We start from the raw sequence: 72,089 nt of genomic DNA, 5'->3' as shown, positions 1-72,089 counted from the left end.
AGATATGATAATAATAATACTGTTATTAATTGTACATTAAATATATAATATAGATATGGTACTAATGATATTGGCATTAAATGTACATTGATCTGTGGGAATGAAGCAGTATATTACATTATATCGAATGTAGATATGGTAATAATGATATTGTTATTAAATGTACATTGATCTGTGGGAATGAATCAGTATATTACATTATATCGAATCTAGATATAGTACTAATGATATTGTTATTAAATGTACATTGATCTGTGGGAAGGAATCAGTATATTACATAATATCTAATGTAGATATGGTAATAATGATATTGTTATTTAATGTACATTGATCGGTGGGAATGAATCTGTATATGACATTATATCTACTGTAGATATGGTAATAATGATATTGTTATTAAATCTACATTGATCTGTGGGAATGAAGCAGAATATTACATTATATCGAATTTAGATATGGTAATAATGATTTTGTTGTTAAATGTACATTACATATCTAATGTAGATATAGTACTGATGATATTGGTATTAAATGTACATTGATCTGTGGGAATGAATCAGTATATTACGTTATATCCAATGTAGATATAGTGCTATTGATATTGTGATTAAATGTATATTGATCTGTGGGTAGTAACCAATATATTACGTTATATCTGATGTAAATATGATAATAATAATGCTGTTATTAATTGTACATTGATCTGTGGGAATGAAGCAGAATATTACATTATATCGAATGTAGATATGCTAATAATGATTTTGTTGATAAATGTACATTACATATCTAATGTTGATATAGTAGTAATGATATTGGTATTAAATGTACCTTGATCTGTGGGAATGAATCAGTATATTACATTATATCGAATGTAGATGTAGTACCAATGATATTGTTATTAAATGTACATTGATCTGTGGGACCGAATCCGTATACTACATTATATCTACTGTACGAATAGTAACAATGATATTGTTATTAAATGTACATTGATCTGTGGGAATGAATCTGTATATGACATTATATCTACTGTAGATACAGTAATAATGATATTGGTATTAAATGTACATTGATCTGTGGGAATGAATCAGTATATTACGTTATATCCAATGTAGATATAGTGCTATTGATATTGTGATTAAATGTATATTGATCTGTGGGTAGCAATCAATATATTACGTTATATCTAATGTAGATATGATAATAATAATACTGTTATTAATTGTACATTAAATATCTAATATAGATATGGTACTAATGATATTGGCATTAAATGTACATTGATCTGTGTGAATGAATCAGTATATTACATTATATCGAATGTAGATATGGTAATAATGATTTTGTTGTTAAATGTACATTACATATCTTATGTAGATATAGTACTAATGGTACTGGTATTAAATGTACACTGATCTGTGGGAATGAATCGGTATATTACATTATATCTTATGTAGATATAGTGCTAATGATATTGTTATTAAATGTACATTGATCTGTGGGAAGGAATCCGTATATTACATTATATCTCATGTAGATATGGTAATAATGATATTGTTTTTAAATGTACATTGATCTGTGGGAATGGACCAGAATATTACATTATATCGAATGTCGATATGCTAATAATGATTTTGTTGTTAAATGTACATTACATATCTAATGTTGATATAGTAGTAATGATATTGTTATTAAATGTACATTGATCTGTGGGAATGAAGCAGTATATTACATTATATCTATGTAGATATGGTAATACTGATATTGTTATTAAATGTACATTGATCTGAGGGAAGGAACCAGTATATTACATAATATCTAATGTAGATATGGTAATAATGATATTGTTATTAAATGTACATTGATCTGTAGGAATGAATCTGTATATGACATTATATCTAACGTAGATATGGCAATAATGATATTGTTATTAAATCTACATTGATCTGTGGGAATGAAGCAGAATATTACATTATATCGAATGTAGATATGGTAATAATGATTTTGTTGTTAAATGTACATTACATATCTAATGTAGATATAGTACCAATGATATTGTAATTAAATGTACATTGATCTGTGGGAACGAATCCGTATATTACATTATATCTAATGTAGATATGGTAATAATGATATTGTTGTTAAATGTACATTGATCTGTGTGAATGAAGCAGTATATTACATTATATCTGATGTAGATATGGTAATAATGATATTGTTTCTAAATGTACATTGATCTGTGGGAGTGAAGCAGTATATTACATTATATCGAATGCAGATATGGTAATAATGATTTTGTTGTCAAATGTACATTCCATATCTAATGTAGATATAGTACTAATGATATTGGTATTAAATGTACATTGATCTGTGGGAATGAATCAGTATAATACGTTATATCGAATGTAGATATGGTAATAATGATATTGTTATTAAATGTACATTGATCTGTGGGAATGAATCTGTATATGACATTATATCTACTGTAGATATGGTAATAAGGATATTGTTATTAAATCTACATTGATCTGTGGGAATGAAGCAGAATATTACATTATATCTAATGTAGATATGGTAATAATGATATTGTTTTTAAATGTACACTGATCTGTGTGAATGAAGCAGTATATTACATTATATGTCATGTAGATATAGTGCTAATGATATTGTTATTAAATGTACATTGATCTGTGGGAACGAATCCGTATATTACATTATGTCTAATGTAGATATGGTAGCAATAATACTGTTATCAATTGTACATTAAATATCTAATATAGATATGGTACTAATGATATTGTCATTAAATGTACCTTGATCTGTGGGAATGAATCAGTATATTACATTATATCGAATGTAGATATTACTAATGATATTGTTATTATATGCACATTGATCTGCGGGAATGAATCAGTATATTACATTATATCGAATGTAGATGTAGTACCAATGATGTTGTTATTAAATGTTTATTGATCTGTGGGAATGAATCAGTATATTAAGTTATATACAATGTAGATATAGTGCTATTGATATTGTGATTAAATGTATATTGATCTGTGGGTAGCAATCAATATATTACGTTATATCTAATGTAGATATGATAATAATAATACTGTTATTAATTGTACATTAAATATCTAATATAGATATGGTACTAATGATAATGGCATTAAATGTACATTGATCTGTGGGAATGAATCAGTATATTACATTATATCGAATCTAGATATAGTACTAATGATATTGTTATTAAATGTACATTGATCTGTGGGAAGGAATCAGTATATTACATAATATCTAATGTAGATATGGTAATAATGATATTGTTATTTAATGTACATTGATCGGTGGGAATGAATCTGTATATGACATTATATCTACTGTAGATATGGTAATAATGATATTGTTATTAAATCTACATTGATCTGTGGGAATGAAGCAGAATATTACATTATATCGAATTTAGATATGGTAATAATGATTTTGTTGTTAAATGTACATTACATATCTAATGTAGATATAGTACTGATGATATTGGTATTAAATGTACATTGATCTGTGGGAATGAATCAGTATATTACGTTATATCCAATGTAGATATAGTCTTATTGATATTGTGATTAAATGTATATTGATCTGTGGGTAGTAACCAATATATTACGTTATATCTAATGTAAATATGATAATAATAATGCTGTTATTAATTGTACATTGATCTGTGGGAATGAAGCAGAATATTACATTATATCGAATGTAGATATGCTAATAATGATTTTGTTGATAAATGTACATTACATATCTAATGTTGATATAGTAGTAATGATATTGGTATTAAATGTACCTTGATCTGTGGGAATGAATCAGTATATTACATTATATCGAATGTAGATGTAGTACCAATGATATTGTTATTAAATGTACATTGATCTGTGGGACCGAATCCGTATACTACATTATATCTACTGTACGAATAGTAACAATGATATTGTTATTAAATGTACATTGATCTGTGGGAATGAATCTGTATATGACATTATATCTACTGTAGATATAGTAATAATGATATTGGTATTAAATGTACATTGATCTGTGGGAATGAATCAGTATATTACGTTATATCCAATGTAGATATAGTGCTATTGATATTGTGATTAAATGTATATTGATCTGTGGGTAGCAATCAATATATTACGTTATATCTAATGTAGATATGATAATAATAATACTGTTATTAATTGTACATTAAATATCTAATATAGATATGGTACTAATGATATTGGCATTAAATGTACATTGATCTGTGTGAATGAATCAGTATATTACATTATATCGAATGTAGATATGGTAATAATGATTTTGTTGTTAAATGTACATTACATATCTTATGTAGATATAGTACTAATGGTACTGGTATTAAATGTACACTGATCTGTGGGAATGAATCGGTATATTACATTATATCTTATGTAGATATAGTGCTAATGATATTGTTATTAAATGTACATTGATCTGTGGGAAGGAATCCGTATATTACATTATATCTCATGTAGATATGGTAATAATGATATTGTTTTTAAATGTACATTGATCTGTGGGAATGGACCAGAATATTACATTATATCGAATGTCGATATGCTAATAATGATTTTGTTGTTAAATGTACATTACATATCTAATGTTGATATAGTAGTAATGATATTGTTATTAAATGTACATTGATCTGTGGGAATGAATCAATTTATTACATTATTTCGAATGTAGATATAGTACTAATGATATTGTTATTAAATGTACATTGATCTGTGGGAAGGAGTCAGTATGTTACATAATATCTAATGTAGATATGGTAATAGTGATATTGTTATTAAATGAACATTACATATCTAATGTAGATATAGTACTAGTGATATTGCTATTAAATGTACATTGATCTGTGGGAATGAATCAGTATATTACATTATATCGAATCTAGATATAGTACTAATGATACTGTTAATAAATGTACATTGATCTGTGTGAATGGAGCAGTATATTACATTATATCTCATGTAGATATAGTGCTAATGATATGGTTAGTAAATGTACATTGATGCGTGGGAAGGGATCCATATATTACATTATATCTAATGTAGATATGGTAATAATGATATTGTTACTAAATGTACATTGATCTGTGGGAGTGAATCAGTATATTACATTATATCGAATCTAGATATAGTACTAATGATATTGTTATTAAATGTACATTGATCTGTGGGAAGGAATCAGTATATTACATAATATCTAATGTAGATATGGTAATAATGATATTGTTATTAAATGTACATTGATCTGTGGAAATGAATCTGTATATGACATTATATCTACTGTAGATATGGTAATAATGATATTGTTATTAAATCTACATTGATCTGTGGGAATGAAGCAGAATATTACATTATATCGAATTTAGATATGGTAATAATGATTTTGTTGTTAAACGTACATTACATATCTAATGTAGATATAGTACTGATGATATTGGTATTAAATGTACATTGATCTGTGGGAATGAATCAGTATATTACGTTATATCCAATGTAGATATAGTGCTATTGATATTGTGATTAAATGTATATTGATCTGTGGGTAGTAACCAATATATTACGTTATATCTAATGTAAATATGATAATAATAATGCTGTTATTAATTGTACATTGATCTGTGGGAAGGAATCAGTATATTACATAATTTCTAATGTAGATATGGTAATAATGATATTGTTATTAAATGTACATTGATCTGTAGGAATGAATCTGTATATGACATTATATCTACCGTAGATATGGCAATAATGATATTGTTATTAAATCTACATTGATCTGTGGGAATGAAGCAGAATATTACATTATATCGAATGTAGATATGGTAATAATGATTTTGTTGTTAAATGTACATTACATATCTAATGTAGATATAGTACCAATGATATTGTAATTAAATGTACATTGATCTGTGGGAACGAATCCGTATATTACATTATATCTAATGTAGATATGGTAATAATGATATTGTTGTTAAATGTACATTGATCTGTGTGAATGAAGCAGTATATTACATTATATCTGATGTAGATATGGTAATAATGATATTGTTTCTAAATGTACATTGATCTGTGGGAGTGAAGCAGTATATTACATTATATCGAATGCAGATATGGTAATAATGATTTCGTTGTCAAATGTACATTCCATATCTAATGTAGATATAGTACTAATGATATTGGTATTAAATGTACATTGATCTGTGGGAATGAATCAGTATAATACGTTATATCCAATGTAGATATAGTGCTATTGATATTGTGATTAAATGTATATTGATCTGTGGGTAGCAATCAATATATTAGGTTATATCTAATGTAGATATGATAATAATAATACTGTTATTAATTGTACATTAAATATATAATATAGATATGGTACTAATGATATTGGCATTAAATGTACATTGATCTGTGGGAATGAAGCAGTATATTACATTATATCGAATGTAGATATGGTAATAATGATATTGTTATTAAATGTACATTGATCTGTGGGAATGAATCTGTATATGACATTATATCTACTGTAGATATGGTAATAAGGATATTGTTATTAAATCTACATTGATCTGTGGGAATGAAGCAGAATATTACATTATATCTAATGTAGATATGGTAATAATGATATTGTTTTTAAATGTACACTGATCTGTGTGAATGAAGCAGTATATTACATTATATCGAATGTAGATATTACTAATGATATTGTTATTATATGCACATTGATCTGCGGGAATGAATCAGTATATTACATTATATCGAATGTAGATGTAGTACCAATGATGTTGTTATTAAATGTACATTGATCTGTGGGAATGAATCAGTATATTAAGTTATATACAATGTAGATATAGTGCTATTGATATTGTGATTAAATGTATATTGATCTGTGGGTAGCAATCAATGTATTACGTTATATCTAATGTAGATATGATAATAATAATACTGTTATTAATTGTACATTAAATATCTAATATAGATATGGTACTAATGATAATGGCATTAAATGTACATTGATCTGTGGGAATGAATCAGTATATTACATTATATCGAATCTAGATATAGTACTAATGATATTGTTATTAAATGTACATTGATCTGTGGGAAGGAATCAGTATATTACATAATATCTAATGTAGATATGGTAATAATGATATTGTTATTTAATGTACATTGATCGGTGGGAATGAATCTGTATATGACATTATATCTACTGTAGATATGGTAATAATGATATTGTTATTAAATCTACATTGATCTGTGGGAATGAAGCAGAATATTACATTATATCGAATTTAGATATGGTAATAATGATTTTGTTGTTAAATGTACATTACATATCTAATGTAGATATAGTACTGATGATATTGGTATTAAATGTACATTGATCTGTGGGAATGAATCAGTATATTACGTTATATCCAATGTAGATATAGTGCTATTGATATTGTGATTAAATGTATATTGATCTGTGGGTAGTAACCAATATATTACGTTATATCTAATGTAAATATGATAATAATAATGCTGTTATTAATTGTACATTGATCTGTGGGAATGAAGCAGAATATTACATTATATCGAATGTAGATATGCTAATAATGATTTTGTTGATAAATGTACATTACATATCTACTGTAGATATAGTAATAATGATATTGGTATTAAATGTACATTGATCTGTGGGAATGAATCAGTATATTACGTTATATCCAATGTAGATATAGTGCTATTGATATTGTGATTAAATGTATATTGATCTGTGGGTAGCAATCAATATATTACGTTATATCTAATGTAGATATGATAATAAAAATACTGTTATTAATTGTACATTAAATATCTAATATAGATATGGTACTAATGATATTGGCATTAAATGTACATTGATCTGTGTGAATGAATCAGTATATTACATTATATCGAATGTAGATATGGTAATAATGATTTTGTTGTTAAATGTACATTACATATCTTATGTAGATATAGTACTAATGGTACTGGTATTAAATGTACACTGATCTGTGGGAATGAATCGGTATATTACATTATATCTTATGTAGATATAGTGCTAATGATATTGTTATTAAATGTACATTGATCTGTGGGAAGGAATCCGTATATTACATTATATCTCATGTAGATATGGTAATAATGATATTGTTTTTAAATGTACATTGATCTGTGGGAATGGACCAGAATATTACATTATATCGAATGTCGATATGCTAATAATGATTTTGTTGTTAATTGTACATTACATATCTAATGTTGATATAGTAGTAATGATATTGTTATTAAATGTACATTGATCTGTGGGAATGAATCAATTTATTACATTATTTCGAATGTAGATATAGTAGTAATGATATTGTTATTAAATGTACATTGATCTGTGGGAAGGAGTCAGTATGTTACATAATATCTAATGTAGATATGGTAATAGTGATATTGTTATTAAATGAACATTACATATCTAATGTAGATATAGTACTAGTGATATTGCTATTAAATGTACATTGATCTGTGGGAATGAATCAGTATATTACATTATATCGAATCTAGATATAGTACTAATGATACTGTTAATAAATGTACATTGATCTGTGTGAATGGAGCAGTATATTACATTATATCTCATGTAGATATAGTGCTAACGATATGGTTAGTAAATGTACATTGATGCGTGGGAAGGGATCCATATATTACATTATATCTAATGTAGATATGGTAATAATGATATTGTTACTAAATGTACATTGATCTGTGGGAACGAATCCGTATATTACATTATATCTAATGTAGATATGGTAATAATGATATTGTTTTTAAATGTACATTGATCTGTGTGAATGAAGCAGTATATTACATTATATCTCATGTAGATAGAGTGCTAATGATATTGTTATTAAATGTACATTGATCTGTGGGAACGAATCCGTATATTATATTATATCTTATGTAGATATGGTAATAATGATATTGTGTTTAAATGTACATTGATCTGTGGGAGTGAATCAGTATATTACATTATATCGAATCTAGATATAGTACTAATGATATTGTTATTAAATGTACATTGATCTGTGGGAAGGAATCAGTATATTACATAATATCTAATGTAGATATGGTAATAATGATATTGTTATTAAATGTACATTGATCTGTGGAAATGAATCTGTATATGACATTATATCTACTGTAGATATGGTAATAATGATATTGTTATTAAATCTACATTGATCTGTGGGAATGAAGCAGAATATTACATTATATCGAATTTAGATATGGTAATAATGATTTTGTTGTTAAACGTACATTACATATCTAATGTAGATATAGTACTGATGATATTGGTATTAAATGTACATTGATCTGTGGGAATGAATCAGTATATTACGTTATATCCAATGTAGATATAGTGCTATTGATATTGTGATTAAATGTATATTGATCTGTGGGTAGTAACCAATATATTACGTTATATCTAATGTAAATATGATAATAATAATGCTGTTATTAATTGTACATTGATCTGTGGGAAGGAATCAGTATATTACATAATTTCTAATGTAGATATGGTAATATTGATATTGTTATTAAATGTACATTGATCTGTGGGAACGAATCCGTATATTACATTATATCTAATGTAGATATGGTAATAATGATATTGTTTCTAAATGTACATTGATCTGTGGGAATGAAGCAGTATATTACATTATATCTATGTAGATATGGTAATACTGATATTGTTATTAAATGTACATTGATCTGAGGGAAGGAACCAGTATATTACATAATATCTAATGTAGATATGGTAATAATGATATTGTTATTAAATGTACATTGATCTGTAGGAATGAATCTGTATATGACATTATATCTACCGTAGATATGGCAATAATGATATTGTTATTAAATCTACATTGATCTGTGGGAATGAAGCAGAATATTACATTATATCGAATGTAGATATGGTAATAATGATTTTGTTGTTAAATGTACATTACATATCTAATGTAGATATAGTACCAATGATATTGTAATTAAATGTACATTGATCTGTGGGAACGAATCCGTATATTACATTATATCTAATGTAGATATGGTAATAATGATATTGTTGTTAAATGTACATTGATCTGTGTGAATGAAGCAGTATATTACATTATATCTGATGTAGATATGGTAATAATGATATTGTTTCTAAATGTACATTGATCTGTGGGAGTGAAGCAGTATATTACATTATATCGAATGCAGATATGGTAATAATGATTTTGTTGTCAAATGTACATTCCATATCTAATGTAGATATAGTACTAATGATATTGGTATTAAATGTACATTGATCTGTGGGAATGAATCAGTATAATACGTTATATCCAATGTAGATATAGTGCTATTGATATTGTGATTAAATGTATATTGATCTGTGGGTAGCAATCAATATATTAGGTTATATCTAATGTAGATATGATAATAATAATACTGTTATTAATTGTACATTAAATATATAATATAGATATGGTACTAATGATATTGGCATTAAATGTACATTGATCTGTGGGAATGAAGCAGTATATTACATTATATCGAATGTAGATATGGTAATAATGATATTGTTATTAAATGTACATTGATCTGTGGGAATGAATCTGTATATGACATTATATCTACTGTAGATATGGTAATAAGGATATTGTTATTAAATCTACATTGATCTGTGGGAATGAAGCAGAATATTACATTATATCTAATGTAGATATGGTAATAATGATATTGTTTTTAAATGTACACTGATCTGTGTGAATGGAGCAGTATATTACATTATATGTCATGTAGATATAGTGCTAATGATATTGTCATTAAATGTACATTGATCTGTGGGAACGAATCCGTATATTACATTATGTCTAATGTAGATATGGTAGCAATAATACTGTTATCAATTGTACATTAAATATCTAATATAGATATGGTACTAATGATATTGTCATTAAATGTACCTTGATCTGTGGGAATGAATCAGTATATTACATTATATCGAATGTAGATATTACTAATGATATTGTTATTATATGCACATTGATCTGCGGGAATGAATCAGTATATTACATTATATCGAATGTAGATGTAGTACCAATGATGTTGTTATTAAATGTACATTGATCTGTGGGAATGAATCAGTATATTAAGTTATATACAATGTAGATATAGTGCTATTGATATTGTGATTAAATGTATATTGATCTGTGGGTAGCAATCAATATATTACGTTATATCTAATGTAGATATGATAATAATAATACTGTTATTAATTGTACATTAAATATCTAATATAGATATGGTACTAATGATAATGGCATTAAATGTACATTGATCTGTGGGAATGAATCAGTATATTACATTATATCGAATCTAGATATAGTACTAATGATATTGTTATTAAATGTACATTGATCTGTGGGAAGGAATCAGTATATTACATAATATCTAATGTAGATATGGTAATAATGATATTGTTATTTAATGTACATTGATCGGTGGGAATGAATCTGTATATGACATTATATCTACTGTAGATATGGTAATAATGATATTGTTATTAAATCTACATTGATCTGTGGGAATGAAGCAGAATATTACATTATATCGAATTTAGATATGGTAATAATGATTTTGTTGTTAAATGTACATTACATATCTAATGTAGATATAGTACTGATGATATTGGTATTAAATGTACATTGATCTGTGGGAATGAATCAGTATATTACATTATATCTAATGTAGATATGATAATAATAATACTGTTATTAATTGCACATTAAATATCTAATATAGATATGGTACTAATGATAATGGCATTAAATGTACATTGATCTGTGGGAATGAATCAGTATATTACATTATATCGAATCTAGATATAGTACTAATGATATTGTTATTAAATGTACATTGATCTGTGGGAAGGAATCAGTATATTACATAATATCTAATGTAGATATGGTAATAATGATATTGTTATTTAATGTACATTGATCGGTGGGAATGAATCTGTATATGACATTATATCTACTGTAGATATGGTAATAATGATATTGTTATTAAATCTACATTGATCTGTGGGAATGAAGCAGAATATTACATTATATCGAATTTAGATATGGTAATAATGATTTTGTTGTTAAATGTACATTACATATCTAATGTAGATATAGTACTGATGATATTGGTATTAAATGTACATTGATCTGTGGGAATGAATCAGTATATTACGTTATATCCAATGTAGATATAGTGCTATTGATATTGTGATTAAATGTATATTGATCTGTGGGTAGTAACCAATATATTACGTTATATCTAATGTAAATATGATAATAATAATGCTGTTATTAATTGTACATTGATCTGTGGGAATGAAGCAGAATATTACATTATATCGAATGTAGATATGCTAATAATGATTTTGTTGATAAATGTACATTACATATCTAATGTTGATATAGTAGTAATGATATTGGTATTAAATGTACCTTGATCTGTGGGAATGAATCAGTATATTACATTATATCGAATGTAGATGTAGTACCAATGATATTGTTATTAAATGTACATTGATCTGTGGGACCGAATCCGTATACTACATTATATCTACTGTACGAATAGTAACAATGATATTGTTATTAAATGTACATTGATCTGTGGGAATGAATCTGTATATGACATTATATCTACTGTAGATATAGTAATAATGATATTGGTATTAAATGTACATTGATCTGTGGGAATGAATCAGTATATTACGTTATATCCAATGTAGATATAGTGCTACTGATATTGTGATTAAATGTATATTGATCTGTGGGTAGCAATCAATATATTACGTTATATCTAATGTAGATATGATAATAATAATACTGTTATTAATTGTACATTAAATATCTAATATAGATATGGTACTAATGATATTGGCATTAAATGTACATTGATCTGTGTGAATGAATCAGTATATTACATTATATCGAATGTAGATATGGTAATAATGATTTTGTTGTTAAATGTACATTACATATCTTATGTAGATATAGTACTAATGGTACTGGTATTAAATGTACACTGATCTGTGGGAATGAATCGGTATATTACATTATATCTTATGTAGATATAGTGCTAATGATATTGTTATTAAATGTACATTGATCTGTGGGAAGGAATCCGTATATTACATTATATCTCATGTAGATATGGTAATAATGATATTGTTTTTAAATGTACATTGATCTGTGGGAATGGACCAGAATATTACATTATATCGAATGTCGATATGCTAATAATGATTTTGTTGTTAAATGTACATTACATATCTAATGTTGATATAGTAGTAATGATATTGTTATTAAATGTACATTGATCTGTGGGAATGAATCAATTTATTACATTATTTCGAATGTAGATATAGTACTAATGATATTGTTATTAAATGTACATTGATCTGTGGGAAGGAGTCAGTATGTTACATAATATCTAATGTAGATATGGTAATAGTGATATTGTTATTAAATGAACATTACATATCTAATGTAGATAGAGTACTAGTGATATTGCTATTAAATGTACATTGATCTGTGGGAATGAATCAGTATATTACATTATATCGAATGTAGATATAGTAATAATGATATTGTTATTAAATGTACATTCATCTGTTATTAGCATACAGTATATTACATTATATCTCACGTAAGTATCGTAATAATGACGTGGGTATTAAATGTACGTACATTGACCTGTTGGAATGTATCTGTATATAACATTACATCTCATTTTGATATAGTACAAATGATATTGTTATTATATGTACATTGATCTGTGGGAATGAATCAGTATATTACATTCTATCTAATGTAGATGTGGTAATAATAATATTGTTATTAAATGTACATTCATCTGTGGGTAGAAACCAGTATATTACATTATATCTAATGTAGGTATCGTAATAATGACATGGGTATTAAATGTAGGTACATTGATCTGTGGGAATGAATCAGTATATTACATTATATCGAATGTAGATATGGTAATAATGATATTGTTTGTAAATGTACATTACATATCTAATGTGGGTATAGTACTAATGATATTGTTATTAAATGTACATTGATCTGTGGGAATGAATCTGTATATGACATTATATCTACTGTAGATATAGTAATAATGATATTGTTATTAAGTGTACATTGATCTGTGGGAAGGAATCAGTATATTACATTATATCTAATGTATGTATGGTAATAAAAATATTGTTATTAATTGTACATTACATATCTAATGTAGATATAGTACTAATGGCATTGGTATTATGTGTACATTGATCTATGGGAATGAATCAGTATATTGCATTATATCGAATATAGATATAGTACTAATGATATTGTTATCAAATGTACATTGATCTGTGGGAAGGAATCAGTATATTACATTATATCTGATGTAGATATGGTAATAATGATCTTGTTGTTAAATGTACATTCATCGGTGGGTAGCAATCAGTATATTACATTATATCTTATGTAGGTATCGTAATAATGACAAGGGTATTAAGTGTAGGTACATTGGTCTGTTGGAATGTATCTGTGTATAACATTATATCTAATGTAGATATAGTAATAATGATGTTGTTATTAAATGTACATTGATCTGTGGGAAGGAATCAGTATATTACATTATATAAAATGTTGATATAGTACAAATGATATTGCTATTAAATGTACATTGATCTGTGGGAATGAATCAATATATTACACTATATCGAATGTTGATATAGTACCAATGATATTCTTATTAAATGTACATTGATCTGTGGGAAGGAATCAGTATATTACATTATATCTAATGTAGATATGGTAATAATGATATTGTTATTAAATGAACATTACATATCTAATGTAGATATAGTACTAATGATATTGTTATTAAATGTACATTGATCTGTGAGAATGAATCTGTATATGACATTATATATACTGTAGATATAGTAATAATGATATTGTTATTAAATCTGCATTGATCTGTGGGAAGTAATCAGTATATTACATTATATCTAATGTAGATATGGTAATAATGATATTGTTATTAAATGTACATTGATCTGTGGAAATGAATCTGTATATGACATTATATCTACTGTAGATATGGTAATAATGATATTGTTATTAAATCTACATTGATCTGTGGGAATGAAGCAGAATATTACATTATATCGAATTTAGATATGGTAATAATGATTTTGTTGTTAAACGTACATTACATATCTAATGTAGATATAGTACTGATGATATTGGTATTAAATGTACATTGATCTGTGGGAATGAATCAGTATATTACGTTATATCCAATGTAGATATAGTGCTATTGATATTGTGATTAAATGTATATTGATCTGTGGGTAGTAACCAATATATTACGTTATATCTAATGTAAATATGATAATAATAATGCTGTTATTAATTGTACATTGATCTGTGGGAAGGAATCAGTATATTACATAATTTCTAATGTAGATATGGTAATATTGATATTGTTATTAAATGTACATTGATCTGTGGGAACGAATCCGTATATTACATTATATCTAATGTAGATATGGTAATAATGATATTGTTTCTAAATGTACATTGATCTGTGGGAATGAAGCAGTATATTACATTATATCTATGTAGATATGGTAATACTGATATTGTTATTAAATGTACATTGATCTGAGGGAAGGAACCAGTATATTACATAATATCTAATGTAGATATGGTAATAATGATATTGTTATTAAATGTACATTGATCTGTAGGAATGAATCTGTATATGACATTATATCTACCGTAGATATGGCAATAATGATATTGTTATTAAATCTACATTGATCTGTGGGAATGAAGCAGAATATTACATTATATCGAATGTAGATATGGTAATAATGATTTTGTTGTTAAATGTACATTACATATCTAATGTAGATATAGTACCAATGATATTGTAATTAAATGTACATTGATCTGTGGGAACGAATCCGTATATTACATTATATCTAATGTAGATATGGTAATAATGATATTGTTGTTAAATGTACATTGATCTGTGTGAATGAAGCAGTATATTACATTATATCTGATGTAGATATGGTAATAATGATATTGTTTCTAAATGTACATTGATCTGTGGGAGTGAAGCAGTATATTACATTATATCGAATGCAGATATGGTAATAATGATTTTGTTGTCAAATGTACATTCCATATCTAATGTAGATATAGTACTAATGATATTGGTATTAAATGTACATTGATCTGTGGGAATGAATCAGTATAATACGTTATATCCAATGTAGATATAGTGCTATTGATATTGTGATTAAATGTATATTGATCTGTGGGTAGCAATCAATATATTAGGTTATATCTAATGTAGATATGATAATAATAATACTGTTATTAATTGTACATTAAATATATAATATAGATATGGTACTAATGATATTGGCATTAAATGTACATTGATCTGTGGGAATGAAGCAGTATATTACATTATATCGAATGTAGATATGGTAATAATGATATTGTTATTAAATGTACATTGATCTGTGGGAATGAATCTGTATATGACATTATATCTACTGTAGATATGGTAATAAGGATATTGTTATTAAATCTACATTGATCTGTGGGAATGAAGCAGAATATTACATTATATCTAATGTAGATATGGTAATAATGATATTGTTTTTAAATGTACACTGATCTGTGTGAATGGAGCAGTATATTACATTATATGTCATGTAGATATAGTGCTAATGATATTGTCATTAAATGTACATTGATCTGTGGGAACGAATCCGTATATTACATTATGTCTAATGTAGATATGGTAGCAATAATACTGTTATCAATTGTACATTAAATATCTAATATAGATATGGTACTAATGATATTGTCATTAAATGTACCTTGATCTGTGGGAATGAATCAGTATATTACATTATATCGAATGTAGATATTACTAATGATATTGTTATTATATGCACATTGATCTGCGGGAATGAATCAGTATATTACATTATATCGAATGTAGATGTAGTACCAATGATGTTGTTATTAAATGTACATTGATCTGTGGGAATGAATCAGTATATTAAGTTATATACAATGTAGATATAGTGCTATTGATATTGTGATTAAATGTATATTGATCTGTGGGTAGCAATCAATATATTACGTTATATCTAATGTAGATATGATAATAATAATACTGTTATTAATTGTACATTAAATATCTAATATAGATATGGTACTAATGATAATGGCATTAAATGTACATTGATCTGTGGGAATGAATCAGTATATTACATTATATCGAATCTAGATATAGTACTAATGATATTGTTATTAAATGTACATTGATCTGTGGGAAGGAATCAGTATATTACATAATATCTAATGTAGATATGGTAATAATGATATTGTTATTTAATGTACATTGATCGGTGGGAATGAATCTGTATATGACATTATATCTACTGTAGATATGGTAATAATGATATTGTTATTAAATCTACATTGATCTGTGGGAATGAAGCAGAATATTACATTATATCGAATTTAGATATGGTAATAATGATTTTGTTGTTAAATGTACATTACATATCTAATGTAGATATAGTACTGATGATATTGGTATTAAATGTACATTGATCTGTGGGAATGAATCAGTATATTACATTATATCTAATGTAGATATGATAATAATAATACTGTTATTAATTGCACATTAAATATCTAATATAGATATGGTACTAATGATAATGGCATTAAATGTACATTGATCTGTGGGAATGAATCAGTATATTACATTATATCGAATCTAGATATAGTACTAATGATATTGTTATTAAATGTACATTGATCTGTGGGAAGGAATCAGTATATTACATAATATCTAATGTAGATATGGTAATAATGATATTGTTATTTAATGTACATTGATCGGTGGGAATGAATCTGTATATGACATTATATCTACTGTAGATATGGTAATAATGATATTGTTATTAAATCTACATTGATCTGTGGGAATGAAGCAGAATATTACATTATATCGAATTTAGATATGGTAATAATGATTTTGTTGTTAAATGTACATTACATATCTAATGTAGATATAGTACTGATGATATTGGTATTAAATGTACATTGATCTGTGGGAATGAATCAGTATATTACGTTATATCCAATGTAGATATAGTGCTATTGATATTGTGATTAAATGTATATTGATCTGTGGGTAGTAACCAATATATTACGTTATATCTAATGTAAATATGATAATAATAATGCTGTTATTAATTGTACATTGATCTGTGGGAATGAAGCAGAATATTACATTATATCGAATGTAGATATGCTAATAATGATTTTGTTGATAAATGTACATTACATATCTAATGTTGATATAGTAGTAATGATATTGGTATTAAATGTACCTTGATCTGTGGGAATGAATCAGTATATTACATTATATCGAATGTAGATGTAGTACCAATGATATTGTTATTAAATGTACATTGATCTGTGGGACCGAATCCGTATACTACATTATATCTACTGTACGAATAGTAACAATGATATTGTTATTAAATGTACATTGATCTGTGGGAATGAATCTGTATATGACATTATATCTACTGTAGATATAGTAATAATGATATTGGTATTAAATGTACATTGATCTGTGGGAATGAATCAGTATATTACGTTATATCCAATGTAGATATAGTGCTACTGATATTGTGATTAAATGTATATTGATCTGTGGGTAGCAATCAATATATTACGTTATATCTAATGTAGATATGATAATAATAATACTGTTATTAATTGTACATTAAATATCTAATATAGATATGGTACTAATGATATTGGCATTAAATGTACATTGATCTGTGTGAATGAATCAGTATATTACATTATATCGAATGTAGATATGGTAATAATGATTTTGTTGTTAAATGTACATTACATATCTTATGTAGATATAGTACTAATGGTACTGGTATTAAATGTACACTGATCTGTGGGAATGAATCGGTATATTACATTATATCTTATGTAGATATAGTGCTAATGATATTGTTATTAAATGTACATTGATCTGTGGGAAGGAATCCGTATATTACATTATATCTCATGTAGATATGGTAATAATGATATTGTTTTTAAATGTACATTGATCTGTGGGAATGGACCAGAATATTACATTATATCGAATGTCGATATGCTAATAATGATTTTGTTGTTAAATGTACATTACATATCTAATGTTGATATAGTAGTAATGATATTGTTATTAAATGTACATTGATCTGTGGGAATGAATCAATTTATTACATTATTTCGAATGTAGATATAGTACTAATGATATTGTTATTAAATGTACATTGATCTGTGGGAAGGAGTCAGTATGTTACATAATATCTAATGTAGATATGGTAATAGTGATATTGTTATTAAATGAACATTACATATCTAATGTAGATAGAGTACTAGTGATATTGCTATTAAATGTACATTGATCTGTGGGAATGAATCAGTATATTACATTATATCGAATGTAGATATAGTAATAATGATATTGTTATTAAATGTACATTCATCTGTTATTAGCATACAGTATATTACATTATATCTCACGTAAGTATCGTAATAATGACGTGGGTATTAAATGTACGTACATTGACCTGTTGGAATGTATCTGTATATAACATTACATCTCATTTTGATATAGTACAAATGATATTGTTATTATATGTACATTGATCTGTGGGAATGAATCAGTATATTACATTCTATCTAATGTAGATGTGGTAATAATAATATTGTTATTAAATGTACATTCATCTGTGGGTAGAAACCAGTATATTACATTATATCTAATGTAGGTATCGTAATAATGACATGGGTATTAAATGTAGGTACATTGATCTGTGGGAATGAATCAGTATATTACATTATATCGAATGTAGATATGGTAATAATGATATTGTTTGTAAATGTACATTACATATCTAATGTGGGTATAGTACTAATGATATTGTTATTAAATGTACATTGATCTGTGGGAATGAATCTGTATATGACATTATATCTACTGTAGATATAGTAATAATGATATTGTTATTAAGTGTACATTGATCTGTGGGAAGGAATCAGTATATTACATTATATCTAATGTATGTATGGTAATAAAAATATTGTTATTAATTGTACATTACATATCTAATGTAGATATAGTACTAATGGCATTGGTATTATGTGTACATTGATCTATGGGAATGAATCAGTATATTGCATTATATCGAATATAGATATAGTACTAATGATATTGTTATCAAATGTACATTGATCTGTGGGAAGGAATCAGTATATTACATTATATCTGATGTAGATATGGTAATAATGATCTTGTTGTTAAATGTACATTCATCGGTGGGTAGCAATCAGTATATTACATTATATCTTATGTAGGTATCGTAATAATGACAAGGGTATTAAGTGTAGGTACATTGGTCTGTTGGAATGTATCTGTGTATAACATTATATCTAATGTAGATATAGTAATAATGATGTTGTTATTAAATGTACATTGATCTGTGGGAAGGAATCAGTATATTACATTATATAAAATGTTGATATAGTACAAATGATATTGCTATTAAATGTACATTGATCTGTGGGAATGAATCAATATATTACACTATATCGAATGTTGATATAGTACCAATGATATTCTTATTAAATGTACATTGATCTGTGGGAAGGAATCAGTATATTACATTATATCTAATGTAGATATGGTAATAATGATATTGTTATTAAATGAACATTACATATCTAATGTAGATATAGTACTAATGATATTGTTATTAAATGTACATTGATCTGTGAGAATGAATCTGTATATGACATTATATATACTGTAGATATAGTAATAATGATATTGTTATTAAATCTGCATTGATCTGTGGGAAGTAATCAGTATATTACATTATATCTAATGTAGATATGGTAATAATGATATTGTTATTAAATGTACATTGATCTGTGGAAATGAATCTGTATATGACATTATATCTACTGTAGATATGGTAATAATGATATTGTTATTAAATCTACATTGATCTGTGGGAATGAAGCAGAATATTACATTATATCGAATTTAGATATGGTAATAATGATTTTGTTGTTAAACGTACATTACATATCTAATGTAGATATAGTACTGATGATATTGGTATTAAATGTACATTGATCTGTGGGAATGAATCAGTATATTACGTTATATCCAATGTAGATATAGTGCTATTGATATTGTGATTAAATGTATATTGATCTGTGGGTAGTAACCAATATATTACGTTATATCTAATGTAAATATGATAATAATAATGCTGTTATTAATTGTACATTGATCTGTGGGAAGGAATCAGTATATTACATAATTTCTAATGTAGATATGGTAATATTGATATTGTTATTAAATGTACATTGATCTGTGGGAACGAATCCGTATATTACATTATATCTAATGTAGATATGGTAATAATGATATTGTTTCTAAATGTACATTGATCTGTGGGAATGAAGCAGTATATTACATTATATCTATGTAGATATGGTAATACTGATATTGTTATTAAATGTACATTGATCTGAGGGAAGGAACCAGTATATTACATAATATCTAATGTAGATATGGTAATAATGATATTGTTATTAAATGTACATTGATCTGTAGGAATGAATCTGTATATGACATTATATCTACCGTAGATATGGCAATAATGATATTGTTATTAAATCTACATTGATCTGTGGGAATGAAGCAGAATATTACATTATATCGAATGTAGATATGGTAATAATGATTTTGTTGTTAAATGTACATTACATATCTAATGTAGATATAGTACCAATGATATTGTAATTAAATGTACATTGATCTGTGGGAACGAATCCGTATATTACATTATATCTAATGTAGATATGGTAATAATGATATTGTTGTTAAATGTACATTGATCTGTGTGAATGAAGCAGTATATTACATTATATCTGATGTAGATATGGTAATAATGATATTGTTTCTAAATGTACATTGATCTGTGGGAGTGAAGCAGTATATTACATTATATCGAATGCAGATATGGTAATAATGATTTTGTTGTCAAATGTACATTCCATATCTAATGTAGATATAGTACTAATGATATTGGTATTAAATGTACATTGATCTGTGGGAATGAATCAGTATAATACGTTATATCCAATGTAGATATAGTGCTATTGATATTGTGATTAAATGTATATTGATCTGTGGGTAGCAATCAATATATTAGGTTATATCTAATGTAGATATGATAATAATAATACTGTTATTAATTGTACATTAAATATATAATATAGATATGGTACTAATGATATTGGCATTAAATGTACATTGATCTGTGGGAATGAAGCAGTATATTACATTATATCGAATGTAGATATGGTAATAATGATATTGTTATTAAATGTACATTGATCTGTGGGAATGAATCTGTATATGACATTATATCTACTGTAGATATGGTAATAAGGATATTGTTATTAAATCTACATTGATCTGTGGGAATGAAGCAGAATATTACATTATATCTAATGTAGATATGGTAATAATGATATTGTTTTTAAATGTACACTGATCTGTGTGAATGAAGCAGTATATTACATTATATGTCATGTAGATATAGTGCTAATGATATTGTCATTAAATGTACATTGATCTGTGGGAACGAATCCGTATACTACATTATATCTACTGTACGAATAGTAACAATGATATTGTTATTAAATGTACATTGATCTGTGGGAATGAATCTGTATATGACATTATATCTACTGTAGATATAGTAATAATGATATTGGTATTAAATGTACATTGATCTGTGGGAATGAATCAGTATATTACGTTATATCCAATGTAGATATAGTGCTACTGATATTGTGATTAAATGTATATTGATCTGTGGGTAGCAATCAATATATTACGTTATATCTAATGTAGATATGATAATAATAATACTGTTATTAATTGTACATTAAATATCTAATATAGATATGGTACTAATGATATTGGCATTAAATGTACATTGATCTGTGTGAATGAATCAGTATATTACATTATATCGAATGTAGATATGGTAATAATGATTTTGTTGTTAAATGTACATTACATATCTTATGTAGATATAGTACTAATGGTACTGGTATTAAATGTACACTGATCTGTGGGAATGAATCGGTATATTACATTATATCTTATGTAGATATAGTGCTAATGATATTGTTATTAAATGTACATTGATCTGTGGGAAGGAATCCGTATATTACATTATATCTCATGTAGATATGGTAATAATGATATTGTTTTTAAATGTACATTGATCTGTGGGAATGGACCAGAATATTACATTATATCGAATGTCGATATGCTAATAATGATTTTGTTGTTAAATGTACATTACATATCTAATGTTGATATAGTAGTAATGATATTGTTATTAAATGTACATTGATCTGTGGGAATGAATCAATTTATTACATTATTTCGAATGTAGATATAGTACTAATGATATTGTTATTAAATGTACATTGATCTGTGGGAAGGAGTCAGTATGTTACATAATATCTAATGTAGATATGGTAATAGTGATATTGTTATTAAATGAACATTACATATCTAATGTAGATATAGTACTAGTGATATTGCTATTAAATGTACATTGATCTGTGGGAATGAATAAGTATATTACATTATATCGAATGTAGATATAGTAATAATGATATTGTTATTAAATGTACATTCATCTGTTATTAGCATACAGTATATTACATTATATCTCACGTAAGTATCGTAATAATGACGTGGGTATTAAATGTACGTACATTGACCTGTTGGAATGTATCTGTATATAACATTACATCTCATTTTGATATAGTACAAATGATATTGTTATTATATGTACATTGATCTGTGGGAATGAATCAGTATATTACATTCTATCTAATGTAGATGTGGTAATAATAATATTGTTATTAAATGTACATTCATCTGTGGGTAGAAACCAGTATATTACATTATATCTAATGTAGGTATCGTAATAATGACATGGGTATTAAATGTAGGTACATTGATCTGTGGGAATGAATCAGTATATTACATTATATCGAATGTAGATATGGTAATAATGATATTGTTTGTAAATGTACATTACATATCTAATGTGGGTATAGTACTAATGATATTGTTATTAAATGTACATTGATCTGTGGGAATGAATCTGTATATGACATTATATCTACTGTAGATATAGTAATAATGATATTGTTATTAAGTGTACATTGATCTGTGGGAAGGAATCAGTATATTACATTATATCTAATGTATGTATGGTAATAAAAATATTGTTATTAATTGTACATTACATATCTAATGTAGATATAGTACCAATGGCATTGGTATTATGTGTACATTGATCTATGGGAATGAATCAGTATATTGCATTATATCGAATATAGATATAGTACTAATGATATTGTTATCAAATGTACATTGATCTGTGGGAAGGAATCAGTATATTACATTATATCTAATGTAGATATGGTAATAATGATCTTGTTGTTAAATGTACATTCATCGGTGGGTAGCAATCAGTATATTACATTATATCTTATGTAGGTATCGTAATAATGACATGGGTATTAAGTGTAGGTACATTGGTCTGTTGGAATGTATCTGTGTATAACATTATATCTAATGTAGATATAGTAATAATGATGTTGTTATTAAATGTACATTGATCTGTGGGAAGGAATCAGTATATTACATTATATAAAATGTTGATATAGTACAAATGATATTGCTATTAAATGTACATTGATCTGTGGGAATGAATCAATATATTACACTATATCGAATGTTGATATAGTACCAATGATATTCTTATTAAATGTACATTGATCTGTGGGAAGGAATCAGTATATTACATTATATCTAATGTAGATATGGTAATAATGATATTGTTATTAAATGAACATTACATATCTAATGTAGATATAGTACTAATGATATTGTTATTAAATGTACATTGATCTGTGAGAATGAATCTGTATATGACATTATATATACTGTAGATATAGTAATAATGATATTGTTATTAAATCTGCATTGATCTGTGGGAAGTAATCAGTATATTACATTATATCTAATGTAGATATGGTAATAATGATTTTGTTGTCAAATGTACATTACATATCTAATGTAGATATAGTACCAATGATACTGTTATTAAATGTACATTGATCTGTGGGAACGCATCCGTATATTACATTATATCTAATGTAGATATGGTAATAATGATATTGTTTTTAAATGTACATTGATCTGTGTGAATGAAGCATATATATTACATTATATGTCATGTAGATATAGTGCTAATGATATTGTTATTAAGTGTACATTGATCTGTGCGAAGGAATCAGTATATTACATTATATCGAATGTAGATATACTAATAATGATTTTGTTGTTAAATGTACATTACATATCTAATGTAGATATAGTAGTAATGATATTGGTACTAAATGTACATTGATCTGTGGGAATAAATCAGTATACTACATTATATCGAATGTAGATATAGTACCAATGACATTGTTATTAAATGTACACTGATCTGTGGGACCGAATCCGTATATTACATTATATCTACTGTACGAATAGTAATAATGATATTGTTATTAAATGTACATTGGTCTGTGGGAATGAATCAGTATATTACATTATATCTATTGAAGATATAGTAATAATGATATTGTTATTAAATGTACATTGATCTGTGGGAATGAATCAATTTATTACATTATATCGAATCTAGATATAGTACTAATGATACTGTTATTAAATGTACATTGATCTGTGGGAAGGAATCAGTATATTACATTATATCTAATGTAGATATGGTAATAATGATATTGTTATTAAATGTACATTGATCTCTGGGAATGAATCTGTATATGACATTATATCTAATGTAGATATGGTAATAATGATATTGTTTTTAAATGTACATTGATCTGTGGGAATGAAGCAGTATATTACATTATATCGAATGCAGATATGGTAATAATGATTTTGTTGTTAAATGTACATTACATATCTAATGTAGATATAGTACTAATGATATTGGTATTAAATGTACATTGATCTGTGGGAATGAATCAGTATATTAAGTTATATACAATGTAGATATAGTGCTATTGATATTGTGATTAAATGTATATTGATCTGTGGGTAGCAATCAATATATTACGTTATATCTAATGTAGATATGATAATAATAATACTGTTATTAATTGTACATTAAATATCTAATATAGATATGGTACTAATGATAATGGCATTAAATGTACATTGATCTGTGGGAATGAATCAGTATATTATATTATATCGAATCTAGATATAGTACTAATGATAGTGTTATTAAATGTACATTGATCTGTGGGAAGGAATCAGTATATTACATAATATCTAATGTAGATATGGTAATAATGATATTGTTATTTAATGTACATTGATCGGTGGGAATGAATCTGTATATGACATTATATCTACTGTAGATATGGTAATAATGATATTGTTATTAAATCTACATTGATCTGTGGGAATGAAGCAGAATATTACATTATATCGAATTTAGATATGGTAATAATGATTTTGTTGTTAAATGTACATTACATATCTAATGTAGATATAGTACTGATGATATTGGTATTAAATGTACACTGATCTGTGGGAATGAATCAGTATACAACGTTATATCCAATGTAGATATAGTGCTATTTATATTGTGATTAAATGTATATTGATCTGTGGGTAGTAACCAATATATTACGTTATATCTAATGTAGATATGATAGTAATAATGCAGTTATTAATTGTACATTGATCTGTGGGAATGAAGCAGAATCTTACATTATATCGAATGTAGATATGCTAATAATGATTTTGTTGATAAATGTACATTACATATCTAATGTTGATATAGTAGTAATGATATTGGTATTAAATGTACATTGATCTGTGGGAATGAATCAGTATATTACATTATATCGAATGTAGATATAGTACCAATGATATTGTTATTAAATGTACATTGATCTGTGGGAACGAATCCGTATATTACATTATACCTACTGTAGGAACAGTAATAATGATATTGTTATTAAATGTACATTGATCTGTGGGAATGAATCAGTGTATTACATTATATCGAATCTAGATATAGTACTAATGATATTGTTATTAAATGTACATTGATCTGTGGGAAGGAATCAGTATATTACATAATATCTAATGTAGATATGGTAATAATGATATTGATATTAAATGTACATTGATCTGTGGGAATGAATCTGTATATGACATTATATCTACTGTAGATATGGTAATAATGATATTGTTATTTAATGTACATTGATCGGTGGGAATGAATCTGTATATGACATTATATCTACTGTAGATATGGTAATAATGATATTGTTATTAAATCTACATTGATCTGTGGGAATGAAGCAGAATATTACATTATATCGAATTTAGATATGGTAATAATGATTTTGTTGTTAAACGTACATTACATATCTAATGTAGATATAGTACTGATGATATTGGTATTAAATGTACATTGATCTGTGGGAATGAATCAGTATATTACGTTATATCCAATGTAGATATAGTGCTATTGATATTGTGATTAAATGTATATTGATCTGTGGGTAGTAACCAATATATTACGTTATATCTAATGTAAATATGATAATAATAATGCTGTTATTAATTGTACATTGATCTGTGGGAAGGAATCAGTATATTACATAATTTCTAATGTAGATATGGTAATATTGATATTGTTATTAAATGTACATTGATCTGTGGGAACGAATCCGTATATTACATTATATCTAATGTAGATATGGTAATAATGATATTGTTTCTAAATGTACATTGATCTGTGGGAATGAAGCAGTATATTACATTATATCTATGTAGATATGGTAATACTGATATTGTTATTAAATGTACATTGATCTGAGGGAAGGAACCAGTATATTACATAATATCTAATGTAGATATGGTAATAATGATATTGTTATTAAATGTACATTGATCTGTAGGAATGAATCTGTATATGACATTATATCTACCGTAGATATGGCAATAATGATATTGTTATTAAATCTACATTGATCTGTGGGAATGAAGCAGAATATTACATTATATCGAATGTAGATATGGTAATAATGATTTTGTTGTTAAATGTACATTACATATCTAATGTAGATATAGTACCAATGATATTGTAATTAAATGTACATTGATCTGTGGGAACGAATCCGTATATTACATTATATCTAATGTAGATATGGTAATAATGATATTGTTGTTAAATGTACATTGATCTGTGTGAATGAAGCAGTATATTACATTATATCTGATGTAGATATGGTAATAATGATATTGTTTCTAAATGTACATTGATCTGTGGGAGTGAAGCAGTATATTACATTATATCGAATGCAGATATGGTAATAATGATTTTGTTGTCAAATGTACATTCCATATCTAATGTAGATATAGTACTAATGATATTGGTATTAAATGTACATTGATCTGTGGGAATGAATCAGTATAATACGTTATATCCAATGTAGATATAGTGCTATTGATATTGTGATTAAATGTATATTGATCTGTGGGTAGCAATCAATATATTAGGTTATATCTAATGTAGATATGATAATAATAATACTGTTATTAATTGTACATTAAATATATAATATAGATATGGTACTAATGATATTGGCATTAAATGTACATTGATCTGTGGGAATGAAGCAGTATATTACATTATATCGAATGTAGATATGGTAATAATGATATTGTTATTAAATGTACATTGATCTGTGGGAATGAATCTGTATATGACATTATATCTACTGTAGATATGGTAATAAGGATATTGTTATTAAATCTACATTGATCTGTGGGAATGAAGCAGAATATTACATTATATCTAATGTAGATATGGTAATAATGATATTGTTTTTAAATGTACACTGATCTGTGTGAATGAAGCAGTATATTACATTATATGTCATGTAGATATAGTGCTAATGATATTGTCATTAAATGTACATTGATCTGTGGGAACGAATCCGTATATTACATTATGTCTAATGTAGATATGGTAGCAATAATACTGTTATCAATTGTACATTAAATATCTAATATAGATATGGTACTAATGATATTGTCATTAAATGTACCTTGATCTGTGGGAATGAATCAGTATATTACATTATATCGAATGTAGATATTACTAATGATATTGTTATTATATGCACATTGATCTGCGGGAATGAATCAGTATATTACATTATATCGAATGTAGATGTAGTACCAATGATGTTGTTATTAAATGTACATTGATCTGTGGGAATGAATCAGTATATTAAGTTATATACAATGTAGATATAGTGCTATTGATATTGTGATTAAATGTATATTGATCTGTGGGTAGCAATCAATATATTACGTTATATCTAATGTAGATATGATAATAATAATACTGTTATTAATTGTACATTAAATATCTAATATAGATATGGTACTAATGATAATGGCATTAAATGTACATTGATCTGTGGGAATGAATCAGTATATTACATTATATCGAATCTAGATATAGTACTAATGATATTGTTATTAAATGTACATTGATCTGTGGGAAGGAATCAGTATATTACATAATATCTAATGTAGATATGGTAATAATGATATTGTTATTTAATGTACATTGATCGGTGGGAATGAATCTGTATATGACATTATATCTACTGTAGATATGGTAATAATGATATTGTTATTAAATCTACATTGATCTGTGGGAATGAAGCAGAATATTACATTATATCGAATTTAGATATGGTAATAATGATTTTGTTGTTAAATGTACATTACATATCTAATGTAGATATAGTACTGATGATATTGGTATTAAATGTACATTGATCTGTGGGAATGAATCAGTATATTACATTATATCTAATGTAGATATGATAATAATAATACTGTTATTAATTGTACATTAAATATCTAATATAGATATGGTACTAATGATAATGGCATTAAATGTACATTGATCTGTGGGAATGAATCAGTATATTACATTATATCGAATCTAGATATAGTACTAATGATATTGTTATTAAATGTACATTGATCTGTGGGAAGGAATCAGTATATTACATAATATCTAATGTAGATATGGTAATAATGATATTGTTATTTAATGTACATTGATCGGTGGGAATGAATCTGTATATGACATTATATCTACTGTAGATATGGTAATAATGATATTGTTATTAAATCTACATTGATCTGTGGGAATGAAGCAGAATATTACATTATATCGAATTTAGATATGGTAATAATGATTTTGTTGTTAAATGTACATTACATATCTAATGTAGATATAGTACTGATGATATTGGTATTAAATGTACATTGATCTGTGGGAATGAATCAGTATATTACGTTATATCCAATGTAGATATAGTGCTATTGATATTGTGATTAAATGTATATTGATCTGTGGGTAGTAACCAATATATTACGTTATATCTAATGTAAATATGATAATAATAATGCTGTTATTAATTGTACATTGATCTGTGGGAATGAAGCAGAATATTACATTATATCGAATGTAGATATGCTAATAATGATTTTGTTGATAAATGTACATTACATATCTAATGTTGATATAGTAGTAATGATATTGGTATTAAATGTACCTTGATCTGTGGGAATGAATCAGTATATTACATTATATCGAATGTAGATGTAGTACCAATGATATTGTTATTAAATGTACATTGATCTGTGGGACCGAATCGGTATACTACATTATATCTACTGTACGAATAGTAACAATGATATTGTTATTAAATGTACATTGATCTGTGGGAATGAATCTGTATATGACATTATATCTACTGTAGATATAGTAATAATGATATTGGTATTAAATGTACATTGATCTGTGGGAATGAATCAGTATATTACGTTATATCCAATGTAGATATAGTGCTACTGATATTGTGATTAAATGTATATTGATCTGTGGGTAGCAATCAATATATTACGTTATATCTAATGTAGATATGATAATAATAATACTGTTATTAATTGTACATTAAATATCTAATATAGATATGGTACTAATGATATTGGCATTAAATGTACATTGATCTGTGTGAATGAATCAGTATATTACATTATATCGAATGTAGATATGGTAATAATGATTTTGTTGTTAAATGTACATTACATATCTTATGTAGATATAGTACTAATGGTACTGGTATTAAATGTACACTGATCTGTGGGAATGAATCGGTATATTACATTATATCTTATGTAGATATAGTGCTAATGATATTGTTATTAAATGTACATTGATCTGTGGGAAGGAATCCGTATATTACATTATATCTCATGTAGATATGGTAATAATGATATTGTTTTTAAATGTACATTGATCTGTGGGAATGGACCAGAATATTACATTATATCGAATGTCGATATGCTAATAATGATTTTGTTGTTAAATGTACATTACATATCTAATGTTGATATAGTAGTAATGATATTGTTATTAAATGTACATTGATCTGTGGGAATGAATCAATTTATTACATTATTTCGAATGTAGATATAGTACTAATGATATTGTTATTAAATGTACATTGATCTGTGGGAAGGAGTCAGTATGTTACATAATATCTAATGTAGATATGGTAATAGTGATATTGTTATTAAATGAACATTACATATCTAATGTAGATATAGTACTAGTGATATTGCTATTAAATGTACATTGATCTGTGGGAATGAATAAGTATATTACATTATATCGAATGTAGATATAGTAATAATGATATTGTTATTAAATGTACATTCATCTGTTATTAGCATACAGTATATTACATTATATCTCACGTAAGTATCGTAATAATGACGTGGGTATTAAATGTACGTACATTGACCTGTTGGAATGTATCTGTATATAACATTACATCTCATTTTGATATAGTACAAATGATATTGTTATTATATGTACATTGATCTGTGGGAATGAATCAGTATATTACATTCTATCTAATGTAGATGTGGTAATAATAATATTGTTATTAAATGTACATTCATCTGTGGGTAGAAACCAGTATATTACATTATATCTAATGTAGGTATCGTAATAATGACATGGGTATTAAATGTAGGTACATTGATCTGTGGGAATGAATCAGTATATTACATTATATCGAATGTAGATATGGTAATAATGATATTGTTTGTAAATGTACATTACATATCTAATGTGGGTATAGTACTAATGATATTGTTATTAAATGTACATTGATCTGTGGGAATGAATCTGTATATGACATTATATCTACTGTAGATATAGTAATAATGATATTGTTATTAAGTGTACATTGATCTGTGGGAAGGAATCAGTATATTACATTATATCTAATGTATGTATGGTAATAAAAATATTGTTATTAATTGTACATTACATATCTAATGTAGATATAGTACCAATGGCATTGGTATTATGTGTACATTGATCTATGGGAATGAATCAGTATATTGCATTATATCGAATATAGATATAGTACTAATGATATTGTTATCAAATGTACATTGATCTGTGGGAAGGAATCAGTATATTACATTATATCTAATGTAGATATGGTAATAATGATCTTGTTGTTAAATGTACATTCATCGGTGGGTAGCAATCAGTATATTACATTATATCTTATGTAGGTATCGTAATAATGACATGGGTATTAAGTGTAGGTACATTGGTCTGTTGGAATGTATCTGTGTATAACATTATATCTAATGTAGATATAGTAATAATGATGTTGTTATTAAATGTACATTGATCTGTGGGAAGGAATCAGTATATTACATTATATAAAATGTTGATATAGTACAAATGATATTGCTATTAAATGTACATTGATCTGTGGGAATGAATCAATATATTACACTATATCGAATGTTGATATAGTACCAATGATATTCTTATTAAATGTACATTGATCTGTGGGAAGGAATCAGTATATTACATTATATCTAATGTAGATATGGTAATAATGATATTGTTATTAAATGAACATTACATATCTAATGTAGATATAGTACTAATGATATTGTTATTAAATGTACATTGATCTGTGAGAATGAATCTGTATATGACATTATATATACTGTAGATATAGTAATAATGATATTGTTATTAAATCTGCATTGATCTGTGGGAAGTAATCAGTATATTACATTATATCTAATGTAGATATGGTAATAATGATTTTGTTGTCAAATGTACATTACATATCTAATGTAGATATAGTACCAATGATACTGTTATTAAATGTACATTGATCTGTGGGAACGCATCCGTATATTACATTATATCTAATGTAGATATGGTAATAATGATATTGTTTTTAAATGTACATTGATCTGTGTGAATGAAGCATATATATTACATTATATGTCATGTAGATATAGTGCTAATGATATTGTTATTAAGTGTACATTGATCTGTGCGAAGGAATCAGTATATTACATTATATCGAATGTAGATATACTAATAATGATTTTGTTGTTAAATGTACATTACATATCTAATGTAGATATAGTAGTAATGATATTGGTACTAAATGTACATTGATCTGTGGGAATAAATCAGTATACTACATTATATCGAATGTAGATATAGTACCAATGACATTGTTATTAAATGTACACTGATCTGTGGGACCGAATCCGTATATTACATTATATCTACTGTACGAATAGTAATAATGATATTGTTATTAAATGTACATTGGTCTGTGGGAATGAATCAGTATATTACATTATATCTATTGAAGATATAGTAATAATGATATTGTTATTAAATGTACATTGATCTGTGGGAATGAATCAATTTATTACATTATATCGAATCTAGATATAGTACTAATGATACTGTTATTAAATGTACATTGATCTGTGGGAAGGAATCAGTATATTACATAATTTCTAATGTAGATATGGTAATAATGATATTGTTATTAAATGTACATTGATCTCTGGGAATGAATCTGTATATGACATTATATCTAATGTAGATATGGTAATAATGATATTGTTTTTAAATGTACATTGATCTGTGGGAATGAAGCAGTATATTACATTATATCGAATGCAGATATGGTAATAATGATTTTGTTGTTAAATGTACATTACATATCTAATGTAGATATAGTACTAATGATATTGGTATTAAATGTACATTGATCTGTGGGAATGAATCAGTATATTAAGTTATATACAATGTAGATATAGTGCTATTGATATTGTGATTAAATGTATATTGATCTGTGGGTAGCAATCAATATATTACGTTATATCTAATGTAGATATGATAATAATAATACTGTTATTAATTGTACATTAAATATCTAATATAGATATGGTACTAATGATAATGGCATTAAATGTACATTGATCTGTGGGAATGAATCAGTATATTATATTATATCGAATCTAGATATAGTACTAATGATAGTGTTATTAAATGTACATTGATCTGTGGGAAGGAATCAGTATATTACATAATATCTAATGTAGATATGGTAATAATGATATTGTTATTTAATGTACATTGATCGGTGGGAATGAATCTGTATATGACATTATATCTACTGTAGATATGGTAATAATGATATTGTTATTAAATCTACATTGATCTGTGGGAATGAAGCAGAATATTACATTATATCGAATTTAGATATGGTAATAATGATTTTGTTGTTAAATGTACATTACATATCTAATGTAGATATAGTACTGATGATATTGGTATTAAATGTACACTGATCTGTGGGAATGAATCAGTATACAACGTTATATCCAATGTAGATATAGTGCTATTTATATTGTGATTAAATGTATATTGATCTGTGGGTAGTAACCAATATATTACGTTATATCTAATGTAGATATGATAGTAATAATGCAGTTATTAATTGTACATTGATCTGTGGGAATGAAGCAGAATCTTACATTATATCGAATGTAGATATGCTAATAATGATTTTGTTGATAAATGTACATTACATATCTAATGTTGATATAGTAGTAATGATATTGGTATTAAATGTACATTGATCTGTGGGAATGAATCAGTATATTACATTATATCGAATGTAGATATAGTACCAATGATATTGTTATTAAATGTACATTGATCTGTGGGAACGAATCCGTATATTACATTATACCTACTGTAGGAACAGTAATAATGATATTGTTATTAAATGTACATTGATCTGTGGGAATGAATCAGTGTATTACATTATATCGAATCTAGATATAGTACTAATGATATTGTTATTAAATGTACATTGATCTGTGGGAAGGAATCAGTATATTACATAATATCTAATGTAGATATGGTAATAATGATATTGATATTAAATGTACATTGATCTGTGGGAATGAATCTGTATATGACATTATATCTACTGTAGATATGGTAATAATGATATTGTTATTTAATGTACATTGATCGGTGGGAATGAATCTGTATATGACATTATATCTACTGTAGATATGGTAATAATGATATTGTTATTAAATCTACATTGATCTGTGGGAATGAAGCAGAATATTACATTATATCGAATTTAGATATGGTAATAATGATTTTGTTGTTAAACGTACATTACATATCTAATGTAGATATAGTACTGATGATATTGGTATTAAATGTACATTGATCTGTGGGAATGAATCAGTATATTACGTTATATCCAATGTAGATATAGTGCTATTGATATTGTGATTAAATGTATATTGATCTGTGGGTAGTAACCAATATATTACGTTATATCTAATGTAAATATGATAATAATAATGCTGTTATTAATTGTACATTGATCTGTGGGAAGGAATCAGTATATTACATAATTTCTAATGTAGATATGGTAATATTGATATTGTTATTAAATGTACATTGATCTGTGGGAACGAATCCGTATATTACATTATATCTAATGTAGATATGGTAATAATGATATTGTTTCTAAATGTACATTGATCTGTGGGAATGAAGCAGTATATTACATTATATCTATGTAGATATGGTAATACTGATATTGTTATTAAATGTACATTGATCTGAGGGAAGGAACCAGTATATTACATAATATCTAATGTAGATATGGTAATAATGATATTGTTATTAAATGTACATTGATCTGTAGGAATGAATCTGTATATGACATTATATCTACCGTAGATATGGCAATAATGATATTGTTATTAAATCTACATTGATCTGTGGGAATGAAGCAGAATATTACATTATATCGAATGTAGATATGGTAATAATGATTTTGTTGTTAAATGTACATTACATATCTAATGTAGATATAGTACCAATGATATTGTAATTAAATGTACATTGATCTGTGGGAACGAATCCGTATATTACATTATATCTAATGTAGATATGGTAATAATGATATTGTTGTTAAATGTACATTGATCTGTGTGAATGAAGCAGTATATTACATTATATCTGATGTAGATATGGTAATAATGATATTGTTTCTAAATGTACATTGATCTGTGGGAGTGAAGCAGTATATTACATTATATCGAATGCAGATATGGTAATAATGATTTTGTTGTCAAATGTACATTCCATATCTAATGTAGATATAGTACTAATGATATTGGTATTAAATGTACATTGATCTGTGGGAATGAATCAGTATAATACGTTATATCCAATGTAGATATAGTGCTATTGATATTGTGATTAAATGTATATTGATCTGTGGGTAGCAATCAATATATTAGGTTATATCTAATGTAGATATGATAATAATAATACTGTTATTAATTGTACATTAAATATATAATATAGATATGGTACTAATGATATTGGCATTAAATGTACATTGATCTGTGGGAATGAAGCAGTATATTACATTATATCGAATGTAGATATGGTAATAATGATATTGTTATTAAATGTACATTGATCTGTGGGAATGAATCTGTATATGACATTATATCTACTGTAGATATGGTAATAAGGATATTGTTATTAAATCTACATTGATCTGTGGGAATGAAGCAGAATATTACATTATATCTAATGTAGATATGGTAATAATGATATTGTTTTTAAATGTACACTGATCTGTGTGAATGAAGCAGTATATTACATTATATGTCATGTAGATATAGTGCTAATGATATTGTCATTAAATGTACATTGATCTGTGGGAACGAATCCGTATATTACATTATGTCTAATGTAGATATGGTAGCAATAATACTGTTATCAATTGTACATTAAATATCTAATATAGATATGGTACTAATGATATTGTCATTAAATGTACCTTGATCTGTGGGAATGAATCAGTATATTACATTATATCGAATGTAGATATTACTAATGATATTGTTATTATATGCACATTGATCTGCGGGAATGAATCAGTATATTACATTATATCGAATGTAGATGTAGTACCAATGATGTTGTTATTAAATGTACATTGATCTGTGGGAATGAATCAGTATATTAAGTTATATACAATGTAGATATAGTGCTATTGATATTGTGATTAAATGTATATTGATCTGTGGGTAGCAATCAATATATTACGTTATATCTAATGTAGATATGATAATAATAATACTGTTATTAATTGTACATTAAATATCTAATATAGATATGGTACTAATGATAATGGCATTAAATGTACATTGATCTGTGGGAATGAATCAGTATATTACATTATATCGAATCTAGATATAGTACTAATGATATTGTTATTAAATGTACATTGATCTGTGGGAAGGAATCAGTATATTACATAATATCTAATGTAGATATGGTAATAATGATATTGTTATTTAATGTACATTGATCGGTGGGAATGAATCTGTATATGACATTATATCTACTGTAGATATGGTAATAATGATATTGTTATTAAATCTACATTGATCTGTGGGAATGAAGCAGAATATTACATTATATCGAATTTAGATATGGTAATAATGATTTTGTTGTTAAATGTACATTACATATCTAATGTAGATATAGTACTGATGATATTGGTATTAAATGTACATTGATCTGTGGGAATGAATCAGTATATTACATTATATCTAATGTAGATATGATAATAATAATACTGTTATTAATTGTACATTAAATATCTAATATAGATATGGTACTAATGATAATGGCATTAAATGTACATTGATCTGTGGGAATGAATCAGTATATTACATTATATCGAATCTAGATATAGTACTAATGATATTGTTATTAAATGTACATTGATCTGTGGGAAGGAATCAGTATATTACATAATATCTAATGTAGATATGGTAATAATGATATTGTTATTTAATGTACATTGATCGGTGGGAATGAATCTGTATATGACATTATATCTACTGTAGATATGGTAATAATGATATTGTTATTAAATCTACATTGATCTGTGGGAATGAAGCAGAATATTACATTATATCGAATTTAGATATGGTAATAATGATTTTGTTGTTAAATGTACATTACATATCTAATGTAGATATAGTACTGATGATATTGGTATTAAATGTACATTGATCTGTGGGAATGAATCAGTATATTACGTTATATCCAATGTAGATATAGTGCTATTGATATTGTGATTAAATGTATATTGATCTGTGGGTAGTAACCAATATATTACGTTATATCTAATGTAAATATGATAATAATAATGCTGTTATTAATTGTACATTGATCTGTGGGAATGAAGCAGAATATTACATTATATCGAATGTAGATATGCTAATAATGATTTTGTTGATAAATGTACATTACATATCTAATGTTGATATAGTAGTAATGATATTGGTATTAAATGTACCTTGATCTGTGGGAATGAATCAGTATATTACATTATATCGAATGTAGATGTAGTACCAATGATATTGTTATTAAATGTACATTGATCTGTGGGACCGAATCCGTATACTACATTATATCTACTGTACGAATAGTAACAATGATATTGTTATTAAATGTACATTGATCTGTGGGAATGAATCTGTATATGACATTATATCTACTGTAGATATAGTAATAATGATATTGGTATTAAATGTACATTGATCTGTGGGAATGAATCAGTATATTACGTTATATCCAATGTAGATATAGTGCTACTGATATTGTGATTAAATGTATATTGATCTGTGGGTAGCAATCAATATATTACGTTATATCTAATGTAGATATGATAATAATAATACTGTTATTAATTGTACATTAAATATCTAATATAGATATGGTACTAATGATATTGGCATTAAATGTACATTGATCTGTGTGAATGAATCAGTATATTACATTATATCGAATGTAGATATGGTAATAATGATTTTGTTGTTAAATGTACATTACATATCTTATGTAGATATAGTACTAATGGTACTGGTATTAAATGTACACTGATCTGTGGGAATGAATCGGTATATTACATTATATCTTATGTAGATATAGTGCTAATGATATTGTTATTAAATGTACATTGATCTATGGGAAGGAATCCGTATATTACATTATATCTCATGTAGATATGGTAATAATGATATTGTTTTTAAATGTACATTACATATCTAATGTTGATATAGTAGTAATGATATTGTTATTAAATGTACATTGATCTGTGGGAATGAATCAATTTATTACATTATTTCGAATGTAGATATAGTACTAATGATATTGTTATTAAATGTACATTGATCTGTGGGAAGGAGTCAGTATGTTACATAATATCTAATGTAGATATGGTAATAGTGATATTGTTATTAAATGAACATTACATATCTAATGTAGCTATAGTACTAGTGATATTGCTATTAAATGTACATTGATCTGTGGGAATGAATCAGTATATTACATTATATCGAATGTAGATATAGTAATAATGATATTGTTATTAAATGTACATTCATCTGTTATTAGCATACAGTATATTACATTATATCTCACGTAAGTATCGTAATAATGACGTGGGTATTAAATGTACGTACATTGACCTGTTGGAATGTATCTGTATATAACATTACATCTCATTTTGATATAGTACAAATGATATTGTTATTATATGTACATTGATCTGTGGGAATGAATCAGTATATTACATTCTATCTAATGTAGATGTGGTAATAATAATATTGTTATTAAATGTACATTCATCTGTGGGTAGAAACCAGTATATTACATTATATCTAATGTAGGTATCGTAATAATGACATGGGTATTAAATGTAGGTACATTGATCTGTGGGAATGAATCAGTATATTACATTATATCGAATGTAGATATGGTAATAATGATATTGTTTGTAAATGTACATTACATATCTAATGTGGGTATAGTACTAATGATATTGTTATTAAATGTACATTGATCTGTGGGAATGAATCTGTATATGACATTATATCTACTGTAGATATAGTAATAATGATATTGTTATTAAGTGTACATTGATCTGTGGGAAGGAATCAGTATATTACATTATATCTAATGTATGTATGGTAATAAAAATATTGTTATTAATTGTACATTACATATCTAATGTAGATATAGTACCAATGGCATTGGTATTATGTGTACATTGATCTATGGGAATGAATCAGTATATTGCATTATATCGAATATAGATATAGTACTAATGATATTGTTATCAAATGTACATTGATCTGTGGGAAGGAATCAGTATATTACATTATATCTAATGTAGATATGGTAATAATGATCTTGTTGTTAAATGTACATTCATCGGTGGGTAGCAATCAGTATATTACATTATATCTTATGTAGGTATCGTAATAATGACATGGGTATTAAGTGTAGGTACATTGGTCTGTTGGAATGTATCTGTGTATAACATTATATCTAATGTAGATATAGTAATAATGATGTTGTTATTAAATGTACATTGATCTGTGGGGAGGAATCAGTATATTACATTATATAAAATGTTGATATAGTACAAATGATATTGCTATTAAATGTACATTGATCTGTGGGAATGAATCAATATATTACACTATATCGAATGTTGATATAGTACCAATGATATTCTTATTAAATGTACATTGATCTGTGGGAAGGAATCAGTATATTACATTATATCTAATGTAGATATGGTAATAATGATATTGTTATTAAATGAACATTACATATCTAATGTAGATATAGTACTAATGATATTGTTATTAAATGTACATTGATCTGTGAGAATGAATCTGTATATGACATTATATATACTGTAGATATAGTAATAATGATATTGTTATTAAATCTGCATTGATCTGTGGGAAGTAATCAGTATATTACATTATATCTAATGTAGATATGGTAATAATGATTTTGTTGTCAAATGTACATTACATATCTAATGTAGATATAGTACCAATGATACTGTTATTAAATGTACATTGATCTGTGGGAACGCATCCGTATATTACATTATATCTAATGTAGATATGGTAATAATGATATTGTTTTTAAATGTACATTGATCTGTGTGAATGAAGCATATATATTACATTATATGTCATGTAGATATAGTGCTAATGATATTGTTATTAAGTGTACATTGATCTGTGCGAAGGAATCAGTATATTACATTATATCGAATGTAGATATACTAATAATGATTTTGTTGTTAAATGTACATTACATATCTAATGTAGATATAGTAGTAATGATATTGGTACTAAATGTACATTGATCTGTGGGAATAAATCAGTATATTACATTATATCGAATGTAGATATAGTACCAATGACATTGTTATTAAATGTACACTGATCTGTGGGACCGAATCCGTATATTACATTATATCTACTGTACGAATAGTAATAATGATATTGTTATTAAATGTACATTGGTCTGTGGGAATGAATCAGTATATTACATTATATCTATTGAAGATATAGTAATAATGATATTGTTATTAAATGTACATTGATCTGTGGGAATGAATCAATTTATTACATTATATCGAATCTAGATATAGTACTAATGATACTGTTATTAAATGTACATTGATCTGTGGGAAGGAATCAGTATATTACATAATTTCTAATGTAGATATGGTAATAATGATATTGTTATTAAATGTACATTGATCTCTGGGAATGAATCTGTATATGACATTATATCTAATGTAGATATGGTAATAATGATATTGTTTTTAAATGTACATTGATCTGTGGGAATGAAGCAGTATATTACATTATATCGAATGCAGATATGGTAATAATGATTTTGTTGTTAAATGTACATTACATATCTAATGTAGATATAGTACTAATGATATTGGTATTAAATGTACATTGATCTGTGGGAATGAATCAGTATATTAAGTTATATACAATGTAGATATAGTGCTATTGATATTGTGATTAAATGTATATTGATCTGTGGGTAGCAATCAATATATTACGTTATATCTAATGTAGATATGATAATAATAATACTGTTATTAATTGTACATTAAATATCTAATATAGATATGGTACTAATGATAATGGCATTAAATGTACATTGATCTGTGGGAATGAATCAGTATATTATATTATATCGAATCTAGATATAGTACTAATGATAGTGTTATTAAATGTACATTGATCTGTGGGAAGGAATCAGTATATTACATAATATCTAATGTAGATATGGTAATAATGATATTGTTATTTAATGTACATTGATCGGTGGGAATGAATCTGTATATGACATTATATCTACTGTAGATATGGTAATAATGATATTGTTATTAAATCTACATTGATCTGTGGGAATGAAGCAGAATATTACATTATATCGAATTTAGATATGGTAATAATGATTTTGTTGTTAAATGTACATTACATATCTAATGTAGATATAGTACTGATGATATTGGTATTAAATGTACACTGATCTGTGGGAATGAATCAGTATACAACGTTATATCCAATGTAGATATAGTGCTATTGATATTGTGATTAAATGTATATTGATCTGTGGGTAGTAACCAATATATTACGTTATATCTAATGTAGATATGATAGTAATAATGCAGTTATTAATTGTACATTGATCTGTGGGAATGAAGCAGAATCTTACATTATATCGAATGTAGATATGCTAATAATGATTTTGTTGATAAATGTACATTACATATCTAATGTTGATATAGTAGTAATGATATTGGTATTAAATGTACATTGATCTGTGGGAATGAATCAGTATATTACATTATATCGAATGTAGATATAGTACCAATGATATTGTTATTAAATGTACATTGATCTGTGGGAACGAATCCGTATATTACATTATACCTACTGTAGGAACAGTAATAATGATATTGTTATTAAATGTACATTGATCTGTGGGAATGAATCAGTGTATTACATTATATCGAATCTAGATATAGTACTAATGATATTGTTATTAAATGTACATTGATCTGTGGGAAGGAATCAGTATATTACATAATATCTAATGTAGATATGGTAATAATGATATTGATATTAAATGTACATTGATCTGTGGGAATGAATCTGTATATGACATTATATCTACTGTAGATATGGTAATAATGATATTGTTATTTAATGTACATTGATCGGTGGGAATGAATCTGTATATGACATTATATCTACTGTAGATATGGTAATAATGATATTGTTATTAAATCTACATTGATCTGTGGGAATGAAGCAGAATAGTACATTATATCGAATTTAGATATGGTAATAATGATTTTGTTATTAAATGTACATTGATCTGTGGGAATGAATCAATTTATTACATTATATCGAATCTAGATATAGTACTAATGATATTGTTATTGAATGTACATTGATCTGTGGGAAGGAATCAGTATATTACATAATATCTAATGTAGATATGGTAATAATGATATTGTTATTAAATGTACATTGATCTCTGGGAATGAATCGGTATATGACATTATATCTACTGTAGATATGGTAATAATGATATTGTTATTAAATCTACATTGGTCTGTGGGAATGAAGAAGAATATTATATTATATCGAATGTAGATGTGGTAATAATGATTTTGTTGTTAAATGTACATTACATATCTAATCTAGATATAGTAATAATGATATTGGTATTAAATGTGCACTAATCTGTGGGAATGAATCAGTATATTACATTGTATCGAATGTAGATATAGTGCTAATAATATTGTTAGTAAATGTACATTGATCTGTGGCAACGAATCCATATATTACATTATATCTAATGTAGATATGGTAATAATGATATTGTTTTTAAATGTACATTGATCTGTGGGAGTGAAGCAGTATATTACATTATATCGAATGCAGATATGGTAATAATGATTTTGTTGTCAAATGTACATTCCATATCTAATGTAGATATAGTACTAATGATATTGGTATTAAATGTACATTGATCTGTGGGAATGAATCAGTATAATACGTTATATCCAATGTAGATATAGTGCTATTGATATTGTGATTAAATGTATATTGATCTGTGGGTAGCAATCAATATATTAGGTTATATCTAATGTAGATATGATAATAATAATACTGTTATTAATTGTACATTAAATATCTAATATAGATATGGTACTAATGATATTGGCATTAAATGTACATTGATCTGTGGGAATGAAGCAGTATATTACATTATATCGAATGTAGATATGGTAATAATGATATTGTTATTAAATGTACATTGATCTGTGGGAATGAATCTGTATATGACATTATATCTACTGCAGATATGGTAATAAGGATATTGTTATTAAATCTACATTGATCTGTGGGAATGAAGCAGAATATTACATTATATCTAATGTAGAAATGGTAATAATGATATTGTTTTTAAATGTACACTGATCTGTGTGAATGAAGCAGTATATTACATTATATGTCATGTAGATATAGTGCTAATGATATTGTTATTAAATGTACATTGATCTGTGGGAACGAATCCGTATATTACATCATATCTTACGTAGATATGGTAATAATGATATTGTTTTTAAATGTACATTGATCTGTGGGAATGAAGCAGTGTATTACATTATATCGAATGTAGATATGGTAATAATGATTTTGTTGTTAAATGTACATTACATATCTAATGTAGATATAGTACTAATGATATTGGTATTAAATGTACATTGATCTGTGGGAATGAATCAGTATAATACGTTATATCCAATGTAGATATAGTGCTATTGATATTGTGATTAAATGTATATTGATCTGTGGGTAGCAATCAATATATTAGGTTATATCTAATGTAGATATGATAATAATAATACTGTTATTAATTGTACATTAAATATCTAATATAGATATGGTACTAATGATATTGGCATTAAATGTACATTGATCTGTGGGACCGAATCCGTATACTACATTATATCTACTGTACGAATAGTAACAATGATATTGTTATTAAATGTACATTGATCTGTGGGAATGAATCTGTATATGACATTATATCTACTGTAGATATAGTAATAATGATATTGGTATTAAATGTACATTGATCTGTGGGAATGAATCAGTATATTACGTTATATCCAATGTAGATATAGTGCTACTGATATTGTGATTAAATGTATATTGATCTGTGGGTAGCAATCAATATATTACGTTATATCTAATGTAGATATGATAATAATAATACTGTTATTAATTGTACATTAAATATCTAATATAGATATGGTACTAATGATATTGGCATTAAATGTACATTGATCTGTGTGAATGAATCAGTATATTACATTATATCGAATGTAGATATGGTAATAATGATTTTGTTGTTAAATGTACATTACATATCTTATGTAGATATAGTACTAATGGTACTGGTATTAAATGTACACTGATCTGTGGGAATGAATCGGTATATTACATTATATCTATTGTAGATATAGTGCTAATGATATTGTTATTAAATGTACATTGATCTGTGGGAAGGAATCCGTATATTACATTATATCTCATGTAGATATGGTAATAATGATATTGTTTTTAAATGTACATTGATCTGTGGGAATGGACCAGAATATTACATTATATCGAATGTCGATATGCTGATAATGATTTTGTTGTTAAATGTACATTACATATCTAATGTTGATATAGTAGTAATGATATTGTTATTAAATGTACATTGATCTGTGGGAATGAATCAATTTATTACATTATTTCGAATGTAGATATAGTACTAATGATATTGTTATTAAATGTACATTGATCTGTGGGAAGGAGTCAGTATGTTACATAATATCTAATGTAGATATGGTAATAGTGATATTGTTATTAAATGAACATTACATATCTAATGTAGATATAGTACTAGTGATATTGCTATTAAATGTACATTGATCTGTGGGAATGAATCAGTATATTACATTATATCGAATGTAGATATAGTAATAATGATATTGTTATTAAATGTACATTCATCTGTTATTAGCATACAGTATATTACATTATATCTCACGTAAGTATCGTAATAATGACGTGGGTATTAAATGTACGTACATTGACCTGTTGGAATGTATCTGTATATAACATTACATCTCATTTTGATATAGTACAAATGATATTGTTATTATATGTACATTGATCTGTGGGAATGAATCAGTATATTACATTCTATCTAATGTAGATGTGGTAATAATAATATTGTTATTAAATGTACATTCATCTGTGGGTAGAAACCAGTATATTACATTATATCTAATGTAGGTATCGTAATAATGACATGGGTATTAAATGTAGGTACATTGATCTGTGGGAATGAATCAGTATATTACATTATATCGAATGTAGATATGGTAATAATGATATTGTTTGTAAATGTACATTACATATCTAATGTGGGTATAGTACTAATGATATTGTTATTAAATGTACATTGATCTGTGGGAATGAATCTGTATATGACATTATATCTACTGTAGATATAGTAATAATGATATTGTTATTAAGTGTACATTGATCTGTGGGAAGGAATCAGTATATTACATTATATCTAATGTATGTATGGTAATAAAAATATTGTTATTAATTGTACATTACATATCTAATGTAGATATAGTACCAATGGCATTGGTATTATGTGTACATTGATCTATGGGAATGAATCAGTATATTGCATTATATCGAATATAGATATAGTACTAATGATATTGTTATCAAATGTACATTGATCTGTGGGAAGGAATCAGTATATTACATTATATCTAATGTAGATATGGTAATAATGATCTTGTTGTTAAATGTACATTCATCGGTGGGTAGCAATCAGTATATTACATTATATCTTATGTAGGTATCGTAATAATGACATGGGTATTAAGTGTAGGTACATTGGTCTGTTGGAATGTATCTGTGTATAACATTATATCTAATGTAGATATAGTAATAATGATGTTGTTATTAAATGTACATTGATCTGTGGGAAGGAATCAGTATATTACATTATATAAAATGTTGATATAGTACAAATGATATTGCTATTAAATGTACATTGATCTGTGGGAATGAATCAATATATTACACTATATCGAATGTTGATATAGTACCAATGATATTCTTATTAAATGTACATTGATCTGTGGGAAGGAATCAGTATATTACATTATATCTAATGTAGATATGGTAATAATGATATTGTTATTAAATGAACATTACATATCTAATGTAGATATAGTACTAATGATATTGTTATTAAATGTACATTGATCTGTGAGAATGAATCTGTATATGACATTATATATACTGTAGATATAGTAATAATGATATTGTTATTAAATCTGCATTGATCTGTGGGAAGTAATCAGTATATTACATTATATCTAATGTAGATATGGTAATAATGATTTTGTTGTCAAATGTACATTACATATCTAATGTAGATATAGTACCAATGATACTGTTATTAAATGTACATTGATCTGTGGGAACGCATCCGTATATTACATTATATCTAATGTAGATATGGTAATAATGATATTGTTTTTAAATGTACATTGATCTGTGTGAATGAAGCATATATATTACATTATATGTCATGTAGATATAGTGCTAATGATATTGTTATTAAGTGTACATTGATCTGTGCGAAGGAATCAGTATATTACATTATATCGAATGTAGATATACTAATAATGATTTTGTTGTTAAATGTACATTACATATCTAATGTAGATATAGTAGTAATGATATTGGTACTAAATGTACATTGATCTGTGGGAATAAATCAGTATATTACATTATATCGAATGTAGATATAGTACCAATGACATTGTTATTAAATGTACACTGATCTGTGGGACCGAATCCGTATATTACATTATATCTACTGTACGAATAGTAATAATGATATTGTTATTAAATGTACATTGGTCTGTGGGAATGAATCAGTATATTACATTATATCTATTGAAGATATAGTAATAATGATATTGTTATTAAATGTACATTGATCTGTGGGAATGAATCAATTTATTACATTATATCGAATCTAGATATAGTACTAATGATACTGTTATTAAATGTACATTGATCTGTGGGAAGGAATCAGTATATTACATAATTTCTAATGTAGATATGGTAATAATGATATTGTTATTAAATGTACATTGATCTCTGGGAATGAATCTGTATATGACATTATATCTAATGTAGATATGGTAATAATGATATTGTTTTTAAATGTACATTGATCTGTGGGAATGAAGCAGTATATTACATTATATCGAATGCAGATATGGTAATAATGATTTTGTTGTTAAATGTACATTACATATCTAATGTAGATATAGTACTAATGATATTGGTATTAAATGTACATTGATCTGTGGGAATGAATCAGTATATTAAGTTATATACAATGTAGATATAGTGCTATTGATATTGTGATTAAATGTATATTGATCTGTGGGTAGCAATCAATATATTACGTTATATCTAATGTAGATATGATAATAATAATACTGTTATTAATTGTACATTAAATATCTAATATAGATATGGTACTAATGATAATGGCATTAAATGTACATTGATCTGTGGGAATGAATCAGTATATTATATTATATCGAATCTAGATATAGTACTAATGATAGTGTTATTAAATGTACATTGATCTGTGGGAAGGAATCAGTATATTACATAATATCTAATGTAGATATGGTAATAATGATATTGTTATTTAATGTACATTGATCGGTGGGAATGAATCTGTATATGACATTATATCTACTGTAGATATGGTAATAATGATATTGTTATTAAATCTACATTGATCTGTGGGAATGAAGCAGAATAGTACATTATATCGAATTTAGATATGGTAATAATGATTTTGTTATTAAATGTACATTGATCTGTGGGAATGAATCAATTTATTACATTATATCGAATCTAGATATAGTACTAATGATATTGTTATTGAATGTACATTGATCTGTGGGAAGGAATCAGTATATTACATAATATCTAATGTAGATATGGTAATAATGATATTGTTATTAAATGTACATTGATCTCTGGGAATGAATCGGTATATGACATTATATCTACTGTAGATATGGTAATAATGATATTGTTATTAAATCTACATTGGTCTGTGGGAATGAAGAAGAATATTACATTATATCGAATGTAGATGTGGTAATAATGATTTTGTTGTTAAATGTACATTACATATCTAATCTAGATATAGTAATAATGATATTGGTATTAAATGTGCACTAATCTGTGGGAATGAATCAGTATATTACATTGTATCGAATGTAGATATAGTGCTAATAATATTGTTAGTAAATGTACATTGATCTGTGGCAACGAATCCATATATTACATTATATCTAATGTAGATATGGTAATAATGATATTGTTTTTAAATGTACATTGATCTGTGGGAGTGAAGCAGTATATTACATTATATCGAATGCAGATATGGTAATAATGATTTTGTTGTCAAATGTACATTCCACATCTAATGTAGATATAGTACTAATGATATTGGTATTAAATGTACATTGATCTGTGGGAATGAATCAGTATAATACGTTATATCCAATGTAGATATAGTGCTATTGATATTGTGATTAAATGTATATTGATCTGTGGGTAGCAATCAATATATTAGGTTATATCTAATGTAGATATGATAATAATAATACTGTTATTAATTGTACATTAAATATCTAATATAGATATGGTACTAATGATATTGGCATTAAATGTACATTGATCTGTGGGAATGAAGCAGTATATTACATTATATCGAATGTAGATATGGTAATAATGATATTGTTATTAAATGTACATTGATCTGTGGGAATGAATCTGTATATGACATTATATCTACTGCAGATATGGTAATAAGGATATTGTTATTAAATCTACATTGATCTGTGGGAATGAAGCAGAATATTACATTATATCTAATGTAGAAATGGTAATAATGATATTGTTTTTAAATGTACACTGATCTGTGTGAATGAAGCAGTATATTACATTATATGTCATGTAGATATAGTGCTAATGATATTGTTATTAAATGTACATTGATCTGTGGGAACGAATCCGTATATTACATCATATCTTACGTAGATATGGTAATAATGATATTGTTTTTAAATGTACATTGATCTGTGGGAATGAAGCAGTATATTACATTATATCGAATGTAGATATGGTAATAATGATTTTGTTGTTAAATGTACATTACATATCTAATGTAGATATAGTACTAATGATATTGGTATTAAATGTACATTGATCTGTGGGAATGAATCAGTATAATACGTTATATCCAATGTAGATATAGTGCTATTGATATTGTGATTAAATGTATATTGATCTGTGGGTAGCAATCAATATATTAGGTTATATCTAATGTAGATATGATAATAATAATACTGTTATTAATTGTACATTAAATATCTAATATAGATATGGTACTAATGATATTGGCATTAAATGTACATTGATCTGTGGGACCGAATCCGTATACTACATTATATCTACTGTACGAATAGTAACAATGATATTGTTATTAAATGTACATTGATCTGTGGGAATGAATCTGTATATGACATTATATCTACTGTAGATATAGTAATAATGATATTGGTATTAAATGTACATTGATCTGTGGGAATGAATCAGTATATTACGTTATATCCAATGTAGATATAGTGCTACTGATATTGTGATTAAATGTATATTGATCTGTGGGTAGCAATCAATATATTACGTTATATCTAATGTAGATATGATAATAATAATACTGTTATTAATTGTACATTAAATATCTAATATAGATATGGTACTAATGATATTGGCATTAAATGTACATTGATCTGTGTGAATGAATCAGTATATTACATTATATCGAATGTAGATATGGTAATAATGATTTTGTTGTTAAATGTACATTACATATCTTATGTAGATATAGTACTAATGGTACTGGTATTAAATGTACACTGATCTGTGGGAATGAATCGGTATATTACATTATATCTTATGTAGATATAGTGCTAATGATATTGTTATTAAATGTACATTGATCTGTGGGAAGGAATCCGTATATTACATTATATCTCATGTAGATATGGTAATAATGATATTGTTTTTAAATGTACATTGATCTGTGGGAATGGACCAGAATATTACATTATATCGAATGTCGATATGCTAATAATGATTTTGTTGTTAAATGTACATTACATATCTAATGTTGATATAGTAGTAATGATATTGTTATTAAATGTACATTGATCTGTGGGAATGAATCAGTGTATTACATTATATCGAATCTAGATATAGTACTAATGATATTGTTATTAAATGTACATTGATCTGTGGGAAGGAATCAGTATATTACATAATATCTAATGTAGATATGGTAATAATGATATTGATATTAAATGTACATTGATCTGTGGGAATGAATCTGTATATGACATTATATCTACTGTAGATATGGTAATAATGATATTGTTATTTAATGTACATTGATCGGTGGGAATGAATCTGTATATGACATTATATCTACTGTAGATATGGTAATAATGATATTGTTATTAAATCTACATTGATCTGTGGGAATGAAGCAGAATAGTACATTATATCGAATTTAGATATGGTAATAATGATTTTGTTATTAAATGTACATTGATCTGTGGGAATGAATCAATTTATTACATTATATCGAATCTAGATATAGTACTAATGATATTGTTATTGAATGTACATTGATCTGTGGGAAGGAATCAGTATATTACATAATATCTAATGTAGATATGGTAATAATGATATTGTTATTAAATGTACATTGATCTCTGGGAATGAATCGGTATATGACATTATATCTACTGTAGATATGGTAATAATGATATTGTTATTAAATCTACATTGGTCTGTGGGAATGAAGAAGAATATTACATTATATCGGATGTAGATATGGTAATAATGATTTTGTTGTCAAATGTACATTACATATCTAATGTAGATATAGTACCAATGATACTGTTTTTAAATGTACATTGATCTGTGTGAATGAAGCATATATATTACATTATATGTCATGTAGATATAGTGCTAATGATATTGTTATTAAGTGTACATTGATCTGTGCGAAGGAATCAGTATATTACATTATATCGAATGTAGATATACTAATAATGATTTTGTTGTTAAATGTACATTACATATCTAATGTAGATATAGTAGTAATGATATTGGTACTAAATGTACATTGATCTGTGGGAATAAATCAGTATATTACATTATATCGAATGTAGATATAGTACCAATGACATTGTTATTAAATGTACACTGATCTGTGGGACCGAATCCGTATATTACATTATATCTACTGTACGAATAGTAATAATGATATTGTTATTAAATGTACATTGGTCTGTGGGAATGAATCAGTATATTACATTATATCTATTGAAGATATAGTAATAATGATATTGTTATTAAATGTACATTGATCTGTGGGAATGAATCAATTTATTACATTATATCGAATCTAGATATAGTACTAATGATACTGTTATTAAATGTACATTGATCTGTGGGAAGGAATCAGTATATTACATAATTTCTAATGTAGATATGGTAATAATGATATTGTTATTAAATGTACATTGATCTCTGGGAATGAATCTGTATATGACATTATATCTAATGTAGATATGGTAATAATGATATTGTTTTTAAATGTACATTGATCTGTGGGAATGAAGCAGTATATTACATTATATCGAATGCAGATATGGTAATAATGATTTTGTTGTTAAATGTACATTACATATCTAATGTAGATATAGTACTAATGATATTGGTATTAAATGTACATTGATCTGTGGGAATGAATCAGTATATTAAGTTATATACAATGTAGATATAGTGCTATTGATATTGTGATTAAATGTATATTGATCTGTGGGTAGCAATCAATATATTACGTTATATCTAATGTAGATATGATAATAATAATACTGTTATTAATTGTACATTAAATATCTAATATAGATATGGTACTAATGATAATGGCATTAAATGTACATTGATCTGTGGGAATGAATCAGTATATTATATTATATCGAATCTAGATATAGTACTAATGATAGTGTTATTAAATGTACATTGATCTGTGGGAAGGAATCAGTATATTACATAATATCTAATGTAGATATGGTAATAATGATATTGTTATTTAATGTACATTGATCGGTGGGAATGAATCTGTATATGACATTATATCTACTGTAGATATGGTAATAATGATATTGTTATTAAATCTACATTGATCTGTGGGAATGAAGCAGAATATTACATTATATCGAATTTAGATATGGTAATAATGATTTTGTTGTTAAATGTACATTACATATCTAATGTAGATATAGTACTGATGATATTGGTATTAAATGTACACTGATCTGTGGGAATGAATCAGTATACAACGTTATATCCAATGTAGATATAGTGCTATTGATATTGTGATTAAATGTATATTGATCTGTGGGTAGTAACCAATATATTACGTTATATCTAATGTAGATATGATAGTAATAATGCAGTTATTAATTGTACATTGATCTGTGGGAATGAAGCAGAATCTTACATTATATCGAATGTAGATATGCTAATAATGATTTTGTTGATAAATGTACATTACATATCTAATGTTGATATAGTAGTAATGATATTGGTATTAAATGTACATTGATCTGTGGGAATGAATCAGTATATTACATTATATCGAATGTAGATATAGTACCAATGATATTGTTATTAAATGTACATTGATCTGTGGGAACGAATCCGTATATTACATTATACCTACTGTAGGAACAGTAATAATGATATTGTTATTAAATGTACATTGATCTGTGGGAATGAATCAGTGTATTACATTATATCGAATCTAGATATAGTACTAATGATATTGTTATTAAATGTACATTGATCTGTGGGAAGGAATCAGTATATTACATAATATCTAATGTAGATATGGTAATAATGATATTGATATTAAATGTACATTGATCTGTGGGAATGAATCTGTATATGACATTATATCTACTGTAGATATGGTAATAATGATATTGTTATTTAATGTACATTGATCGGTGGGAATGAATCTGTATATGACATTATATCTACTGTAGATATGGTAATAATGATATTGTTATTAAATCTACATTGATCTGTGGGAGTGAAGCAGAATAGTACATTATATCGAATTTAGATATGGTAATAATGATTTTGTTATTAAATGTACATTGATCTGTGGGAATGAATCAATTTATTACATTATATCGAATCTAGATATAGTACTAATGATATTGTTATTGAATGTACATTGATCTGTGGGAAGGAATCAGTATATTACATAATATCTAATGTAGATATGGTAATAATGATATTGTTATTAAATGTACATTGATCTCTGGGAATGAATCGGTATATGACATTATATCTACTGTAGATATGGTAATAATGATATTGTTATTAAATCTACATTGGTCTGTGGGAATGAAGAAGAATATTACATTATATCGAATGTAGATGTGGTAATAATGATTTTGTTGTTAAATGTACATTACATATCTAATCTAGATATAGTAATAATGATATTGGTATTAAATGTGCACTAATCTGTGGGAATGAATCAGTATATTACATTGTATCGAATGTAGATATAGTGCTAATAATATTGTTAGTAAATGTACATTGATCTGTGGCAACGAATCCATATATTACATTATATCTAATGTAGATATGGTAATAATGATATTGTTTTTAAATGTACATTGATCTGTGGGAGTGAAGCAGTATATTACATTATATCGAATGCAGATATGGTAATAATGATTTTGTTGTCAAATGTACATTCCATATCTAATGTAGATATAGTACTAATGATATTGGTATTAAATGTACATTGATCTGTGGGAATGAATCAGTATAATACGTTATATCCAATGTAGATATAGTGCTATTGATATTGTGATTAAATGTATATTGATCTGTGGGTAGCAATCAATATATTAGGTTATATCTAATGTAGATATGATAATAATAATACTGTTATTAATTGTACATTAAATATCTAATATAGATATGGTACTAATGATATTGGCATTAAATGTACATTGATCTGTGGGAATGAAGCAGTATATTACATTATATCGAATGTAGATATGGTAATAATGATATTGTTATTAAATGTACATTGATCTGTGGGAATGAATCTGTATATGACATTATATCTACTGCAGATATGGTAATAAGGATATTGTTATTAAATCTACATTGATCTGTGGGAATGAAGCAGAATATTACATTATATCTAATGTAGAAATGGTAATAATGATATTGTTTTTAAATGTACACTGATCTGTGTGAATGAAGCAGTATATTACATTATATGTCATGTAGATATAGTGCTAATGATATTGTTATTAAATGTACATTTATCTGTGGGAACGAATCCGTATATTACATCATATCTTACGTAGATATGGTAATAATGATATTGTTTTTAAATGTACATTGATCTGTGGGAATGAAGCAGTATATTACATTATATCGAATGTAGATATGGTAATAATGATTTTGTTGTTAAATGTACATTACATATCTAATGTAGATGTAGTACTAATGATATTGGTATTAAATGTACAATGATCTGTGGGAATGAATCAGTATATTACATTATATCTAATGTAGATATGGTAATAATGATATTGTTTTTAAATGTACATTGATCTGTGTGAATGAAGCAGTATATTACATTACATGTCATGTAGATATAGTGCTAATGATATTGTTATTAAATGTACTTTGATCTGTGGGAACGAATCCGTATATTACATTATATCTAATGTAGATATGGTAATAATGATATTGTTTTTAAATGTACATTGATCTGTGTGAATGAAGCAGTATATTACATTATATGTTATGTAGATATAGTGCTAATGATATTGTTATTAAATGTACATTGGTCTGTGGGAATGAATCAGTATATTACATTATATCGAATGTAGATAGGGTGCTAATGATATTGTGATTAAATGTACATTGATCTGTGGGTAGTAATCAATATATTACGTTATATCTAATGTAGATATGGTAATAATGGTATTGTTTTTAAATGTACATTGATCTGTGTGAATGAAGCAGTATATTACATTACATGTCATGTAGATATAGTGCTAATGATATTGTTATTAAATGTGCTTTGGTCTGTGGGAACGAATCCGTATATTACATTATATCTAATGTAGATATGGTAATAATGATATTGTTTTTAAATGTACATTGATCTGTGTGAATGAAGCAGTATATTACATTATATGTTATGTAGATATAGTGCTAATGATATTGTTATTAAATGTACATTGATCTGTGGGAAGGAATCCGTATATTACATTATATCTAATGTAGATATGGTAATAATGATATCGTTTTTAAATTGTACATTGATCTGTGGGAATGAAGCAGAATATTACATTATATCGAATGTAGATAGGCTAATAATGATTTTGTTGTTATATGTACATTACATATCTAATGTAGATATAGTAGTAATGATATTGGTATTAAATGTACATTGATCTGTGGGAATGAATCAGTATATTACATTATATCGAATGTAGATATAGTACCAATGATATTGTTATTAAATGTACATTGATCTGTGGGAACGAATCCGTATATTACATTATACCTACTGTAGGAACAGTAATAATGATATTGTTATTAAATGTACATTGATCTGTGGGAATGAATCAGTGTATTACATTATATCGAATCTAGATATAGTACTAATGATATTGTTATTAAATGTACATTGATCTGTGGGAAGGAATCAGTATATTACATAATATCTAATGTAGATATGGTAATAATGATATTGTTTTCAAATGTACATTGATCTGTGTAAATGAAGCAGAATATTACACTATATCGAACGTAGATATACTAATAATGATTTTGTTGTTAAATGTACATTACATATCTAATGTAGATATAGTAGTAATGATATTGGTATTAAATGTACATTGATCTGTGGGAATGAATCAGTATATTACGTTATATCCAATGTAGATATAGTGCTATTGATATTGTGATTAAATGTATATTGATCTGTGGGTAGCAATCAATATATTACGTTATATCTGATGTAGATATGATAATAATAATACTGTTATTAATTGTACATTGATCTGTGGGAAGGAATCAGTATATTACATAATTTCTAATGTAGATATGGTAATATTGATATTGTTATTAAATGTACATTGATCTGTTGGAACGAATCCGTATATTACATTATATCTAATGTAGATATGGTAATAATGATATTGTTTCTAAATGTACATTGATCTGTGGGAATGAAGCAGTATATTACATTATATCTATGTAGATATGGTAATACTGATATTGTTATTAAATGTACATTGATCTGAGGGAAGGAACCAGTATATTACATAATATCTAATGTAGATATGGTAATAATGATATTGTTATTAAATGTACATTGATCTGTAGGAATGAATCTGTATATGACATTATATCTACCGTAGATATGGCAATAATGATATTGTTATTAAATCTACATTGATCTGTGGGAATGAAGCAGAATATTACATTATATCGAATGTAGATATGGTAATAATGATTTTGTTGTTAAATGTACATTACATATCTAATGTAGATATAGTACCAATGATATTGTAATTAAATGTACATTGATCTGTGGGAACGAATCCGTATATTACATTATATCTAATGTAGATATGGTAATAATGATATTGTTGTTAAATGTACATTGATCTGTGTGAATGAAGCAGTATATTACATTATATCTGATGTAGATATGGTAATAATGATATTGTTTCTAAATGTACATTGATCTGTGGGAGTGAAGCAGTATATTACATTATATCGAATGCAGATATGGTAATAATGATTTTGTTGTCAAATGTACATTCCATATCTAATGTAGATATAGTACTAATGATATTGGTATTAAATGTACATTGATCTGTGGGAATGAATCAGTATAATACGTTATATCCAATGTAGATATAGTGCTATTGATATTGTGATTAAATGTATATTGATCTGTGGGTAGCAATCAATATATTAGGTTATATCTAATGTAGATATGATAATAATAATACTGTTATTAATTGTACATTAAATATATAATATAGATATGGTACTAATGATATTGGCATTAAATGTACATTGATCTGTGGGAATGAAGCAGTATATTACATTATATCGAATGTAGATATGGTAATAATGATATTGTTATTAAATGTACATTGATCTGTGGGAATGAATCTGTATATGACATTATATCTACTGTAGATATGGTAATAAGGATATTGTTATTAAATCTACATTGATCTGTGGGAATGAAGCAGAATATTACATTATATCTAATGTAGATATGGTAATAATGATATTGTTTTTAAATGTACACTGATCTGTGTGAATGAAGCAGTATATTACATTATATGTCATGTAGATATAGTGCTAATGATATTGTCATTAAATGTACATTGATCTGTGGGAACGAATCCGTATATTACATTATGTCTAATGTAGATATGGTAGCAATAATACTGTTATCAATTGTACATTAAATATCTAATATAGATATGGTACTAATGATATTGTCATTAAATGTACCTTGATCTGTGGGAATGAATCAGTATATTACATTATATCGAATGTAGATATTACTAATGATATTGTTATTATATGCACATTGATCTGCGGGAATGAATCAGTATATTACATTATATCGAATGTAGATGTAGTACCAATGATGTTGTTATTAAATGTACATTGATCTGTGGGAATGAATCAGTATATTAAGTTATATACAATGTAGATATAGTGCTATTGATATTGTGATTAAATGTATATTGATCTGTGGGTAGCAATCAATATATTACGTTATATCTAATGTAGATATGATAATAATAATACTGTTATTAATTGTACATTAAATATCTAATATAGATATGGTACTAATGATAATGGCATTAAATGTACATTGATCTGTGGGAATGAATCAGTATATTACATTATATCGAATCTAGATATAGTACTAATGATATTGTTATTAAATGTACATTGATCTGTGGGAAGGAATCAGTATATTACATAATATCTAATGTAGATATGGTAATAATGATATTGTTATTTAATGTACATTGATCGGTGGGAATGAATCTGTATATGACATTATATCTACTGTAGATATGGTAATAATGATATTGTTATTAAATCTACATTGATCTGTGGGAATGAAGCAGAATATTACATTATATCGAATTTAGATATGGTAATAATGATTTTGTTGTTAAATGTACATTACATATCTAATGTAGATATAGTACTGATGATATTGGTATTAAATGTACATTGATCTGTGGGAATGAATCAGTATATTACGTTATATCCAATGTAGATATAGTGCTATTGATATTGTGATTAAATGTATATTGATCTGTGGGTAGTAACCAATATATTACGTTATATCTAATGTAAATATGATAATAATAATGCTGTTATTAATTGTACATTGATCTGTGGGAATGAAGCAGAACATTACATTATATCGAATGTAGATATGCTAATAATGATTTTGTTGATAAATGTACATTACATATCTAATGTTGATATAGTAGTAATGATATTGGTATTAAATGTACCTTGATCTGTGGGAATGAATCAGTATATTACATTATATCGAATGTAGATGTAGTACCAATGATATTGTTATTAAATGTACATTGATCTGTGGGACCGAATCCGTATACTACATTATATCTACTGTACGAATAGTAACAATGATATTGTTATTAAATGTACATTGATCTGTGGGAATGAATCTGTATATGACATTATATCTACTGTAGATATAGTAATAATGATATTGGTATTAAATGTACATTGATCTGTGGGAATGAATCAGTATATTACGTTATATCCAATGTAGATATAGTGCTATTGATATTGTGATTAAATGTATATTGATCTGTGGGTAGCAATCAATATATTACGTTATATCTAATGTAGATATGATAATAATAATACTGTTATTAATTGTACATTAAATATCTAATATAGATATGGTACTAATGATATTGGCATTAAATGTACATTGATCTGTGTGAATGAATCAGTATATTACATTATATCGAATGTAGATATGGTAATAATGATTTTGTTGTTAAATGTACATTACATATCTTATGTAGATATAGTACTAATGGTACTGGTATTAAATGTACACTGATCTGTGGGAATGAATCGGTATATTACATTATATCTTATGTAGATATAGTGCTAATGATATTGTTATTAAATGTACATTGATCTGTGGGAAGGAATCCGTATATTACATTATATCTCATGTAGATATGGTAATAATGATATTGTTTTTAAATGTACATTGATCTGTGGGAATGGACCAGAATATTACATTATATCGAATGTCGATATGCTAATAATGATTTTGTTGTTAAATGTACATTACATATCTAATGTTGATATAGTAGTAATGATATTGTTATTAAATGTACATTGATCTGTGGGAATGAATCAATTTATTACATTATTTCGAATGTAGATATAGTACTAATGATATTGTTATTAAATGTACATTGATCTGTGGGAAGGAGTCAGTATGTTACATAATATCTAATGTAGATATGGTAATAGTGATATTGTTATTAAATGAACATTACATATCTAATGTAGATATAGTACTAGTGATATTGCTATTAAATGTACATTGATCTGTGGGAATGAATCAGTATATTACATTATATCGAATCTAGATATAGTACTAATGATACTGTTAATAAATGTACATTGATCTGTGTGAATGGAGCAGTATATTACATTATATCTCATGTAGATATAGTGCTAATGATATGGTTAGTAAATGTACATTGATGCGTGGGAAGGGATCCATATATTACATTATATCTAATGTAGATATGGTAATAATGATATTGTTACTAAATGTACATTGATCTGTGGGAACGAATCCGTATATTACATTATATCTAATGTAGATATGGTAATAATGATATTGTTTTTAAATGTACATTGATCTGTGTGAATGAAGCAGTATATTACATTATATCTCATGTAGATAGAGTGCTAATGATATTGTTATTAAATGTACATTGATCTGTGGGAACGAATCCGTATATTATATTATATCTTATGTAGATATGGTAATAATGATATTGTGTTTAAATGTACATTGATCTGTGGGAGTGAATCAGTATATTACATTATATCTACTGTAGATATGGTAATAATGATATTGTTATTAAATCTACATTGATCTGTGGGAATGAAGCAGAATATTACATTATATCGAATTTAGATATGGTAATAATGATTTTGTTGTTAAATGTACATTACATATCTAATGTAGATATAGTACTGATGATATTGGTATTAAATGTACATTGATCTGTGGGAATGAATCAGTATATTACGTTATATCCAATGTAGATATAGTGCTATTGATATTGTGATTAAATGTATATTGATCTGTGGGTAGTAACCAATATATTACGTTATATCTAATGTAAATATGATAATAATAATGCTGTTATTAATTGTACATTGATCTGTGGGAATGAAGCAGAATATTACATTATATCGAATGTAGATATGCTAATAATGATTTTGTTGATAAATGTACATTACATATCTAATGTTGATATAGTAGTAATGATATTGGTATTAAATGTACCTTGATCTGTGGGAATGAATCAGTATATTACATTATATCGAATGTAGATATAGTAATAATGATATTGTTATTAAATGTACATTCATCTGTTATTAGCATACAGTATATTACATTATATCTCACGTAAGTATCGTAATAATGACGTGGGTATTAAATGTACGTACATTGACCTGTTGGAATGTATCTGTATATAACATTACATCTCATTTTGATATAGTACAAATGATATTGTTATTATATGTACATTGATCTGTGGGAATGAATCAGTATATTACATTCTATCTAATGTAGATGTGGTAATAATAATATTGTTATTAAATGTACATTCATCTGTGGGTAGAAACCAGTATATTACATTATATCTAATGTAGGTATCGTAATAATGACATGGGTATTAAATGTAGGTACATTGATCTGTGGGAATGAATCAGTATATTACATTATATCGAATGTAGATATGGTAATAATGATATTGTTTGTAAATGTACATTACATATCTAATGTGGGTATAGTACTAATGATATTGTTATTAAATGTACATTGATCTGTGGGAATGAATCTGTATATGACATTATATCTACTGTAGATATAGTAATAATGATATTGTTATTAAGTGTACATTGATCTGTGGGCAGGAATCAGTATATTACATTATATCTAATGTATGTATGGTAATAAAAATATTGTTATTAATTGTACATTACATATCTAATGTAGATATAGTACTAATGGCATTGGTATTATGTGTACATTGATCTATGGGAATGAATCAGTATATTGCATTATATCGAATATAGATATAGTACTAATGATATTGTTATCAAATGTACATTGATCTGTGGGAAGGAATCAGTATATTACATTATATCTAATGTAGATATGGTAATAATGATCTTGTTGTTAAATGTACATTCATCGGTGGGTAGCAATCAGTATATTACATTATATCTTATGTAGGTATCGTAATAATGACATGGGTATTAAGTGTAGGTACATTGGTCTGTTGGAATGTATCTGTGTACAACATTATATCTAATGTAGATATAGTAATAATGATGTTGTTATTAAATGTACATTGATCTGTGGGAAGGAATCAGTATATTACATTATATAAAATGTTGATATAGTACAAATGATATTGCTATTAAATGTACATTGATCTGTGGGAATGAATCAATATATTACACTATATCGAATGTTGATATAGTACCAATGATATTCTTATTAAATGTACATTGATCTGTGGGAAGGAATCAGTATATTACATTATATCTAATGTAGATATGGTAATAATGATATTGTTATTAAATGAACATTACATATCTAATGTAGATATAGTACTAATGATATTGTTATTAAATGTACATTGATCTGTGAGAATGAATCTGTATATGACATTATATATACTGTAGATATAGTAATAATGATATTGTTATTAAATCTGCATTGATCTGTGGGAAGTAATCAGTATATTACATTATATCTAATGTAGATATGGTAATAATGATTTTGTTGTCAAATGTACATTACATATCTAATGTAGATATAGTACCAATGATACTGTTATGAAATGTACATTGATCTGTGGGAACGAATCCGTATATTACATTATATCTAATGTAGATATGGTAATAATGATATTGTTTTTAAATGTACATTGATCTGTGTGAATGAAGCATATATATTACATTATATGTCATGTAGATATAGTGCTAATGATATTGTTATTAAATGTACATTGATCTGTGCGAAGGAATCAGTATATTACATTATATCGAATGTAGATATACTAATAATGATTTTGTTGTTAAATGTACATTACATATCTAATGTAGATATAGTAGTAATGATATTGGTACTAAATGTACATTGATCTGTGGGAATAAATCAGTATATTACATTATATCGAATGTAGATATAGTACCAATGACATTGTTATTAAATGTACACTGATCTGTGGGACCGAATCCGTATATTACATTATATCTACTGTACGAATAGTAATAATGATATTGTTATTAAATGTACATTGGTCTGTGGGAATGAATCAGTATATTACATTATATCTATTGAAGATATAGTAATAATGATATTGTTATTAAATGTACATTGATCTGTGGGAATGAATCAATTTATTACATTATATCGAATCTAGATATAGTACTAATGATACTGTTATTAAATGTACATTGATCTGTGGGAAGGAATCAGTATATTACATAATTTCTAATGTAGATATGGTAATAATGATATTGTTATTAAATGTACATTGATCTCTGGGAATGAATCTGTATATGACATTATATCTAATGTAGATATGGTAATAATGATATGGTTTTTAAATGTACATTGATCTGTGGGAATGAAGCAGTATATTACATTATATCGAATGCAGATATGGTAATAATGATTTTGTTGTTAAATGTACATTACATATCTAATGTAGATATAGTACTAATGATATTGGTATTAAATGTACATTGATCTGTGGGAATGAATCAGTATATTAAGTTATATACAATGTAGATATAGTGCTATTGATATTGTGATTAAATGTATATTGATCTGTGGGTAGCAATCAATATATTACGTTATATCTAATGTAGATATGATAATAATAATACTGTTATTAATTGTACATTAAATATCTAATATAGATATGGTACTAATGATAATGGCATTAAATGTACATTGATCTGTGGGAATGAATCAGTATATTATATTATATCGAATCTAGATATAGTACTAATGATAGTGTTATTAAATGTACATTGATCTGTGGGAAGGAATCAGTATATTACATAATATCTAATGTAGATATGGTAATAATGATATTGTTATTTAATGTACATTGATCGGTGGGAATGAATCTGTATATGACATTATATCTACTGTAGATATGGTAATAATGATATTGTTATTAAATCTACATTGATCTGTGGGAATGAAGCAGAATATTACATTATATCGAATTTAGATATGGTAATAATGATTTTGTTGTTAAATGTACATTACATATCTAATGTAGATATAGTACTGATGATATTGGTATTAAATGTACACTGATCTGTGGGAATGAATCAGTATACAACGTTATATCCAATGTAGATATAGTGCTATTGATATTGTGATTAAATGTATATTGATCTGTGGGTAGTAACCAATATATTACGTTATATCTAATGTAGATATGATAGTAATAATGCAGTTATTAATTGTACATTGATCTGTGGGAATGAATCAGTGTATTACATTATATCGAATCTAGATATAGTACTAATGATATTGTTATTAAATGTACATTGATCTGTGGGAAGGAATCAGTATATTACATAATATCTAATGTAGATATGGTAATAATGATATTGATATTAAATGTACATTGATCTGTGGGAATGAATCTGTATATGACATTATATCTACTGTAGATATGGTAATAATGATATTGTTATTTAATGTACATTGATCGGTGGGAATGAATCTGTATATGACATTATATCTACTGTAGATATGGTAATAATGATATTGTTATTAAATCTACATTGATCTGTGGGAATGAAGCAGTATACTACATTATATCGAATGTAGATATGGTAATAATGATTTTGTTGTTAAATGTACATTACATATCTAATGTAGACATAGTGCTAATGATATTGTTATTAAATGGACATTGATCTGTGGGAAGGAAACCGTATATTACATTATATCTAATGTAGATATGGTAATAATGATATTGTTTTTAAATGTACATTGATCTGTGAGAATGAAGCAGAATATTACATTATATCGAATGTAGATATGCTAATAATGATTTTGTTGATAAATGTACATTACATATCTAATGTTGATATGGTAGTAATGATAGTGGTATTAAATGTACAATGATCTGTGGGAATGAATCAGTATATTACACTATATCCAATGTAGATATAGTGCTGATGATATTGTGATTAAATGTACATTGATCTGTGGGAACGAATCCGTATATTACATTATATCTACTGTGGGAATAGTAATAATGATATTGTTATTAAATGTACATTGATCTGTGGGAATGAATCAGTATATTACAATATATCTAATGTAGATATGGTAATAATGATATTGTTATCAAATCTACATTACGTATCTAATGTAGGTATAGTATTAATGATATTGTTATTAAATGTACATTGATCTGTGGGAAGGAATCAGTATATTACATTATATCTAATGTAGATATGGTAATAATGATATTGTTATTAAATGTACATTGATCTGTGGAAATGAATCTGTATATGACATTATATCTACTGTAGATATGGTAATAATGATATTGTTATTAAATGTACATTGATCTGTGGAAATGAATCTGTATATGACATTATATCTACTGTAGATATGGTAATAATGATATTGTTATTAAATCTACATTGATCTGTGGGAATGAAGCAGAATATTACATTATATCGAATGTAGATATAGTAATAATGATATTGTTATTAAATGTACATTGATCTGTTGGAATGAATCTGTATATGACACTATATCTATTGTAGATATAGTAATAATGATATTGTTATTAAGTGTACATTGATCTGTGGGAAGGAATCAGTATATTACAATATATCTAATGTAGATATGGTAATAATGATATTGTTATCAAATCTACATTACGTATCTAATGTAGGTATAGTATTAATGATATTGTTATTAAATGTACATTGATCTGTGGGAAGGAATCAGTATATTACATTATATCTAATGTAGATATGGTAATAATGATATTGTTTTTAGATGTACATTACATATCTAATGTAGGTATAGTATTAATGATATTGTTATTAAATGTACATTGATCTGTGGGAATGAATCTGCATATGACATTATATGTACTGTAGATATAGTAATAATGATATTGTTATTAAATCTGCATTGATCTGTGGGAAGGAATCAGTATATTACATTATATCTAATGTGGATATGGTAATAATGATTTTGTTATTATATGTACATTGATCTGTGGAAATGAATCAGTGTATTACATTATATCTAATGTAGATATGGTAATAATAATATTGTTATTAATTGTACATTACATATCTAATGTAGTCATAGCACTAATGATATTGGTATTAAATGTACACTGATCTGTGGGTAGTAAGCAGTATATTATGTTATATCAAATGATGATATGGCAATAATAATATTGTTATTAGTTGTACATTACATGTCTAATGTAGAAATAGTACTAATGATATTGGTATTATATGTACTTTGATCTGTGGGAATGAATCAGTATATTACATTATATCTCATGTAGGTATCCTAATAATGACATTGGTATTAAATGTAGGTACATTGATCTGTGGGAATGAATCAGTATATTACAGTATATCTAATGTAGATATGGTAATAATGATATTGTTATCAAATCTACATTACATATCTAATGTAGGTATAGTACTAATGATATTGTTACTAAATGTACAGTGATCTGTGGGAAGGAATCAGTATACTACATTATATCTAATGTAGATATGGTAATAATGATATTGTTTTTAGATGTACATTACATATCTAATGTAGGTATGGTATTAATGATATTGTTATTAAATGTACATTGATCTGTGGGAATGAATCTGTATATGACATTATATCTACTGTAGATATCGTAATAATGATATTGTTATTAAATGTACATTGATCTGTGGGAAGGAATCAGTATATTACTTTGTATCTAATGTAGATATGGTAATAATGATTTTGTTGTTAAATGTACATTACATATCTAATGTAGATATAGTACTAATGATATTGGTATTAGATGTACATTGATCTGTGTGTAGTAACCAGTAGATTACCTTATATCTAATGTAGGTATGGTAATAATAATATTGTTATTAAATGTACATTCATCTGTTATTAGCATACAGTATATTACATTATATCTCATGTAAGTGTCGTAATAATGACGTGGGTATTAAATGTAGGTACATTGATCTGTTGGAATGTATCTGTATATAACATTACATCTAATGTTGATATAGTACAAATGATATTGTTATTATATGTACATTGATCTGTGGGAATGAATCAGTATATTACATTATATCTAATGTAGATATGGTAATAATAATATTGTTATTAAATGTACATTCATCTGTGGGTAGAAATCAGTATATTACATTATATCTCATGTAGGTATCGTAATAATGACATGGGTATTAAATGTAGGTACATTGGTCTGTTGGAATGTATCTGTATATAACATTATACCAAATGTAGATATAGTAATAATGATATTGTTGTTAAATGTACATTGATCTGTGGGAATGAATCTGCATATGACATTATATGTACTGTAGATATAGTAATAATGATATTGTTATTAAATCTGCATTGATCTGTGGGAAGGAATCAGTATATTACATTATATCTAATGTAGATATGGTAGTAATGATTTTGTTGTTAAATGTACATTACATATCTAATGTAGACATAGTACTAATATTATTGGTATTAAATGTACATTGATCTGTTGGAATGTATCTGTATATGACATTATATATACTGTAGATATAGTAATAACGATATTGTTATTAAATCTACATTGATCTGTGGGAAGGAATCAGTATATTACATTATATCTAATGTAGTTATGGTAATAATGATTTTGTTGTTAAATGTACATTACATATCTAATGTAGACATAGTACTAATATTATTGGTATTAAATGTACACTGATCTGTGGGTAGTAATCAGTATATTATGTTATATCAAATGTGGATATGGTAATAATTATATTGTTATTAATTGTACGTTACATATCTAATGTAGATATAGTACTAATGATATTGTTATTAAATGTACATCGATCTGTGGGTAGCAATCAGTATATTACATTATATCTCATGTAGGTATCCTAATAATGACATTGGTATTAAATGTAGGTACATTGATCTGTGGGAATGAATCAGTATATTACATTATATCGAATGTAGATATGGTAATAATGATATTGTTTGTAAATGTACATTACATATCTAATGTGGGTATAGTACTAATGATATTGTTATTAAATGTACATTGATCTGTGGGAATGAATCTGTATATGACATTATATCTACTGTAGATATAGTAATAATGATATTGTTATTAAGTGTACATTGATCTGTGGGAAGGAATCGGTATATTACATTATATCGAATGTAAATGTAGTACTAATGATATTGGTATTATATGTACATTGATCTGTGGGAATGAATCAGTATATTACATTATATCGAATGTAGATATGGTAATAATGATATTGTTATTAAATGTACATTGATCTGTGGGAATGAATCTGTATATGACATTATATCTACTGCAGATATGGTAATAAGGATATTGTTATTAAATCTACATTGATCTGTGGGAATGAAGCAGAATATTACATTATATCTAATGTAGAAATGGTAATAATGATATTGTTTTTAAATGTACACTGATCTGTGTGAATGAAGCAGTATATTACATTATATGTCATGTAGATATAGTGCTAATGATATTGTTATTAAATGTACATTTATCTGTGGGAACGAATCCGTATATTACATCATATCTTACGTAGATATGGTAATAATGATATTGTTTTTAAATGTACATTGATCTGTGGGAATGAAGCAGTATATTACATTATATCGAATGTAGATATGGTAATAATGATTTTGTTGTTAAATGTACATTACATATCTAATGTAGATGTAGTACTAATGATATTGGTATTAAATGTACAATGATCTGTGGGAATGAATCAGTATATTACATTATATCTAATGTAGATATGGTAATAATGATATTGTTTTTAAATGTACATTGATCTGTGTGAATGAAGCAGTATATTACATTACATGTCATGTAGATATAGTGCTAATGATATTGTTATTAAATGTACTTTGATCTGTGGGAACGAATCCGTATATTACATTATATCTAATGTAGATATGGTAATAATGATATTGTTTTTAAATGTACATTGATCTGTGTGAATGAAGCAGTATATTACATTATATGTTATGTAGATATAGTGCTAATGATATTGTTATTAAATGTACATTGGTCTGTGGGAATGAATCAGTATATTACATTATATCGAATGTAGATAGGGTGCTAATGATATTGTGATTAAATGTACATTGATCTGTGGGTAGTAATCAATATATTACGTTATATCTAATGTAGATATGGTAATAATGGTATTGTTTTTAAATGTACATTGATCTGTGTGAATGAAGCAGTATATTACATTACATGTCATGTAGATATAGTGCTAATGATATTGTTATTAAATGTGCTTTGGTCTGTGGGAACGAATCCGTATATTACATTATATCTAATGTAGATATGGTAATAATGATATTGTTTTTAAATGTACATTGATCTGTGTGAATGAAGCAGTATATTACATTATATGTTATGTAGATATAGTGCTAATGATATTGTTATTAAATGTACATTGATCTGTGGGAAGGAATCCGTATATTACATTATATCTAATGTAGATATGGTAATAATGATATCGTTTTTAAATTGTACATTGATCTGTGGGAATGAAGCAGAATATTACATTATATCGAATGTAGATAGGCTAATAATGATTTTGTTGTTATATGTACATTACATATCTAATGTAGATATAGTAGTAATGATATTGGTATTAAATGTACATTGATCTGTGGGAATGAATCAGTATATTACATTATATCGAATGTAGATATAGTACCAATGATATTGTTATTAAATGTACATTGATCTGTGGGAACGAATCCGTATATTACATTATACCTACTGTAGGAACAGTAATAATGATATTGTTATTAAATGTACATTGATCTGTGGGAATGAATCAGTGTATTACATTATATCGAATCTAGATATAGTACTAATGATATTGTTATTAAATGTACATTGATCTGTGGGAAGGAATCAGTATATTACATAATATCTAATGTAGATATGGTAATAATGATATTGTTTTCAAATGTACATTGATCTGTGTAAATGAAGCAGAATATTACACTATATCGAACGTAGATATACTAATAATGATTTTGTTGTTAAATGTACATTACATATCTAATGTAGATATAGTAGTAATGATATTGGTATTAAATGTACATTGATCTGTGGGAATGAATCAGTATATTACGTTATATCCAATGTAGATATAGTGCTATTGATATTGTGATTAAATGTATATTGATCTGTGGGTAGCAATCAATATATT

This window comes from Osmia lignaria, chromosome 3 (genome assembly GCF_051020975.1).
Source record: "Osmia lignaria lignaria isolate PbOS001 chromosome 3, iyOsmLign1, whole genome shotgun sequence".
Lineage (NCBI taxonomy): Eukaryota > Metazoa > Arthropoda > Insecta > Hymenoptera > Megachilidae > Osmia > Osmia lignaria.
Note: the sequence above shows the minus strand (reverse complement) of the source record.